The following is a 72089-nucleotide window of genomic DNA, read 5'->3' as shown; positions in this document are numbered from 1 at the left end:
TCTTTTTCTATGAATGCGGACTTGAGAGACATGATCACGCAGGAGTGGCATTTGCCTGAGGCTCAATGTAAAGTGGCTCGGGCTATGACCAAGCTCTATCCTCTTCCTCTGGAGGATAGAGATTCTCTCAAGCCTCCGACGGTAGATGCCGTGGTGACGGCAGTAACTAAGGCTACGGCTATTCCAGTGGATGGGGGGGCCGCGTTGCGGGACCCTCGGGATAGGAAATTGGAGACTTTCCTAAAGCGGAGTTTTGATCTGTCTGCTTTGGCGCTGCAAGCGTCTGTTTGTGGAGGTCTGGTGGCTCGGGCTTGTTTTCGCTGGGCTGAGAGGCTCCTGGATAGCCCGCAGGCTGATAGGGCTTCTCTTGTTCAAGATCTGGCCAAGTTGGAGATGGGGTCGTCTTTCTTGGCAGATGCGCTGTACGATTTGTTGAGGGCGTCTGCTAAGAACATGACCTTTGCGGTGGCGGCACGGTGGGCTCTGTGGTTACGGAGCTGGCTCGCCGATGCCGCGTCCAAGGCAAAACTTTGTTCCTTACCTTTTAAAGGCTCTTTGCTTTTCGGGGAGGAATTGGATAAATTGGTGAAGGGTCTTGGTGATGCTAAGGCTCCTCGGCTCCCAGAGCTTCGTCCTAAGGCTTCTAAGGGGGCTGCAGTCCGCGGCCGGTTTCAGGAGGCTCGGCGGTATCGGCCCGGTAGATCTTCTGGGGGGCCTAGGGGTTGGTTTTTCCAGAGAACCCAGTCCTTTCGAGGTGGCCGTCGCGGGGGTCGAGGTTCCTCTTCAGGAGCGACCGGCACGTCCCGTGTGTCTCAATGATGGTTTGGGGACCCAGCCTTTGGTTTGCGTGGGGGCTCGCTTACGCTTGTTTTACCAGAGGTGGGTCCAGATCACGTCAGACCAGTGGGTGCTGCAGATAGTGAGAGACGGGTACGCGCTAGAGTTCGACGGTCCCCTATCCGACTTCTTCCTCGTATCTCCCTGTCATTCAAGACGCAAAGCGAGAGCAGTGCGTGCTACTCTGTCTCGGTTGATCGCTTTAGGGGCGGTAGTGCCTGTCCCTCCGGGGGAAAGAGGAACAGGTTGTTATTCCATTTACTTTGTGGTCCCCAAAAAAGAAGAGGGTACCTTTCGGCCCATTTTAGACCTCAAGAAGGTCAATGCGGCTCTGAAGGTTCCTTCTTTTCGGATGGAGACGTTACGCTCAGTCATTGTAGCGGTTCAAGAAGGAGAGTTTCTGACCTCTCTAGACCTGACAGAGGCTTACTTGCACATTCCCATTCTAGAGGCGCATCAGCGTTTTCTTTGCTTTGTGGTGTTAGGGAGACATTTTCAGTTTTTTGCGCTTCCGTTCGGTCTGGCTACAGCTCCTCGCGTTTTTTCCAAGGTGATGGTGGTTGTGGCGGCAGCGCTATGTCTACAGGGCGTTTTGGTTCATCTTTATCTGGACGACTGGTTGATTCGAGCCAAGTCAAGGTCGGAGAGCGAGGAAGCCACGGGCCGGGTGGTGACCTTCCTGCAATCGCTGGGTTGGGTTGTCAATCTGGTGCCGTCGCAGTCTCTCGAGTATCTGGGAGTACTTTTCGACACGAAGAAAGGCCGGGTGTTTTTGACAGCTTCTCGCATCTCCAAGGTGCAGGACCAGATCCGGCAGTTCCGAGCGCAGGGGGCACCTTCGGCTCGGGCGTATCTTCAGGTGTTGGGTCTGATGACAGCGGCAATAGAGGTGGTTCCGTGGGCCAGGGCCCATATGAGAGAGTTACAGAGAGCTTTGCTGACTCATTGGTCCCCTCAGTCCCAGTGTCTGGAGGAGAGACTCCCGCTGTCGGGGGTTGCCCGTCGCAGCCTTCGCTGGTGGCTCCACTCTCCGAATCTAGCGAAGGGCATGCCACTGGACAAATTGGGTGGTGCTGACCACAGATGCGAGTCTGTCAGGCTGGGGGGCACATTGTCTGGGTCAGGTAGCTCAAGGCCGTTGGACGTTGGAGGAAGCGTCTTGGTCCATCAATCGTCTGGAGACTCGAGCAATTCGGTTGGCTCTTCCTTCCTTTCAGCTCCTTCTAGAAGGCAAGGCAGTCAGGGTTCTTTCCGACAATGCCACAGCCGTCGCATATGTAAATCGGCAGGGGGGAGCGAAGAGCCAAGCGTTAGCTGCAGAGGCGGCAGAGTTAATGTTGTGGGCAGAAGCTCATCTTCAGACTCTCTCGGCGGGCCACGTGGCAGGGGTGGACAACGTGAGCGCGGATTTCCTGAGCAGACACACGTTGGACCCCAGAGAGCGGTCTCTTCATCCCTCAATGTTCAATCGGCTGGTGTTGGAGTGGGGTCGGCCGGAGCTGGATCTCATGGCATCGGCCGACAACGCTCAGGTCCCCTGATTCTTCAGTCGCCGAAGAGATCCGAGGGCCGAGGGCATCGACGCGTTGGTTCTCCCGTGGCCGACTCAGCAGTTGCTCTATGTGTTTCCGCCGTGGCCCCTAGTGGGTCGAGTGGTGCAGCGGATCGGGCGCCATGCGGGTCTAGTGATTCTGATAGCGCCCAATTGGCCTCGGCGTCCGTGGTACGGAGATCTGTTCCGGTTGTTAGTGCACGCTCCGATTCTGTTGGGACCCGGGGTGAGATTGGTTCAGGGACCGATCGAGATGGACGATCCCTCTCCATTCTCGCTTACGGCTTGGCTCTTGAGAGGCTCAGATTAAGGAAGAAAGGATTCTCTGCCAGAGTGATTGCTACGATGTTGCGGTCGCGTAAGAGGTCTACGTCTTTGGCTTATGTGCGGGTGTGGCGCATTTTTGAGAACTGGTGTCAAGAGCGGGATTATGTTCCTCTGCGCGTGTCGATCGCGGAAGTCTTGGAGTTTCTGCAGGACGGGCCTGACAGGGGGCTCTCGCTCTCTTCCCTGAAGGTACAGGTGTCAGCTTTGTCTTGTTTCAGAGGAAAGATTCAGGGAATTTCCTTGGAGGCTTCGCCGGACGTGGGGCGGTTCTTGAAGGCAGTCAAGTTGCTGCGGCCGCCTCATCGTCCGGTGGTTCCGCCTTGGGATTTGAATTTGGTCTTGGAGGCTCTAGTAGGGCCTCCGTTTGAACCGTTGGCATCCCTTACGTGTAAAGATCTTACTTTGAAGACAGTGTTTCTGGTGGCCATTGCTTCGGCGCGTAGAATTTCAGAGCTTCAGGCTTTGTCTTGTAGGGAGCCTTTTCTGTCCTTTGCAAAGGAGAAAGTGACTTTACGGATGGTTCCTTCCTTTGTTCCGAAGGTGGTATCCTCCTTCCATGTAAATCAGGTGATTTCCTTGCCAGTGTTGGGGGATAGGTCGGGTGATCTTTCCCAACGTCGGCTGGCTAAGTTGGATGTTCGACGCATTTTACGGTCATATTTGAGCAGAACTCAGGACTTTCGAGCATCGGATAGGTTGTTTGTTTTGTTTGGAGGTCCCAAAAAGGGTGAAGCGGCCTCCAAGGCGACTCTGACTAGATGGTTGAAGGAGGCTATCGCCTCGGCGTATTTGGTGAAGCGTCGCACAGTCCCCTCGGTACTTAAGGCACACTCTACTCGGGGGGGGGGGGGGGGGGGGTAGCCGCTTCCTGGGCGGAAAGTAGTTTTATTCCTCCGCAAGACATTTGTAAGGCGGCAGCATGGTCGACCATTCATTCTTTTGTGAAGCATTATAGAATTGATGTGCAGGCAAAAGAGGATGCTCGGTTTGGAGCGGCTGTGTTGTCTCCTGCTTTTCGTGGGTCCCTCCCTTAATGTGTTTACTGCTTTGGTACTTCCCAAGCGTCTTGACCGGTCTGGAGGGTTGCTGAGGAAGGTGAAATTAGGCCTTACCTGCTAATTTTCTTTCCTCTAGACCCTCCAGACCGGTCAAGAGCCCGCCCTGTCTCTTATCAGAAGTATTTTTCAGTCGTGTCGATTATCAGAGGTATTTTGAGCCGTGTTCTGCTATGACTGTTCATTTCATGGTCAGTATGGTCAGAGAGATTTCTTTGACTCTAATATTCTACAGATTGGGACGCCTGGGCGTTTCATCTGTTTAAGCACACTGTTGGTGTTTAACTGTTGGTTTTCCAGGCACAGGGGTTGTTCTAGTTTTAGAGTTACTGTTCCAGGGGTTTTGTTTTGTCTGTTTTTTTTCTGCTTTGCTAAGTGTATACTGGAGATAGAAGATTAGGCACAGGTTATATGTACTCAGTTCGAAGTTAGTGTTCTCAGTCTCCCTCTGCTGGTAGGCATGCATAACCCAAGCATCTTGACCGGTCTGGAGGGTCTAGAGGAAAGAAAATTAGCAGGTAAGGCCTAATTTCACCTTCACCAGGGTGATGCTCTCCTTCTAGGAGACCTCCCTTCTCCAACATAGCACAAGGGCTACCAGACTGGAGGTGGGACTTCTCTACAACATCAATGTAGGTCTCCTCTATGTACCTCTCTGTCTTCCTCAGCTCCACCAAGTCTGCTACTCTAGCCTTAAGAGAACGGACACATTCTCTGAGAGCTAGGAGCTCTTTGCATCAGGCACACACATATGACATCTCACCAACTGGGAGATAATCGTACATGTGACACTCAATGCAAAAGACTGGATAGCACCCCTCGCTGCTGGACTGCTGACTCCATCTTAGTGTTTTAGAGTTTTTCAATAATTTAAAACTTGCTACAGTATTAAGGATATTAGCCTAATATAAAAGTGTCTTTTAGTTTATATAGTATATTGTATGATTTATTTAGTGTTTCCTTCTTAGATGGTAATGAAATGTATTTAAAACTCTGTAAGAGCACTCCTTGTTTCTTACCCTAATTACAATAACTGACTATAAATGAAGAGTTGTCCTAGGGATGGGTGGGAAGACTAAACTAGATCCTGCAGTGCCTGTTAGATTCTATCTACCCAGGAAATCTAGACTGCCCAACTTGACATTTCGTTCTTTAGATTGTAAGCTCCTTTGAGCAGGGACCGTCCTTCTTTGTTTATTTTGTACAGCGCTGCGTAACCCTAGTAGCGCTCTAGAAATGTTAAGTAGTAGTAGTAGTATCTGTTAATGCTATGGTATAAAGTTATTAAAACTAAGTGGAAAAGACTATGGAGATTAGTTGATAAAATTTGCATTTTTATTTTGCCTAACACTAACCTACAATTCCTCCTTTAAACCCCAATCTTTAAGTTCCCAAAACACAAAGCAAAATAGCGTTCACTTACCAGAGAAATGTCCTCTTCTCTCGGAACATCTCAGAAAGAAAGTTCAGTGGGACCTTTCCTCTTTATATAGTTTTGAATCTAAGGGCCATGACCCTCCAGTGGCAATCTCGTGCTGCCGCTGAGAGTCATAACAACCATTTTGACTGGAGACATAAGCTGGGCAGGAATGGCTGGGAATTGATCCTGCCCTAATGTGCCACTAGATCAGCAGAGCAGTAAGATAAGCCTACGAGCAGCAGCAGCCTAGGGGTGGGCTTGTGGAGGGGAGCAGCCTAAGGGTGGGCTTCTTATATTTGAGGAAGGGTGAAGTGAGGTGGAGACCTATGGGCCAGAAAAAAGTTTTGGTTTCAACAGAAAATGTATTGTCATTTTTAGCTGAAACCAAAACAAGGCCGAATTTGGGTTTTGGCTTGGTTTTGGTACCGAAGCCAAAACCAAAATTTGGTCAGTTTCTATTTTGTGTGCATATGAGGCCAGAACCAAACCATCATGGATTCTGCTGCAAAGCACCCCAGACCTCTCACTAACTACTGCCAAGGTCATGCTGCCAGAGTATAAAGAATGAATCTGGACATTGTTCTTTGTTTTCTACTATTTATGTGCTGAAATCTTGGTACCAGGGACTTTCTCAGCGTCAAGACCTTGAAGGTGACAGTGTTGCTATTATGTACATTCAATCATGGTACCACTGCATTCCTCATCTGCCTTCTGTCTAACTGTCTGATTGGCTGCACCAATGTCATTGTGCTGTGACTCCTCCAATCAGAGAGGCAGTTTAAAGTGTGCAGATTTGCATATTGTCTGCTTGACCAATTGATTTTTGCAGTTAGGATTGGTTGAGTGATGGTAACTAACAGTGGTGTACCAAGGGGGGGCGGTGGGGGCGGTCCGCCCCGGGTGCACGCCGCTGTGGGGTGCCGCGACGCACACCTGCTGTGAGAGTTCGCTAACTTCTCTCGTTCGCTGCAGCTCCCTCTGCCCCGGAACAGGTTGCTTCCTGTTCCGGGGCAGAGGGAGCTGCAGCGAACGAGCAAAGTTAGTAAACTCACAGGCTCGCACTGCGGCACCCGGGGGGGGGGGCTCTTTCGCGGGGGGGAGTCTTTCACTGGGGGGGTCCGCGCTGCATCGGGGGGGGGGCAGGGCAGTGCCCCGGGTGTCCGCCCCCCCTAGGAACGCCACTGCTAACATACAAAAAATTGATCACTCCGAGGCCTGAGTTAATGCTCTTTCAGTTTGGGACTGTTTTTAACCTGCTTCCCATCTTTATTGTTGTTACTTCAGTTCATCCTACTGATCTGATATTTGCTTTATCCAGATTCTCCATATCCAGGGTATCCATTCTATTTCTTAATTGTGCTATACAGGATCTTGAAATCAATTTCTCCAGAATGTTTCTATTTCATGTAGTTGGTGGTGTTTCCGTCATACTAATGTCCTTCAAGACTGTTTTGGTTTCTCTCTAAACAGTTTATTTTGATATTTCTGTTTTCTTCATATCTGCACAGTTTTTGTGCTTCAGCTGTCACTTAGAATTAATTATTGGATCCTATGAATTTAAGTTCTTCTTCTTCTACTACTACTGTAGCATGTTCTAGTTTCTTCTTCACTATCTTTAGTACCTTCTCCCAACTGTGATCCAGGTTACAAGTACCTGGCGAGATCCCCAAAAAGTATAATACATTTTATGCTGCTTATCCTAGAAATAAGCAGTGGATTTTCCCCAAGTCCATTTTTAATAATGGTCTATGGAAGCCATCCAAACCTTTTTTAAACCCCACTAAGCTAACTGCTTTTATTTCATTTTCTGAAAATGAATTACAGAGTTTAATTACATGAGTGAAGAAACGTTTTCTCCAGTTCGTTTTAAATTTACTACTTTGTAGCTTCATTGCATGCCCCCTAGTCCTAGTATTTTTGGAAAGAGTAAACAGACGCTTCACGTCTACCCATTCCACTCCATTCATTATTTTGTAGACCTCTATCATATCTCCCCTCAGCCGTCTCTTTTCCAAGCTGAAAAGCCCTAGCTTCCTTAGTCTTTCTTCATAGGGAAGTCGTCCTATCCCCGCTATCATTTTAGTCGCCCCTCACTGCACCTTTTCCAATTCCACTATATCTTTTTTGAGATATGGTGACCAATATTCAAGGTGCGATCGCACCATGGGGCGATACAAAGGCATTATAACATCCTCATTTTTGTTTTCCATTCCTTTCCTAATAATACTTAACATTCTATTTGCTTTCTTACATAAGTATTGCCACACTGGGACATATCAAAGGTCCATCAAGCCAAGCATTCTGTTTCCAACAGTGGCCAATCCAGGTTACAAGCACCTGGCGAGATCCCCAAAACGTACAATACGTTTTATGTTGCTTATCCCAGAAATAAGCAGTGGATTTTCTCCAAGTCAATTTAATAATGGTCTATGGACTTTTCCTTTAGGAAGCTGTCCAGACCTTTTTTTAAAACCCCGCTAAGCTAACTGCCTTTACCACATTCTCTGGCAACGAATTCCAGAGTTTAATTACACATTGAGTGAAAAAAAGTTTTCTCCAATTCATTTCTTATTTACTACTTTGTAGTTTCATCGCATGCGCCCTAGTCCTAGTATTTTTGGAAAGTGTAAACAAGCTCTACCTATTCCACTCCACTCATTATTTTATAGACCTCTATCATTTCTCCCCTCAGCTGTCTTTTCTCCAAGCTGTTTCAGCCTTTCTTCATAGGGAAGTCGTCCCATCCCCTTTACCATTTTCATTGCCCTTCTCCGTACCTTTTCTAATTCCACTATATCTTTTTTGAGATGCGGCTGTTGCTATTCTCCCAGGTTTTGCTCCTTTTGGGGGTGGGATAGGGTTATGGATTGACTCTGTTGGGTGGGGTACTGCTGGAAATGTTCCTTTTCTTTCTGTGGGAAGGGGAGAGCTGGAAGAATGAGAACTTTCCCTCTTCAGTTGTTATGGCCTTATTGTTGAATGTTCTGGGGAGAGGGGGTTGGGGGAATGGTCTTCGGGGAGTGGGATTAGTGCAGCTCAATACTTAAAATTGTTGATACATGTATAGCTGTTCTGTTTCCTTTGTTACTCTGTTGTTTTGGTTGTTATCAATAAAAATGATTTAAACTAAAATAAAAGTAACTTAAGTCTTTGTAAAACTGTCATCTTATCTCAGAAATATTCCAGTAACTTCTTACATGTATTGCTGTTCGGAAGCTACACTGCCCTAACTCCTAACAGCCAAGAAAAAACATATCTGCATAACAAGTAATATTAGGACGTCATGGAATTGGTTATGTGCATAATTTCCTATTTTATAAGGTCTCATAAGGGAAAGGGGGATGATATTTGATGTCCCACCTTTCTGTGGTTATTATCTAAGGTTCCCTTTTACTAAGCCGCAGAAGGCTCTAAGCACGTGCAGTGCAAGCCAAAATGAGACTACCGCTAGGCCAGAGCACCCTCCTGGCGGTCACCACATGTGTAGCACGTGAGCATTTACCGCTAGATCAATGGGTGGCGTTAAGGGCTCAGGCCGGTTTTGGGTGTGCGCTGGTTTCATTTTTACCATAGGCCCTTTTCCCATCCCATTAGAAAAAAAAAAAACACCCGGCGTGTGCCCAATACATGCATCTACACTTCCGCAGGCCACTTTTTACTGTGGTTTACATATTTACAGGCACCATCTTGTTCCTAAAGCAATTAAGGGTTAAATGAATTTTCCTAAGTTGGGGGGGGGAGGGAAACTATTAAATCTAGGGGTCCTTTTACTAAGGTGCGCTGTAAAATAGCCTGCGGTAGTGTAGACGCATGTTTTGGGTGCGCGCAGAATCATTTTTCAGCGCACCTGCAAAAAAGGCCTTTTTAAAATTTTTGCCGAAAATGGAGGTGCGGCAAAATGAAATTTCCACGCGCCCATTTTGGGTGAGATCTTAACACCACCCATTGACCTAGTGGTAAAGTCTCACGCAGTAACAGGGCGGTAATGACCTAGGCGCGTCAAATGCCACTTGGCGCCTACTCAATACACGCATCGAAAAATAAAATTATTTTCGGACACACATATTGAATGTGCACCAAAAATGAAATTACTGCAAGCCACGAGGTAACTCCATCTTGGCGCACGAGCGATGCTTAGGCGGCTTAGTAAAAGGGCCCCTCAATTGGTATAAAACAAGATGTTCAGCTAAACAGGATTAGTGATATCTTCTTAACAAGGAGCTTATCAATCAGGCAAAGGTCATAAATGGTACTAGCTTGAGCGATCTAGCAAACCTATCTTCTATATGGTAAAAGATATAAACACAAATAGAATAGACTAGGCAGTCGCCTAGAGTGGAACTTTTTCTTCTTTTTCTGGAACAGCATACAGCAGTTCCAATCAAGACAACTTAATAGATCCTAACAACATCATAATCTAAAAACTCATCAAGGTAAAGTCTTCCCAGTGGACAATTCCTCTGGAATCTCATTTACCTGGGTAAATGACACTCACACACGCTCATATTAAGCTGAATCTTATCATAAATCCAACAATTTGACACAGTAAGTACCTCACCTGATTTCAGTAGTTCCCATGGCAGAAGTAACTAGACAAACATTTCCTTTTCACTGACGATATTAGTAGAACAAAAAGCAAAAATTCCCTAATGCTACTAGCCAGAGGCGTAGCCAGATCTTGCGGTGGGAGGGGGCCAGAGCCCGAGGTGGGGGGGGCACATTTTGGTCTGCCATTCCCCACCCACTGCCGCAGCAAATACCTTGGCTGTCAGGGATCCCCAACCTCCGCCAGCTGAAGCGTTATCCAGCGCCGGTCTCTGGCGCCGCTGTGTTGCCTGCCCTGCTCTGTCTTCCCCTCATGTCCCGCATTCTCAGTTTCAATAAAAGGAGCGTGCCGGACGTGAGGGGAAGTCAGAGCAAGGCAGGCAACGTGGCGCTGCCAGAGACCAGTGCTAGACAAGGCTTTAGCTGGCGGGGGTTGGGGACCCCTCACCAGCAAAACCAGGGGCCCAGAGGAAATTTTGGGGGGCATGGCCCCACGTAGCTACGTCACTGCTACTAGCACTGAGAAACTCAGAATTTAACTTTCTAACTGATTACCTTAGAATCTCATAGTAGAAATTTCTCTCTACAACTACAGCATTTAGCACAGACAGAAAAACTCAGAAATATGGTTCATCATGTCATGGCTGAGGTCCCGCCCCCTTCCCTCGGACTCCGCCTTCCCCTGGCAGTATCGACTGACTAATTTTTGTCATATGACTCTGACACAAATGGAGTCGCAGTTGCGGAGATAGCTGGCCTTCCCCAGAATTTGATCCAAGTCAGATTCGACTAATAGTTTATCAGGACTGTGAAAGAAGAGGGCGAAGTGTCTTGTTTGACTCCAGCACAAAGCGGAAAACTGAGGATCTGTCCATTTCGACTATCCGACCCCAAGTTCTTTACAAGGATCACCAAGGCTCCTGAGGCAGGCCTTCTGGCCGAAACACAGCTTTTTGTGTCGAGTCATTTAATAAAGTGGTTCCTTGGCATTTCATTTCCCGTTGTCCTGGAGTCATTGGTCCATTTCCCACTCTCTTTTTTCTGTACTGTTATTTTTACGTGGGAGTTTGTGTTCATCCACTTAGGTGGATTACTCTCAAATTAATTTCAGCCAGTCCGAAATCTGGCCATCAATCAACCAGTGAACAGTTAGGTATAGCACAAAAACAACTAAGGCAATGGCTCCTACTGTTACTAGAAATTTCAGGAGAGAATCAGTTCTTTCCAGTTTTTCAGGGTTTCGGTGAATTCTTCACCCATTTCTTAAGATAACCTTCACGTAGATGGTACTTCCTAAATGTTCCAGCAGGTGTCGCTGTTCAGTGGTAAGAGTGGTATCTTCTGGCAGGGGACAATGTGAATCCTGGAAGGTGGGTAATGGCTCAAAGTTATGTTCACTCTTTATGTAGTTTTAACATACTTGACTGGTTTAACAGGAGATATATACTGGAGGGTATTTTTAAAAAGTCTGTGATTAATAGGTGCCGGTTTGTAATAGGAAACTGTCAAGTGCTGGCTGTTTGTTCACTGATGTGATTATTTTGAGTGCAAAATTTTTATTTTTGAGTATTAATATATTTCTTTATCTGTGATTCATTTATGGTTTTGTTTTTTTTTGCTCTTTCACTGTTTGGTCTTTGGCTTTATGATGCCCAGATACTGCTAATAAAACTGTAAAACTATCTCTTACCTAGTGAGATCAGGGTCTGATAATTCTCCTTCATCACCTCCCTGTAAAGCTCCTTCTGCTCTTCATCTAAATACTCCCACTCCTCCTGCGAGAAAGAGAGCGATTTCCTCAAATGTCACCTGCTTCTGAAATACAAAGCAGAAACACACTCAGCATCTTCTGCATTGCATCCAGTAGATCTCCCAAATGCTAGATGCATATAATTTAGAATCGCAACATACCCAGTCTCACAGCAGGGTTATATTTCTACTCATAAGTACATACGTATTGCCATACTGGGACAGACCAAAGGTCTATCAAGCTCAGCATCCTGTTCCCAACAGTGGCCAATCCAGGTCACAAATACCTGGCAAGATCCCAAAAAGTACAAAACATTTTATGCTGCTTATCCCAGAAATAGTGGATTTTCCCCAAGTCCAATTTAATAATGCTCTATGGACTTTTCCCTTTGGAAGCCGTCCAAACCTTTTTAAAACTCTGCTAAGCTAACCGCCTTTACCACATTTTCTGGCAACGAATTCCAGAGTTGAATTACACGTTGAGTGAAGGAAAAGTTTCTCTGATTCGTTTTAAATTTACTACTTTGTAGCTTCATCACATACCCCCTAGTCCTAGTATTTTTGGAAAGCGTAAACAGACGCTTCAGGTCTACCCGTTCCATTCCACTCATTATTTTATAGACCTCTATCATATATCCCCTCAGCTGTCTTTTCTCCAAGCTGAAGAGCCCCAGCCGCTTTAGCCTTTCCTCATAGGGAAGTTGTCCCATCCCCTTTAACATTTTTGTCGCCCTTCTCTGCACCTTTTCTAATTCCTCTATATCTCTTTTGAGATGTGGCGACCACTGTGGAGTGATACAAGCAGGGCCGTGCCAACCCGGAAAGCGGGGTAAGCACCGCAGGGGAGCACCTGCCTACAAGGGCGCCGCGCCCGGCGCTGCCGTCCGGTTGTATTTCAAAATCCAAAGTAAAAAAAAAAAAAACTTACCACGTCAGTGCCTATGCACATACGCTGCTGCTGCCTTCCCGGTGGGCGTAGACTGGAGGGGGGCGAGGGGCCCCCAAACTCTTCTTACCGGAAGTCACGGGGCGCCAGTAGTAAAAACACCAAACAGGCAACTCGACTCCGTCCTTCGCTTCCCTGCCCTCTCAGCATCCCGTCTTCCTCTAATGTCATTTCCTTTCGGGTGGGCGGAACGCTGAGGGCAGGGAAGCGAAGGACGGAGTCGAGGTGCTTTTACTACCGCGCCAGTTCGGAGTTCGCTGCTCTGCTCTTTGCGCCGGTACTAGTGAAAGTTAGTGAGCCAGGCCAGCCAGTCCACACAAGGAAGGAAGAAGGGGAAGGCGCCGTGAAGCCATTTGGTAAATGAAAATCTGTTTCCTTTCCGCTCCCCCGCGCAGCCAGCTGTCGCCGTTCACTCAAACAGCAAGCAAACCTGTGAGCTGCTGCCTGCCTGCATCCACCACGTTGTAGTTCTTTATTGTTGGCCCATCTTAGTCTCAACACTGTTTTTGTTGGGTGGGTAGGTAGGTAGTGCCTTACAAGGTGGAGGGAGAGGGAGGGGGATGGGGGGGCAAAGGGAAACGGGAAAGGAGTGGTTGGAATCAGTCAATATTTTTAATCAATCTAGAGCTAATCCTATTATAACACAGAAAATGGTTTGGCTTGTAACAGTTTTTGCCCTGACTGATAAATGTGGGTCATTAGGTATCTTTCCCATGGGCTTGTACATTGGTCACTGAAGGTGTCAAGTATTGCAGTGATGCTTCTCCTGTTAACCAACCCTTGTTAGCTTTAATTAATTTGACATAAATTATTAATCCTTCTGTCATAGGCAACACCCTTGGAACATGCCTGTTGGTCTCCTTAATAAGTTGATTTTTCTGTAAGCACTGAATAGGAAAAATCCTTTATGAATAAGACCCATTGTTTTGAACAGAACTTCAAATGTCAAATTCTTTAAAAGAAGCTGAAAGCATGCAAAGGTTTTGCACTTCTTTTTCAGTTTTATTTGAGGTCTAATTATCCAAACATACGCTCTCCATTTTGCTGTTTAACATGATGCTAGCCATCTTATCTGGTGCAGAGTGTATTTAAATTCTGATATTTTAAAGGGCTCGGCAGTGTTCCTGACTGTATTGCCGAATACTTCATACAGCTTGAAGTTAGTGGGTTGTTTAGTGGGATAGTGGCAAGAGAGAGAGGGAGAGGGGAGGGAGGTAAAAGGGATCTTGCAGAATTAGTGGACATTTAGAGATGGTTGTAAACTTGTATTAGGTGTATAGAGTTGGAGTAAAGGAATGCTAGATTTGCAGCAGTCTGTTTAATATTTTGGATTAAAGAATTTTGAAGGGAGGGGTCGGCAAGTAGAAGTAGGTAGATGAAAATGAAAATTTGAGGATAGAAATTATTACACCTGCAAATGTGTTTGGAATGTTATTTAAGTGTCAACCATGGAATTGTATGAGTGTATGTATATGTATATGTATGTATGTGTGTATATATATATATATACCGAACTACGGTCGGTTAACCTGAGACTTTGACCAGATTGATTGAAATTGCAATTGGGTAAGATTGAAATAAATGTTAACACCTATCTCCCTTGTCTGTATCTATTTCCTGGCTACATACTTATTCCTCCTAATACACCTACACAGATAAATTATCTTCTATAATATCCACATAAGCAAGTAAACTCCTACTTATTAACACACTAGTAAAAGAGGCCCGTTTCAGAGCAAATGAAATGGGCGCTAGCAAGGTGTTTGTCGCCAACACCCCTCCCTCCCTCCCTCCCTGGCCAACCCCTTCGTTATTCTTCCATTGCTCCGCCCCAACATCATGACGTTTGACGCGAGGGCGAGGCCCGGAGCGATTTCCCACCCCTGCGCCTCCCTGCCAACCCCTTCGTTGTTCTGCCATTGCTCCGCCCTCGAGGGCGGGGCCCGGAGCGATTTCCCACCCCCCACGCCTCCCTGCCAACCCCTTCATTGTTCTGCCATTGCTCCGCCTTCGAGGGCGGGGCCCGGAGCGATTTTGGTGGCTTCACCACCACGAACCTTCGAACCTTTTTGAAGGAAGTCAGAGCTTGGCTTCACTGACGTCAGTGTCCTCAGAACGTTGAGGGTGAGTTTTATTATAGTAGATTATGTGGAAGAGCAGATACACAAAGATGCTCTTAGATGTTAGGAGCCAGAAAGAAGAGGTCATATTTAAGAGACTTATTTTGAGCCTTCTGAAACCCTCTCTTCACCTCCGTGGGCAAGGGTCCAGCGGGGGTCTAGAGAGGATATATATTCATTTGTATATATATGTATATATATATATATATATATATATATATATATATACACACACTAGTAAAAAAGGCCCGTCTCTGACACAAATGAAACGGACGCTAGCAAGGTTTTCCTCGGAGTGTGTATGTTTGGGAGAGTGTATGTGAGAGTGACTGTTTGAGAGTCAGAGTGAAAGTGTGAGTGTGTGAGAGAGAGAGTGAGTCTGGGTGTGAGTGTGTTTGTGAGAGAGTGTGTGTGTGAGAATGAGAGTGTGTGTATGTGAGACACAGTGTGAGAGAGAGTGTGTGTGTGTGGGCGAGAGAGAGAGTGTGTGTGAGACACAGATTCTCTGTGAGAGTGAGTGTATGAGACCAAGCGAGTGTGTGAGTGACTGTGTGGCACATAGAGAGTGAATGTGATACAGTGTGAGACAGAGTGTGTGAGAGTGAGAGTGAGAAAGACATTGTATATGAGAGAGAGAGTGTGAGCCCTGCGCTCCCAATCCATGCCCATCTGTCCCCTGCCCCCTCCATTAATCCTTTTCCAGCAGTTCCCCTCTCTCCGAGCCCTGCCCTCCCAATCCATGCCCATCCATGCTCCTCTGTCACCTGTCCCCTCCATTCATCCCTATCCAGCAATTCCCCTCTCTCCCTGAGGCCTGCCCTGCAATCCATATCCATCCATGCCCATCTGTCCCCTCCATTCATCCCTATCCAGCAATTCCCCTCTCTCCCTGAGCCCTGCCCTCCCAATCCATGCCCATCCATGCTCCTCTGTCACCTGCCCCCTGCATTCATCCCTATCCAGCAATTCCCCTATCTCTCTGAGCCCTGCCCTGCAATCCATATCCATCCATGCCCATCTGTCCCCTCCATTCATCCTTATCCAGCAATTCCCCTCTCCCTGAGTCCTGCCCTTCCAATCCATGCCCATCCATGCTCCTCTGTCACCTGGCCCCTCCATTCATCCCTATCCAGCAATTCCCCTCTCTCCCTGAGGCCTGCCCTGCAATCCATATCCATCCATGCCCATCTGTCCCCTCCATTCATCCATATCCAGCAATTCCCCTCTCTTCCTGAGTCCTGCCCTCCCAATCCATGCCCATCCATGCTCCTCTGCCCCCTGCCGCCTCCATTCATCCCTTTCCAGCAATTCCCCTCTCTCCCTGAGCCCTGCCCTCCCAATCCATGCCCATCCATGCTCCTCTGTCCCCTGCCGCCTCCATTCATCCTTTTCCAGCAAGGCCCCTCTCTCCCTTCCATGACCCCCCTTCGCATCCATGCTCCTCTCTCTCCCATGTCCCAGCCTGGGCCGCCCTCTTTCCCCCCCCCCTCGCATCCATGCCCCCCCCCCCTTCGCATCCATGCTGTCGTTTCTCCCCTGCCCTCCCGCTCCCATTGTTCTTCTTTACTGGCCACCCTCTTCTCTCCCCCCAACATCAGACTCAGTCCGAAACTGCATTCAGCTAGCAGCTTCTTTGAACAGCAGCACAGAGTGACGGAGGACGAATCCCGATGAAGAACTTAAAAAACCTCGCAGCGGCAGGAGGAAGCGGACCTCGGCTGGTGGGGGTTGGGGTCCCCCGCCAGCAAAGGTACCCACGGCGGCAGTAGGGGGGGTCCAGGGCGAAATCTGCGGGGGCCCAGGCCCCTGTGGCCCCACACAGATACGCCCCTGCTTAGCAGCCTAGGCTATAGAGCTCGGCCCACCACTATTCCAATGGAGGGGTCTCTAGCTGCAACACATATTAACAGGTTGCACCCCTCTTTCTCTCTAGTTCATCTTAACTGTCTGGTTGTAATCTGCGTTGGGAAGCCTAGTGTTTATAAAGATGATGGAATATATTAAAATTAAATTTATATTGTTATTACCACAGTGATATCAAAATTAATGTTTTTTTAGGGTGTGACTTTACGATTGCTAAGGAAGAGGAAGGAAATCTAGTACTGGCTTGATATCTCATACATATTCATTATGGTTATTCCCAAAAAAGCCAGTTCTTTTTCCCTTCCTCCCTCCATATTAGCATATTCATTTGCATATATATATATGCAAATGATATGCTAATATGCTCCACCCCATCCTTTGCCCCCCCCCCAAATGAAAGTCAAACTATGCCCATGCTTCCCGCCTATTATCTAACCCCTATTCGTACAGCAAGTGATGCATGTGGGAAAAAAGAACCCGAATTATAGCTAGGTGTGCTGCTGCGGCTAGGAAAGCGAATAGAATGTTGGGTATTATTAGGAGAGGTATGGAAAACGGGTGTGAGGATGTTATAATGCCGTTATATCGCTCCATAGTACGACCGCACCTTGAGTGTTGTATTCAATTCTGGTCGCCGCATCTCAAGAAAGATATAGCAGAATTGGAAAACGTGCAGCGAAGGGCGACTAAAATGATAGCGGGGATGGGACGACTTCCCTATGAAGAAAGACTAAGGAGGCTAGGGCTTTTCAGCTTGGAGAAGAGACGGCTGAGGGGAGACATGATAGAGGTATATAAAGTAATGAGTGGTGTGGAACAGGTGGATGTGAAGCGTCTGTTCACGCTTTCCAAAAATACTAGGACTAGGGGGCATGCGATGAAACTACAGTGTAGTAAATTTAAAACAAATTGGAGAAAATGTTTCTTCACCCAACTCTGGAATTCGTTGCCGGAGAAAGTGGTGAAGGCGGTTAGCTTGGCAGAGTTTAAAAAGGGGTTGGACGGTTTCCTAAAGGACAAGTCCATAAACCACTACTAAACGGACTTGGAAAAATCCACAATTCCAGGAATATCATGTATAGAATGTTTGTACATTTGGGAAGCTTGCCAGGTGCCCTTGGCCTGGATTGGCCGCTGTTGTGGACAGGATGCTGGGCTTGATGGACCCTTGGTCTTTTCCCAGTGTGGCATTACTTATGTACTTATGTACGTACATTTGAGCACCTTAGCCTCTTGGTAGGGTGAGTGGTATAGCTCTTTGAATGGCTCTCATCCTCTGTCCTGAGGCAAACTGAAGACAGGTAAGGTTTTACTATTGACCTGTAGGAGGCGAACTATTGTTTCCTTTCCCTTGCTAATAACATGGCTGGCTTTCCCACTTGATTATATTGAGAAACTACCTTGAGGCCTTCTGACACTTTAATATCTGACTGTTTCCAGTAATTTTCCTTTCACTGTTATGTAGGGAATAAAGGTTAAACAACAACAAAAAAGCTGATGAATTCTGTAGGTCCCTAATGTATTATTTCATTACTTTTTTTAAATCATTCAAGCTTATTTCCAAACTTTTAACTGTCTTTTCCATCCCTTCTGGCCTGCCTATTCTATGCCTGAGTTTACTACCTGCAAACAAGTCAAGTTCCCCCCTCAAGTTCATAAGCAACCCTGTCAGAATACTGAAAACTGGCCTTTGTACAGAGACCTGCGATGCCCTGCTAGTCACTTGCCTTCACTAAGGTGGACCCCCCCCCCCCCATTTACCCCCACCTCTCAACATTACATACCTACTGTTGTTCTTTGCCACCCTCTAAATCTCAGCATTCTAGGCGACTGTCTAATTCACCTAATGGAAGCGCCAGCCCTAGCTACGTAAAGATCAAGGCCATATTATTTACAGATTTGGTGGACAAATATGAAAAGGGCAGCCTGGGTGCAACTGATTTATGACTTGGGCTATTTTTGAAAGGCTGAGATTTTGGCTAATTTTGAAAATGCATTTTTAGGAGGTTATACTGTGTCCCAGTTATAACTGGTAAGAAGAAATGTATTATCAACCCTAGCAGGAGTGTATGAGAAATGGTAAGAATGAGTGAACTCTGGTTAAAACAGGTTAGAGTAATTTATTATCAATGTATAAATATTTGTTCTGTTGAATAGTGAACAAGGGTATGTTAGTAAAGGCTTTTATTGAGGATTCAGAATTGGATTTTATGGACCTTACTGAATTTTGAGCTGGAATAGGGGATACCATTTCTATGACATGGGCATGTCTGGTAGATTATACCTGAGAGAAAAAAGGTGAGAGAATTGTTTTTTATATTCTGTCATTTGTGGCATTTTGAAATGGTGTATACTTTTTGTACAGGGGGAGATTATGGCCACAGGGAAGGATAAGAGCAGGGTCACAAAGGTGTAGAGCTGGACATGGAGGCGGACAAGAGCAAGGACACAGAGGGAGGATAAAGACATGGACAGAAGGGAGATGGATGGTGGACATGGAGAGAGAAGAAAGGTCAAATGGACAGGAGATACTGGGAAAAAAAGTTAAGAGAAGACAGAGGAGTCACCCCCCACCCACCTGTCATATCCTCAACCTCTCTCTCGCCTCTGCAACTGTCCCTGACATCTTCAAGCATGCTGTAGTCACACCACTCCTCAAAAAACCATCACTTGACCCTACCTGTCCCTCCAACTACCTCCCAATCTCCCTCCTACCCTTCCTCTCCAAGATACTTGAACGCGCGCCGTTCATAGCCGTTGCCTTGATTTTCTCTCCTCTCATGCCATCCTCGATCCGCTTCAATCCGGCTTTCGCCCCCTACACTCGACAGAAACGGCACTATCTAAAGTCTGCAATGACCTGCTCCTTGCCAAATCCAAAGGTCACTACTCCATCATCATCCTCCTCGACCTATCCGCCGCTTTTGACACTGTCAATCACAATTTACTTCTTGCCACACTGTCCTCATTTGGGTTCCAGGGCTCTGTCCTCTCCTGGTTCTCCTCTTATCTCTCCCACCGTACCTTCAGAGTACATTCTCATGGTTCCTCCTCCACCCCCATCCCGCTCTCTGTTGGAGTTCCTCAGGGATCTGTCCTTGGTCCCCTTCTTTTTTCAATCTACACCTCTTCCCTGGGCTCCCTGATCTCATCTCACAGTTTCCAATATCATCTTTATGCTGACGACACCCAGCTTTATCTCTCCACACCAGACATCACTGCGGAAACCCAGGCCAAGGTATCGGCCTGCTTATCCGACATTGCTGCCTGGATGTCCAACTACCACCTGAAACTGAACATGGCCAAGACCGAGCTTATTGTCTTCCCACCCAAATCCACTTCTCCTCTCCCTCCACTCTCTATCTCAGTTGATAACACCCTCATCCTCCCCATCTCATCTGCCCGCAACCTCTGAGTCATCTTCGACTCCTCCCTCTCCTTCTCTGCGCATATCCAGCAGATAGCCAAGACCTGTCGCTTCTTCCTCTATAACATTAGCAAAATTCGCCCTTTCCTTTCTGAGCACACCACCCGAACTCTCATCCACTCTCTCATTACCTCTTGCCTTGACTACTGCAACCTACTCTTCACTGGCCTCCCACTTAGCCATCTATTCCCCCCTTCAGTCCATTCAGAACTCTGCTACACGTCTTATCTTCCGCCTGGACCGATATACTCATATCACCCCTCTCCTCAAGTCACATCACTGGCTTCCGATCAGGTACCGCATACAGTTCAAGCTTCTCCTACTAACCTACAAATGCACTTGATCTGCAGCCCCTCCTTACCTCTCTACCCTCATCTCCCCTTACGTCCCTACCCGTAACCTCCGCTCTCAAGACAAATCCCTCCTTTCAGTACCCTTCTCCAGCACCGCCAACTCCAGGCTCCGCCCTTTCTGCCTCGCCTCACCCCATGCTTGGAATAAACTCCCTGAGCCCATACGCCAGGCCCCCTCCCTGCCCATCTTCAAATCCTTGCTCAAAGCCCACCTCTTCAATGTCACCTTCAGCACCTAACCACCTTACCTCTACTCAGGAAATCTAGACTGCCCCAACTTGACATTTTGTCCTTTAGATTGTAAGCTCCTTGGAGCAGGGACCGTCCTTCTTTGTTAAACTGTACAGCGCAGTGTAACCCTAGTAGCGCTCTAGAAATGTTAAGTAGTAGTAGTAGTACAGAAACCAGAGACTGGGACAATATGATTAGAAAAATAACATGACCAGACAACAAAGGTAGAAAGAATTTTATTTTCTATTTAGTGATTGGAATATGTCACTTGCAACAAGACCGAATTATGCCATTTTCATAATCCTTTTGAAACTCTGAAATTTGTTCTATCAAATAGCCTCCCATTCCCAAATGTGAGCATCATTCTAAGAATATTGCTGACAATTCCTGTCAGTGTGGCAAGTGGTGAGCGATCATTTTCACGGTTAAAAATCATAAAAAAATGATTTGCGATCAAGTATTTCGCAAGGAAGGCTTGTAAGCCTTGCCATGATTGCTATTGAGAATGATATATGTGCCCAGTTAGATATCAAAGATTTAATTACTAATTTCGTGAACATGAGAGCACGAAAAGCTAAGTGGTTGTAAACCTTTTATTTGTTCAGGAATCCCACAAAGATGCACTCCACCTTTCAGCTCCTATTTCCTTTGCATCTTGTGCCACACGGGGTGGGGGGGGGGGGGCGCCAACTGATAGTCTGCAGGGGGGCACCAGAGACCCTTGGCACGGCCCTGGCCGGTGGCCAGTTTGACTGGTGGTGTCCTCTTTGGCAGCATACGCAGTTGCTGGGTCCCTGCTGCACCTCAAATTCCCTCTGAACAGGCTTTTGCTGTTCCTTTCCTTCCGTTTGTTTCTGCCTCCTCACTAAAAAAAAAAGAGAACCATAGAATTTGTTTAAAAGAGAAACAGAGAAGCACAGTGGATGCTTGGAACGCCCTCCCGCGGGAGGTGGTGGAAATGAAAATGGTAACGGAATTCAAACATGTGTGGGATAAACATAAAGGAATCCTGTTCAGAAGGAATGGATCCTCGGGAGCTTAGCCGAGATTGGGTGGTTGGGAGGCGGGGATAGTGCTGGGCAGACTTATACGGTCTGTGTCCTGAAGAGGAAAGGTACAAATCAAGGTAGGGTGTACACAAAAAGTAGCACATATGAGTTTAACTTGTTGGGCAGACTGGAGAATTCCTTTATTAAATGAAAGCGGAAAATCAAATTTCAATACATTACATTGTGCAGTTATAAAGCCAGCCCCTCTATACTTTTATACAAAAATGCAAATTTTACACAAAAAACCGTCCCCCCAAACCCCCCCCAAACATTCAACTCAACTTCAAGCATACATGCTTCCACCAAACCCCAAAGGTCTTTACCCCCACCTCCACCTGTTCCCATCGGGCCACTTCCTTGACAGCTAGGACAACGTCCCAGGAGACCTGCTCAGCAGACCTACACTCCTGGCCCAGGGACACCCCGCAGCGAGCCATCCATAGGCAGTATCTGATGATAACTGAGATTAGAAAGGCGGTACCTGGCTCTAGCCGCCCCGTCTCCCCCTGCCTCCCATACACCCAGTCCGCATAGGTGTAGGACATGAAGCTGGGGATGGCCAGCAAGGCAGCCACTCTCCGGCAAACCGCTACGGAGAATGGACACTCCTTCAGGAAGTGGTCCATGGTCTCCAGCCGGCCAGCACACTCCACCGTCGGGCAGTCTCGGTCCTGCTGGTTCCTACACCGAAGGTTTGCCCTAACATACAACCTGCCATGTAGGGACAGCCAAGATGGCTAGTACCAGACGACCTTCTAAGGCCTTTCCGGTACATGAAGCTATTGAAGAGTTGATTTTGGCCCAGTGGGTGGATCTGGATGGGGGGGCTGAAAGTAGCCAGGGCTATGGCCAGGCTGTATCAGGTTTCAGCGGACCGTTTAGAGCAGTTTGCTCTACCTAGGGTGGATGCCCTGGTGACGGCGGTCACTAAGACTACTCTTCCAGTGGAAGGTGGTATGGCACTTAAGGATATGCAAGACAGACGGCTAGAGGCCTCTTTAAAATGTGCCTTTGAGGTGGCCGCTTTGTTTGTAGTTCTTATGTGGCTAGTGCTTGTCTCAGTTGGCTACATTCTGTCATGGATTCGATTTCGGAGTCTGATATGCCGGGAACTCCTCAGATGTCGCTGATGGATATTGGGCCGGCGTACTTGGCGGATGCCTTGTATGATTTGGTCCGTGCTTTGGCCAAACTCATGGCCTTGACTGTTTCCTCTCGGCGTCTTCTGTGGCTCTGTCATTGGGCCGCAGATATGGCCTCTAAGCAACGGCTCATTAAATTGCCTTTCCGAGGGAAATTGCTTTTTGGGAAGAACCTAGAAAGGAGCCTCGAGGTCACGTTTCAGAGACATGCGCCGATATTGCCCGGGGCGGTCCAACGCAGCCTTTCAGCGTAATTTTGGGCAGCGTTCTTCCTTTTGCAACGAGAAGCGTCCGGCTGGACCCCCCTCTCATCAGGGGGCTCCTTCTCGGGCCTCCCGATGATGGGGCGCAGGTCTACTCGGGAGGAGAGCAGATCAGTGGTCGGCTTTCTCTGTTTCTTCCAGAGTGGGCCAGAATTAGTTTGGACCAGTGGGTCCTCAATGTGGTGCGAGAATGTTAGAAGCTAGAATTCTTCTCTCCCGTCACAGACTTTTTTCTGGAGTCCCGCCGTGTATCGCGGGCCAAGAGGACAGCGGTTCTGCAGTGTTTGCGAGACCTACTGATAGGGGCTACCGTGTCTGTTCCTCCTCTCGAAAGGCGCACAGGTCGGTACTCCATCTTCTTTGTGGTTCCAAAGAAGGGAGGGGCTTTTCGGCCTATTCTCGATCTCAGAAAAGTAACCAGTTTTTGCGGGTTCGTCACTTCCGCATGGAGACATTAAGGGCAGTTATTGCTGCTGTTCAACCAGGCGAGTTTTTGACGGCTCTCGATTTGAGGGAAGCTTACCTGCACATTCCCATTTGGCAGCCCCATCAGAGATTTCTCAGATTTGCGGTGCTGGGTCAGCACTTCCAGTTTCGGGCCCTTCCTTTCGGAATAGCCACTGCTCCATGCACTTTTTCCAAGGTCATGGTGGCATAAGAGCCGACTCTGTGGGTGCTGTGGGTGCTTGAGCACCCCCAATATTGAGAATATTCCTTGTATGTATCCAAGGAAGGATTATTTCCACTGGGTTTAGCACCCCCAATGATTTTGAAAAGTTGGCTCCTATGCATGGTGGTGGCGGCAGCGTTCCTGCGGATGGAGGGGATTCGAGTGCATCCACATCTTGACGACTGGCTGATTCGGGCGACGACAGCAGAGGAGAGGCAAGTGGCCACCGACTGAGTGATTGTGGTGTTGCAATCCTTAGGTTGGGTGGTTAATATGGACAAGAGTCATCTGGTTCCTACTCAGAGTCTGGAGTATCTTGGAGTGCAATTCGATACGAAGCGGGGGAAGGTGTTTCTCCCTGAGAGGTGAAGGATCAAATTACTTTCTCAGGACCTTATTGAGTCGTCGCGCTCCCCGAGTGTGTGACTATGTTCAGCTCCTCAGTTCCATGACGGCGACCTTGGAGGTCATTCCATGGGCAAGGGCTCACATATGGCCTCTTCAGAATTTCCTTCTGAGCAGATGGTCGCCAATGTCGCTGGATTATCAACGATGCCTTCCTTGGTTGAGCCGGGCCAGGGACAGTCTCGCGTGGTGGCTCTGGTCAGCCAATTTGCAGAAGGGTGTTTCTCTGGCGTCTCCCAATTGCGTGGTAGTCATGACAGATGCCAGCCTTGCGGGCTGGGGAGCCGATTGTCTTCATCAAGTAGCCCAGGGATCGTAGACCCCTCTCGAAGCGACTTGGCCGATAAATTGTCTGGAGTTGCAAGCAGGACCTTCTGCAGGGGCAGGCGTTTTGTGTATTCTCGGACAACACCACGACGGTGACCTACATCAATCATCAGGGGGGCACTCGCAGTGTTCTCTTGGCAGTGGAAGCGTCTCGTCTTCCAGTATGGGCGGAAGCGCATGTTCAGAGTCTGTCGGCAGCGCACATTGCGGGCGCATGTTCAGAGTCTGTCGGCAGAGCACGTTGCGGGTCAAGACAATGTTCAAGCGGATTTTCTCAGCCAGACTCTTTTGGACGCAGCGGGATGAACGCTGTCGGACTTGGCTTTTCGGCTGATCTGTCAACGTTGGGGAAGACCAGTAATGGATCTCATGGCCATGGCTTGCAATGCCAAAGTTCCCCAGTTCTTCAGCCACAAACGGCAGCCAGGATCCGCAGGATTGGACACTCTTCTCCAGCCATGGCCGGAACAACAGCTACTGTATGTTTTTCCTCCGTGGCCTCTGATAAGGAGAGTTCTTTGCCGCATAGGGCAGCATCGGGGGCCGGTCGTTCTAATGGCCCCGATGGCCGTGGTATGCGGATCTCGTTTGAGCACTCTCAGAGCCACCATTGTGACTTCCAGTGACTCCCGATCTGCTGCATCAAGGGCCAGTTCAGATGGAAAATCCCTCCCACTTTTTTATGTATTTTTTATTTATTTGCTGCACTTGTATCCCACACTTCCCCACCTATTTGCAGGCTCAATGTGGCTTACAAAATGTTATAGCAACATGTACACATTATAGGATAAGAATTTCAGAATATAGATACAGATGGGTACATAGAATATCATAGCAATCATATTAACGGAATAATAATTTTACAATTATTACAAATAAGAGTGCATAAGTAAATCATATTGGATTGGAAGTGGATTGAAAGATCAACATAACATAACATAATGATATCAGAAAAAGATATAATATTTGTATTTATTTATTTATTTGTGGCTTTTATATCCCGCTCTTTCCCGCTCAATAGCAGGTTCAGTGCGGCTTACAGAGTGTGGTACATAGTATCATAGAGATAATACAAAATATAGTACAAAGTTACAAGGAGATAATACAAAGTATGGTACAAAGTATCATGGAGATAATACATTTATAAAGAGTGGGACAGTAGTGTGCGATGTCGGGAAGGATTGGAGTGTGGGCATTGTCTGTGGTGTGGGTTAGGTCCGAGACTTTGTAGGGTCGTCTGGGTAGGCTTGTTTGAATAGGTGAGTCTTCAGCAGCTTTTGGAAGGGTAGGTGTTTGCTGGTTTTTCGGATATGTCGAGGTAAGGCGTTCCAGAGTTGGCTGCCTATAACAGAGAAGTTGGATGCGTAGTAGGTTTTGTATTTGAGGCCTTTACAGTTGGGAAGATGGAGATTGAGATATGTTCGAGAAGAGTTGGACTGGTTCCTGGCTGGAAGATCGATCAGGTTGGACATGTAGCTTGGGGCCTCACCATTGAGAAGGAAAATATATAAAGCAGATCGTTGAGAGATAAAAATGATTTTTATTAACTTATCTCCCAGGTTTTTTCGGCGCTCTGGGAGATAAGTGGTTGTTTGATTGATCGCATGTTATTGATCATTTGTTTCAATATCTCTGGGAGAGTCATTTTTTTCAAGACATCAACTGTATATTATATTACAGTTGCTTTTATCATCTTACTCCTCCTTTGATAGTGGAGAATCATTGAGTAGCCCCTGAAGCAGCCCAGCAGGGCGAAACATGGCCTGTGTCGGGCTATTGTATGCATATTTTAGTTTATTAATAAAAATCATTTTTATCTCTCAACGATCTGCTTTATATATTTTCCATCTTGGAGTTTGCAGATCGTCTGCCCCTTTGTTTTCTTGGACTCGCCATTGAGAATCCTGTGAATCATAGAGTGGGCTTTGAAGTTTATTTGTTCTTTGATAGGGAGCCAATGTAGCTTTTCTCGAAGTGGTGTTGCACTTTCAAATCGTGATTTGCCAAAAATGAGTCTTGCTGCTGTGTTTTGGACAGTTTGGAGTTTTTTCATGATTTGGGCTTTGCAACCGATGAAGAATGCTGTGGCAGTAGTCGGCATGGGGAAGTACTGTGGATTGTACTAGGTTGCGGAAAGTTTTCTGTGGGAGGAATGGTTTCACTCTTTTCAGTACCCACATCATGTTGAACATCTTCTTCGTCGTGGCTTTTGCATGAGTGTCTAAAGTTAAGTGTTTATCTAATGTTACTCCTAGAATTTTTAGGTTGTCAGATATTGGGATTGTAATGTCTGGAGTGTTCAGGGTAGTTGGAAGCAGAGTAGAGTGTTGTGATGAAAGGATTAGACATTGAGTTTTTTCTTTGTTCATTTTCATCTTGAAAGCGTTGGCCCAGGATGTTAGGATGTTCATGGCAGTGGTTATTTTATCCGAGATTTCTGTGAGGTTGGATTGGAAGGGGATGAATATTGTGACGTCGTCAGCGTAGATGAAGGGATTTAGGCCAGATTTAGATAGGGATTTGGCCAGAGGAATCATCATGAGATTGAAGAGGATCGGGGATAGGGGTGAGCCTTGGGGAACTCCACATTTTGATGGCCATGCAGGCGATACTGAAGATGTTGATTTGACCTGATAAGTTCTGGTGGTGATGAAACTTTTTATCCATTTAATGATGTTCCCGCCGATTCCTAGCTTGTCCAGTAGTTTTGTGAGAATTTCATGGTCTACCATGTCGAATGCACTGGATAGGTCGAACTGCAGAAGAAGTATATTGTTGCCAATTGAAATTTCTTGTTTGAACTTGGAAACCAGGGTGAGTAATACTGTTTCTGTGCTGTGTGTGGGTCGAAACCCCGATTGTGATTCATGTAGTATGGAGAACTTTTGTATGAATTCGTTGAGTTGGGAGGTTACTCTATTTTCCATCAGTTTGGTTAGAAGAGGGATGGAGGCCACAGGTCGATAGTTGGTGATGTCATTCGCTGGTTTCTTAGGGTTTTTCGGTATTGGTGTGAGTAGAATGTTGCCGTATTCGGCGGGGAAGGAGCCTTGTAGGAGTAGGAGGTTTAAGTGGGTGGTGAGTTCAGTAATGAATCGTTCTGGGGCCTTTTTCATAAGATAGTTGGGGCATGGGTCCAGATGGCAGTGAGACTTTGAGAGTTTGGATAGTGTTGAGGAGACTTCTTTAGTGTTGAGGGGGGTGACATCTGTCCAGTAGCGATCTGCTGGGATCTCTTCGGTATCGGGGTCTAGTTCATCAAGGAAAGTGTCAAGATTGGTATCATCGTGGGGAATTGTATTACACAGGTTTGTGATTTTATCGTTAAAGTATTTGGCCATCTGGTCGGCTGATGGGCAGTTTGAGGGTGAGGTGTTACTGGATTCGTGTTAAGAAGATTCTTTATGATTTTGTATTGTTTTTTTATGTCTGTTCCAGTGGCTGTGATTTGTTTCGTGTAGTATGTTCTTTTGGCTCGTTTAATGTCATTCTTGTATTTCTTTTGTGCTTGTTTCCACGCATTTAGGGTGATATCGTCTTTCAGTTTGCTCCAAGTTTTTTCAAGTTTTCTGGTTTCCTTCTTCAGGGTTTTTAATTCTTCATTGAACCATGGAGAGGGTTTTTTCTTTGTGTGTAGTGTTTTGGAGTGTAGCGGAGCAATTTCGTCTAGAATGAGTTTGCATCTGTGGTCCCAATCTGCAAGGAATTGGTTTGAGTTTGGGTCAGTCGACCAGCTATTGTCATAGATAAGTTGCCAGAAGGTATCCTTTTCTACTCGTCCTCTGGTTTTAATTGTTGTGGGTTCTGGTGGTTTGGGTTGGCCTTTTTTTTGCCATTGAATGGATAGGGTTGCTTTGTGGTGGTCGGACCAGGGAGATGCGGTCCAGTGGATGTCTGATAGGAGGAAGTTTTGATCTGTAGAATGTTTGAGTGTTATGATGTCGAGTGAGTGGCCTTTTTTGTGGGTTGGTTCTGTTGGTGGAAGGTGGATTTCACAGAGTTGGAGGAAGTCTATACAATCCCGGGTGTGAGTAGAGGTGGAATCTTCTAAATGGAGATTTAGGTCCCCTAGTAGTAGTATATTGGAATTGTTGACGCATGCGTTTGATACGAAGTCCATAAATATTCAGTCGTTAGGATGTAATTAGGATGAACAGATAGGAGGGTTCCTTAATAGTTGTGATTGGAATAATTAGGAAGTCAGATCGTTATGGGGAATCTTTATTGTACGCCTTTATGAATAAGTAGGTCTTTAATAACTTTCGGAAGGTTGTCAGGTCGTGTGTTGTTTTTATGGCGATCGGTAATTCATTCCATAGTTGGGTGCAGGTGTATGAGAAACTGGAAGAGAAACTTTGGTCACACGGCCTGGCTATTGAGAGGCGGCAACTGAGGAAGAAGGGATTTTCAGGATCAGCCATTGCCACTCTTTTGGGGGCATGGAAGCAGTCTACTTCAGCAGCGTACGCGCAAGTGTGGAAAGCTTTCTCGGGCAATGTCTCCAAATGGGTTATTTTTGCACATACCATGACAGTAATAAACCTCCCTTCTAAGCTAAGGTATGCGGAGTACAGTCTTTCAAATTTACTTCTAATTCTTGCTGTAATACTTGTGTGCTCCCTTCTGGAGTTTGTATGATGTTACGTGTATAGGCAATTCATGAAGGTGCATCATGAAAATTCTTTTTAATGAGACTGGGGCACCTAAAGCAATAGGAAAAAATTCTGTATCTTTTTACCACATTTTCTTGGTCTCAGACTGCATTTCTTGATACTTGAATATCTTTTCTGTATCTACACAATTCAATGCATTCTTACTTGGGACTGACACCTCTATAATCAATCTTGTTCTGGTATTTTTCTCTTTCACCACTAAGGCTGGTTTCCTGACACTCAATTTTTTTATCTGCTGGTATAGGCATGTCCCAGATGTTCATAACCTTTTTATTCTCTATGATTCTCTAAGGCAGGGCTGACACCAGGCATCAGGTCATCATGGCGACTACAAATTTGTCCCTGATGCCTTGGATTTTTTTTTTTTTTTGCCAATTTAAAAGCATTTTTGGCTAATGCTGCCACCAGCAGGATTGTGTTGCAGGAACTCTTGCCCTTCTCTCTGCTTTCCCCTCCCCACCTCTTTCATGGCTGCCTCCGTTCCATATGTCTTCACAAGTCTGCCACTGCTCACGGAAGAAACCAGTAAGCATGGGGCCTTTCAGACTCCAGCACACTTCCAACACTGGGTCGGTCCCACCTTCTCTGAAAGCAGACATTGGAGATTATGTCAGTTTATTGTTTTGTTTTTCAGTGAGCCGGTAGCAGAGGAGTAGATGCAAGGGGGTAATGGAGGCTCTCCTGGAAGCGGATGTAGGGGGCGGGGAACAGAGACGGCTCCGAAAGTGGTGGAGGGAAGGATGTGCACCTGGAAGCAGTGTGAGGGGGATGGAGGCAATCCTGGAAGTGGTGTGAGAGGGACGGAGGTGGCTCTGGAAACAGTGGGGGGAGGAGGGGATGGAAGCAGATGCTGGACATGAGAAGAGTATAGTGTGCAGATGACAGACATGGCGATAGGGTTGAAATGTTGGATATGGGCTGGACAAGGGGAGAGGGTTTAGATGCCGGATATGGGCTAGATATGAGGAGAGGGTGCAGTTGCTGGAACTGGGGAGTAGGTGCAGCAATGGGATATAGAGAGAGATGGGGAGAGGGTGCTGATGCCCAATATGGGGAAAGATCAGGAGACAATACAGATGGTAGACGAATGGGAGGTGTGAATTGAGAGAGCGGAGATTTGGGAGAAAGATGATGGTGGATGGACATGAGGGCACATGAAGATGAAGAAGGGATGCTGGCCATGGAGGGGGATGTTGAAAACAGGAAACGAGACAAGGACAAATTGTGGAATGTAAGAACATGAGTAGCCATACGGGGTCAGACCAATGGTCCATCTAGCCCAGTATCCTGTTTTCCCAACAGCGGCCAAGCCAGGTCACAAGTACCTGGCAGAAACCTAAATTGTGGCAACATTCCAGAACCCCAAAGAGAAACAAGATTCCGGAATCATAACGAATAGCAAGATTCCATGAAGAATCTCAGAGTAGCAAGATTCTGGAACCCTAAAGAGTAGCAACCATTCCATGCTACAAATCCCAGGACAAGCAGTTGCTTCCCATGTCTGTCTCAATAGCAGACTACGGACTATTCCTCCAGGAATTTGTCCAAACCTTTTTAAAACCTGGATACGCTAACCACTGTTACCACATCCTCCGGGAAAGAGTTCCAGAGCTTAACTATTAATTGAGTGAAAAAATATTTCCTTCTATTAGTTTTAAAAATATTTCTATGTAACTTCCTCAAGTGTCCCCTAGTCTTTGTACTTTTGGAACAAGTAAAAAATCGATTTACTTCTCTAAGCACTCAGTCATACCTCCCCTCATCCATTTCTTTTCCATGTTGAAGAGCCCTAACCTCTTTAGCCTTTCCTCATACGAGAGGAGTTCCATCCCCTTTATCATTTTGGTCACTCTTCTTTGAACCTCCTCCATTTCTCAGCCAAGCTTGGCTCTTTTGTCTACCTGATATTATTTCCTGGTCGTTCTTACTATCTCTGTCCTAAGAGGTCCTCCAATCGAGGGCTGCCCTCTGGGACCACCCCTACCTGATGGCAGGTTCTATCCCTATTGGTCCTTTTACTTCCTCCTCCCTGGGCTTGTGTGGGCCCTTTCTTGACCTCCCCTTCTCCATCTTGCTTCAGACAGCGCTTGTCCTGCTACCCGCCCCCTTGTAATGAACTTGTTTTTCACCTCGTTCATTCTTTCTCATAAGATATTGATATTACAACCACCGAGCTCTGAACTGCTTGCATCTGTTTAACTATTCTCCCACCTCTACAATAAAGCTACTTCTCTTCAGATTTCTATCCAACCACTGATACAGCTCTCAAAATTACGAAGTCTCTTGTCCTGGGGGCAATACTTCTGAATACCTACTGCTGTGAGTAAACTATCTACAAATGCACTCGATCTGCAGCCCCTCCTTACCTCTCTACCCTCATCTCCCCTTACGTTCCTACCCGTAACCTCCGCTCTCAAGACAAATCCCTCCTTTCAGTACCCTTCTCCACCACCGCCAACTCCAGGCTCCGCCCTTTCTGCCTCGCCTCACCCCATGCTTGGAATAAACTCCCTGAGCCCATACGCCAGGCCCCCTCCCCGCCCATCTTCAAATCCTTGCTTAAAGCCCACCTCTTCAATGTCGCCTTCGGCACCCAACCACTATACCTCTACTCAGGAAATCTAGACTGCCCAACTTGACATTTCGTCCTTTAGATTGTAAGCTCCTTTGAGCAGGGACCGTCCTTCTTTGTTAATTTGTACAGCGCTGCGTAACCCTAGTAGCGCTCTAGAAATGTTAAGTAGTAGTAGTAGTAGTATTTATTCAATAATGTAAACTTCAGAAAATAAAGAGGCTTCAGGTGTGTGCTGGTGTGCCGAGGTTATACTTGTAGGACATTAAGGCTTCACAGATATTAAGCTTTAAAAGGCCTAGTCAGGCATGTCGAATATTTACACAGGTGGGTAATAGAATACTTCCTGAATGTCCACCACTTCGATAGTTTTCGGGCTTGCAGACTGTATATAAGAAACCAAATACATTTAACCACACACATTCAGGGCCGCCGAGAGACTGGGCCGGGCCCGGGGCAAGGCTGCCCCCGCCACCGCCGCTCCCCCCTTCCATCCGCCCCCCTCCGTCCGCCACCGGGCCGGGCCCCCTGCATTGAAATCACAGCGCCTCTCACTTCCGTGTGAAAGCGCTGCAGGCAGCAGATCGCTTCCCTTCGGGCCTCCTTCCCTCCCTGTGTCAAGCCCTCACGGAAGTTACATCAGACGAGGGCGGGACACAGGGAGGGAAGGAGGCCCGAAGGGAGGCGATCTGCTGCCTGCAGCGCTTTCACACGGAAGTGAGAGGCGCTGTGATTTCAATGCAGGGGGCCCGGCCCGGTGGCAGACGGTCAATGACGGAGGGCGGGTGGGACTGCAGTGCCGGGTCCCCCTTGGAGGCCCGGGCCCAGGGAATTTTGTCCCCCCTCTCGGCGGCCCTGCACACATTTACACCTGATATTGATACGGCATAAGTGGGAATGCAGATTTACACTAGTGATCTAGAATGGAACCCAGGTATCCAGATGTCATTATTCAAGCTCAGCATGCTACATTTTGGTGCCAGTTATAAAACTGCCCCCATGTTATGCGCGTTAAACATTAGGTGCACTAAGATAGTATCTTACAATGGCAGATTCTGTTATAGAGCAGACGTTGGCATCTGCGTTCCAACTTTTAGGCACTTTCCCTTATGCCATGTTGGCATTTGCAGATATTCTATAAGTTTCGCGAGTGGGGGACCTGGCCATGTGCTCCCCCCCTTGCAGTTAACAAACTTACTTCAAGCTCATATGTTTGCACAAGTCCATCAAATGAACACCTTTTTAACCTTATAGTTCTAGGCTTGCGATGCTGGAAACTAAAGAAAACCTTTTTTTTTTTTTTTTTTGGAAGACCTCAGTTTGGCGGAGTCATTGGGGCTCTCATCAGTTTTAGCCTCCATTCGCCAATTGTCACTGGTCTTCAAGCCTGTTTTTATATCATTATATTTTGCATATATATATTTTTAACCTTTTAAATAGTTTCTTTTAACCTTCAAATCCTCAATTGTATGAAACTGTCAAACAAGAAAACATTTTGCAAGTTATGCACTAATGAACCTATGGGCCTATGATCAGAAGCAAACGCAGGCGCTAGAGAATTTTAGCGCCATACAAAATGCCTGCGTTTGCTACTGCCCCATGATCAGAGCCCCTGAGCGTGTGAAACAACATGCTCGCGGGCTCTGACCACGCTAAACAGGGCTCTTAGCACAAGCAGAATGCAAATGCATGCTAAACATATTCCCCCTCAATGATCAGCGGGCAGCACGCCGTCTGCAGCAAACCCTATGCCAGCTTGGAGCTGGCGTTAGGATTTGCAGACCATTGAGCAGGAATGGGGAGCCCTATCCAGTCTGCATTTGCATGCAAGCAGGCCCCCCATTCCCTCCAATACAGCCCCCCCTGCAGGAGCAGGAACCCCGACCCCCACACCACAAGCCAGCAATACTGGGGCAGGAGGTCCAGCGGACCTCCGTTTCCCCCGACCCCCCCCCCCCCAAAGCCAGCAACACAGGGGCTGGAGGTCCAGCGGACTTCCAGTCCTCCCAACACAAGTTCACATGGGCTAGATCTCCAGCCCCCTAACACCCCCCCCCTCAAAAAAAAAAGCCCTGGTAGCCCAGAGAGCCGCAAATCAAGCCCCCGCCAAAAAAATGATGGTCTAGCAGCCCTCTTCCACACCCCCTCGTACCTTTGTTGGCGGGAGGTAGTACACTCTCTCCTCTTCCAGTGCTGCCTTGAAATTGGTGGCGCCCAGCCCTGCCCAGTGCATCAGGGATGTGCTGAGCGGGGCTTCAGACCATATAAGGAACGTGCAACATTTAACCTCCAGTCTTTCTAAATGCTGATAAGGCACAGGTACTCTACTTAACTAGATCAAAAACAATACTCTGCCCAAAGCATCTGTTCTTGGAGGGTTGTTCCATAGCAGTTTTTAATGATATCTGCAATTTGAGTGTCTAGCTAGCTTCTCCATTCTCCTTACATCCTCAACTATAATCTGTATTTAGGTCTATCTTTTTCAAGACTGTGACTAGTGAGACTACATGATTTTCTATCTACCCAAATTTTTCGATTGGTAATCCTAAGTATGATTATTGCAATTCTTTGTATTTAGGGTTACCATTCCAGGTCCTACGTGCATTGCATGCCACTCAAAATGTGGCAGTAAACACTAGTAGTACAATGTCCAAAATATGAACATATTACACCGTTGTTATCTGACCTTCATAGGCCCCCTGTGATATCCTGTTTTAAATTGTTTGACTTGTTGTAATGCATGAATATAAATGTTTTATTTTTAATCTGTCAAGAACTGTAGACTGCTTTTAAATAAAAATACCGATTAAAAAAGTAACAGGACCAAAGCGGCTTATATTAGCTTACAGTACAATACCGACTGAAGGTAAACATGCACACACAGATGTGGGGCAGAACAGATGTTACTGATCATATATAATACTTTGGGTAACAGGTTTAGTCTTGCCTTTTCCTAGACTTCATCAAACATATCCATCTCCAAGGAATCCAGAAGCTCCGTTTTGAGTTCTACCACCTTCTCACCTCTTTAGCTTGGTCGGTTTTACATCATATTTCACCATCTCTGGTACCCAATTACCATTCTTCTGTTTCCATATCTGACCAGTCACCTCTTCCCGTTGCTATTTCAGCATCTTTCTTGTGATGCTCGTTTCCAGATCTCATCTTCCTCTTTCTGTATCATCCCTCAATACTCTTCTCCTTTGATTTGTCCAATTAGGGATCTTAGATGAGCCTCAGATGATTTTTGCAGGTTTATACTATTGGTTTTGCTTCTGGTATTTGAACCTTCTAGATGTAAATGTACTAAATATAGCAGTACATTATTATCTTTTAATCCTCAAAGCTCTATCTACCTGTAGTTAGCCCTCTTAATATTTCATTGGCTATTATTTTATTTTTGTTATATTTGTACCCCGCGCTTTCCCACTCATGGCAGGCTCAATGTGGCAGGCGATGGAGAGTTAAGTGACTTGCCCAGAGTCACAAGGAGCTGCCTGTGCCGGGAATCGAACTCAGTTCCTCAGGACCAAAGTCCACCACCCTAACCACTAGGCCACTCCTCCACTCCCTCCTGCTGCAGTACATTCAGGAACAAGTTTTCCATGCCCTACAGCTGTACCACAGGTTAGACACATCGCTGGGTTAATGCGTATCCCTGCTAATGAATCGGGTGCACATCCAACATTATAACTCAATTTGAAGATGGCAGGGATCCACCTCTATTGAAGCAAGAGCTTAACTTAATCTTGAAACTGCTACTGTTTTAGCTCCCCACTCCTGGGCAAAGTGAATTGGAACAACCGGTGATTCCGCCATCTCATCTGGTCCTTCTGATGTCATCATGTGAAGATACTCGGATAGATTTGGAGAGATCCATTGACTGTCTTCAGGTATACGTGGCCTCCTATCTCTTCTGTGGATCTTTTGGTGCTTTTGCATCGTTGCGAGCCGCGAGAATGCTTTATTACATTCAGCACACAAAAATGGTTTCTCTCCTGTGTGTATCCTTTGGTGCATTTTTAGCCTTGATAGAGAAATGAAGTTTTCACTACACTGAGTACATTTAAACAGTTTGTCTCCCTTATGGGTCCTCTGGTGCCTTTTCAGATTTGATAAATGACTGTACCTTTTATTGCACTCAGTGCATGCAAATGGTTTCACACCTGTGTGGCTTATTTGGTGAGATTTCAGATCTGCATGCTGGATGAAGCTTTTATTACATTCTATACATGTAAATGATTTTTCTCCTGTGTGTACCCTCTGATGCCTTTTTAGCACTGATAAACAAATAAAGTTTTTATTACACTCAGTACATCTAAATGGTTTTTCTCCTGTGTGGCTGCGCTGGTGAATTTTCAGATTTGAAGGCCGAGTAAAACTTTTATTACACTCTGTACATCTATATGCTTTGGTTCCTGTGTGGGTCCTTTCATGCCGCTTAAGATCTGATTGGTGACTGTATTTTTTGTTACACTCAAAACATTTAAATGGTTTCACACCCGTGTGGCTTCTTTGGTGAGATTTCAAATCTGCATTTCGGGTGAAGCTTTTATTACATTCTGTACATATAAATGGTTTTTCTCCTGTGTGTATCTTCTGGTGCACTTTTAGACTTGATTGTGAACAGAAGTTTTTATTACACTGCAAACACCTAAATGGGTTATCTTCCCTGTGGCTGTGTTGATGGACGTTCAGATTTGACCGTCGAGCAAAGCTTTTACTACATTCAGTACAAGTAAATGGTTTCTCTCCTGTGTGTACCATCTGGTGCTTTTTTATACTTGACAAGGAAGAGAAGTTTTTATTACATTCAGGACATGTAAATAGTTTCACGCCTGTGTGGATTCTTCGGTGAGATTTCAAATCTGTGTGCCAGGCAAAGCTCTTATTACACTCTGTACATGTAAATGGTTTTTCTCCTGTATGCCTTCGCTGGTGAACTTTTAGCCTTGATAGAAAACAGAAGTTTTTATTACACTCACTACATGTAAATAGTTTCTCTCCTGCATCTATCCTCTGGTGCACTTTCAGACTTGATTGAGAAAAGAAGTGTTTCTTATATTCAGAACATAGAAATTGTTGTTCTTCTGTATGGGACCTTTGGTGAATGTGCAGTTGTGAAAGCCGTGTGAAGCTCTTCCTACACTCAAAACAAGAAAACGTTTTCACCCTATTGTGGCTTTGTCGGTGTAACAGTAAACTGGTATCATCATACTCAGTACCTATAAATCCTTTCTGTCCTCTGTATGTTTTTTGATGTATTATTAGGTCTTCCTTATGAAAAAATTTTTTCCCACATTCAGGACATGATATGACTCTCTTTCTGCTGTGGATTTTCTGATGATTACTTAAGGGACATGTAAGAGATTCTCCAGTTCGATTGCAATCAAAGAATCTTGCTCCTGTGAGAGTTTTCTGCTGAAATAATGTATTGTGTTTCCCATCAAAGCTTCTTGTGCTGTAGAGTTTCTCTGCTCTCAGGTGTCTCTGGTGCTCAGGGATGTTTGTGAGCTCTCTGTCACTTTTCTCACACTCGGTGACTCCATCTGCTGAGCCTCCTGCAGGGTCTCTCTGCTCCTTCTCAGATTCCTGCTGACGGTTTGTTGTGTTTCTCTTCTCGGTTTCCTGGGAAATATTCTCACACACATTTCCTGGTTCTCTTGAGATCTGATCTATTTCTGCAAGTAGTTCTTCTCGATTCTCCTCTCTCTTCCTTGTCTGTGTGAGCTGATGATCTGCTGGATAAAACAGAAAGTATTAGTTATGTGTTAGAGAGCCAGTGGTGGTTTCTAACATATTCCTTAAGTTAGTTGTTCTTATTTTCTATCTAACTCCTTTTACTCTCTATCTTATCTATCTATATGTTCTACCTTCACCTACACCCTATTCTGTCTAAGATGTTTTAATATGTAATGCGTTGACATTGGGCTGCTCCCAAGAAACAAACAAGCAAACAAGACCAGATCAGCAAAGGGTAAAGAGCAGACCAGACAGTCCAGCAGACCAATCCAAAATACTTTTAATGGTAGCAGATGTGGAGGGGTAAAAACTGTGCCCTACTTGGCCAAGTTTTGCCCAACTAAGGGCTGCCTCAGGGCCTCTAAATACCAGTAAGGTGTTTAAAAACTGGTAGGTCTGGGTGGGGTAGAGGGTGGGTAGAAGGAAGGGATGGCGGGGGGTAAGGTGTAACGAAAATAGGTATATATATATAATGTTATCCAGCCTATGTTGTTTATTGCTTGGTTTTGTTTTGCATTGTGTAAATTGTTCTGGATTCCAATAAACAGATTATTAAAAAAACAAAAACAAGCTTGCACCAGAACTGTCACCAATATTAAACTCCCTCACATACTACAGGCTTTTGTCTATGTCTTGCTTATTTTTACTGTACCCCACACCTTGGGTGAATTTCTTCAAAAGTGTCATAAATAAATCCTAATAAGTATAACCTGTGAGCAATAAAAGGAAAGATAACGAATGTATGGAAAAACCTGGTGCAGCATAACCTACCAATTAGTCAGCTTTCTATTTATTAATTGTATTTATTTATTAGGATTTATTTACTGCCTTTTTGAAGGAATTCACTCAAGGCAGTATATAGTAAGAATACATCAAACATCAGCAAAAGGCAATTACAGCAATAAAAATATTCAAAAACAGTACAAAGTATGGCATAGTATCCTACTTACAATGTCAACACAATACGTAATAGAACATTATAATTGATAGTGAAGGGTAAAGCCAAGATGGAACATATAGATAGGTGTGAGAGTAAGAGGAGTTAGAAAATAAGGTGACTAATTTAAAGGACGATGCACATGAGGGCAGCGAGATGGTTAAATACTATCTCAGCTAGGGTAGGAGTGGATAAACATGTCCCGCTGCAGTATGTGCAGCCCGAGTCAATCCTTGTGTGTGTGAGTGAGACTAACAAGTTAGTTACGTCTTCCATTAAAGGCCTGGTTGAAGGGCCAGGCTTTCACCTGCTTCCTGAAGTAGAGGTAGTCTTGCGTTAAGCACAGCCTTTCAGGCAGTACATTCCAGAGTGTGGGGTCTAGTCCAGAGAAGGCTCGCTTGCGGGTATTACTACTACTACTACTATTTAGCATTTCTATAGCGCTACAAGGCGTACGCAGCGCTGCACAAACATAGAAGACAGTCCCTGCTCAAAGAGCTTACAATCTAATAGACAAAAAAAAAAAATAAAGTAAGCAAATCAAATCAATTAATGTGAACGGGAAGGAAGAGAGGAGGGTAGGTGGAGGCGAGTGGTTACGAGTCAAAAGCAATGCTAGAGAGGTGGGCTTTCAGTCTAGATTTAAAGGTGGCCAAGGATGGGGCAAGACGTAGGGGCTCAGGAAGTTTATTCCAAGCGTAGGGTGCAGCGAGACAGAAGGCGCGAAGTCTGGAGTTGGCAGTAGTGGAGAAGGGAACAGATAAGAAGGATTTATCCATGGAGCGGAGTGCACGGGAAGGGGTGTAGGGAAGGACGAGTGTGGAGAGTTACTGGGGAGCAGCAGAGTGAGTACATTATAGGTTAGTAGAAGAAGTTTGAACAGGATGCGAAAACGGATAGGGAGCCAGTGAAGGGTCTTGAGGAGAGGGGTAGTATGAGTAAAGCGACCCTGGTGGAAGACGAGACGGGCAGCAGAGTTTTGAACCGACTGGAGAGGTGACTAAGTGGGAGGCCAGCAAGAAGCAGATTGCAGTAGTCTAAACGAGAGGTGACAAGGGTGTGGATGAGGGTTTTGGTAGAGTGCTCGGAAAGAAAGGGGCGGATTTTACGGATGCTGTAAAGAAAGAAACGACAGGTCTTGGCAATCTGCTGGATATGAGCAGAGAAGGAGAGAGAAGAGTCAAAGATGACCCCAAGGTTTCGAGCTGAGGAGACAGGGAGAATGAGAGAGCCATCAACAGAAATAGAAAACGGGGGGAGCGGGGAGGTGGGTTTGGGGGGGAAAATGAGAAGCTCGGTTTTGGTCATATTTAATTTCAGGTGGCGTTGAGACATCCAGACAGCAATGTCAGACAAGCACGCTGAAACTTTGGATGCAAGGTGAGATATCAGGGGTAGAAAGGTAGATTTGGGAGTCATCAGCATAGAGATGGTAGGAAAAGCCATGGGATGAGACATTACACATCGTGTAGTCTTTTGGAGAGGGTGTGGTTAGTGTCCTTGGTGGTGTGTAGATTATCCTATTCTTTAAGTACTCAGGGCCATTTCCTTTAAGACCCTTGAAGATCAGACATATTTACATATTTGTAAAACATTTCTTGAAATGTTTGTCTCCGCAGACTGCATGTTTGTGAGGAGATGAAATGTCCCTTGGAAATGGCAGTGTGTAGCTACAAAAGCACTGAAGAATGGTCTGAACGAGAATCTATTGTAATCTGCTCTTATCAGGGAGTTTCTTTCACATGTACTGACGAACTTTGATGCAGACACTTATCACAACAGTCGCCATTGGGCTAAGCTTGTCTCCATCCTACTTACAGCAGAGGGAGCAACATGTGAACGGAGACTCGCAGACAACCTTTATGTGATTAAAAAGGAATTGTTTAACAGACAATGGTGACGTCCACGGCAGCCCCTCCAATCGGAACACTTTCTAGCAAAGTCCTTTGCTAGTCCTCGCGCGCCGATGCGCACCGCGCATGCGCGGCCGTCTTCCCGCCCGAACCGGCTCGTGCCGGCCAGTCTCATGTGTAGCAAGACAAGACAAGGGAAGACACAACTCCAAAGGGGAGGCGGGCGGGTTTGTGAGAACAATCAGCCTGCTGTCCTCGGAGAATACCTTCTACAGGTATGTAGCATTCGCTTTCTCCGAGGACAAGTAGGCTGTTTATTCTCACTGATGGGGTATCCCTAGCCCCCAGGCTCACTCAAAACAACAACCATGGTCAATTGGGCCTCGCAACGGCGAGGACATAACTGAGATTGACCTAAAAAATTTACCAACTAACTGAGAGTGCAGCCTGGAACAGAACAAACATGGGCCTAGGGGGGTGGAGTTGGATTCTAAACCCCGAACAGATTCTGAAGCACTGACTGCCCGAACCGACTGTCGCGTCGGGTATCCTGCTGCAGGCAGTAATGAGATGTGAATGTGTGGACAGATGACCAAGTCGCAGCTTTGCAAATCTCTTCAATAGTGGCTGACCGATGCTGCCATGGCTCTAACATTATGAGCCGTGACATGACCCTCAAGAGCCAGCCCAGCCTGGGCGTAAGTGAAGGAAATGCAATCTGCTAGCCAATTGGATATGGTGCGTTTTCCCACAGCCACTCCCCTCCTGTTGGGATCAAAAGAAACAAACAATTGGGCGGACTGTCTGTTGGGCTGTGTCCGCTCCAGATAGAAGGCCAATGCTCTCTTGCAGTCCAATGTGTGCAGCTGACGTTCAGCAGGGCAGGAATGAGGACGGGGAAAGAATGTTGGCAAGACAATTGACTGGTTCAGATGGAACTCCGACACAACCTTTGGCAAGAACTTAGGGTGAGTGCGGAGGACTACTCTGTTATGATGAAATTTGGTGTAAGGGGCCTGGGCTACCAGGGCCTGAAGCTCACTGACTCTACAAGCTGAAGTAACAGCCACCAAGAAAATGACCTTCCAAGTCAAGTACTTCAGATGGCAGGAGTTCAGTGGCTCAAAAGGAGGTTTCATCAGCTGGGTGAGACAGTAGAGACTTCCCTCTCTGTCCCGCCCTAGCGTCAAGACGTGATGACGTCAGAGGGTGGACCAGAGAGGGAAACGGAGTCGGACTGTTGGACGCTGCTGCTGGAGCCTGGAAACGAACATCGCGCGCACCAACCTCCACCCTCCCATCCCCGCCACCGCTCCCGCCCCCCTCCGTATCGGGCCCCCTGCACTGACCTGACAGCGCCTCTCACCTCCGTGTGGAAGCGCTGCAGGCAGCAGCAGAGTGATCTGTCACACGGAGGTGAGAGGTGCTGTCAGGTCAGTGCAGGGGGCCCGGCAAGGAGGGTAGCTGGAAATCTCGCCCGTTTTAACGGGCTTAACGGCTAGTCCTACTATATAAATGAAGAGTGACCGACATGCCGCACATGCGCAGAACAGTGCAGCTGTTCTGCGCATGCGCTGCACGTCACAGATCTCTCCCGACGTCATGTCACAGGTTTCTCTGTACATGCCGTTGAAATCAGCCAGGAGCCGTCGCTCGACACACACGGGCCAGCCCACCTGCTTCTCGCATCCTGGGGCACCCCATGCCAGCGCTTCTGACCGGCGGCTGCTGCTGCGGACGACCATTACCAGCAGGGACAGAGAGCAGCGGGTGACCGGTGAGCACCGGGCGGGGATCGTCTGACAGCGGCTCCAAACAGGGAACTGATCCCCTCTCTTTCATCACAGTAGTCGGTTCCATTGTTACGGACCATCTATCTCCATGTTTGCTGTGGGGATCGTTAATTTAAGTTTTAATGGTTTTTATTGACAACTCCACATGTTTAATCATTACAAACTGTCATGTAGTAACTTCACTAACAACCATGCTGTAAGAAAACAAGTATCAGTCTGGCCTTTGGCCGTCCTTTGTAACATTTTTCTCCCCGCTCCTTGTCCCCTGAACTCCCACCCCTTCCCTTCCCCCCTCCCCCCCTTGCTCCTTGCCGACATCGTTGTTGGCAGGCAAACATGGTTGGTTCCACAACGAACTCAGTATATAACATCTTATGCATTCAAATTAACAGGTGTTATCATCATATAAGTTGGAGATCGTTTCGCTCTCCTCTCCGTCCACAGCAGCGTACAATCGTGTGCACTAAATTTGGGTATTAGTCGCCCCATCGATGCCCATTAGAACCCCTCCCTCCATAACTATACCTCCCCCCTCGTAATCAACTCATACCCCCAACATCCGAAATCTGCTGCGTTACGTCGCACCACTCATTCACTCTGATCATTCTCCATTCTTGCGCACTGACTATCCTAAAGCATTCAAAACTTGGCTCCGCGCCCGTGGGGATATTTTGGTCAGGTATGCCCCCCAGACCTTAATGAATCATTGCCTCCTCTTTGGCGTATTGCGGGCATCACGCATTTCCCATAACATAAGCTCATGTAGGGATCGTTAATTTAAAAAAACAAATAAACAATGTTTTGCTAAATGTGACCCTGCTGACGCAAAAACTCAGGCAATGGGATACAACTGCTAACCCCTCTCTTTCATCACAGTGGTCGATTTTCCTGCTGCTTAGAGCGCAACACCTCCCCTTCCCACCACAGCTGAAGTTCTTTGCCTTTTTCCCATTCTGTCTCTCTCCCCCCCCCCCCCCACTCTCCTCATACACAGACACACACACACACCTCTCACCGCCGGGGGGAGGGGGACCGGGGAGACTTTCTATGCTTAGTACTTCACCCTCCCACTTGACTCCAGTTCTGACACCCCTCCACGCTCCCCCTCCCTGTCTGGCAGTGACAGTCTCACTCGCTCGAACACCTCTTTCACTCTGAAACTGTGACAGTTTGAGCCACCTTCACCCTCCGTTCAGACCGTAACAGTCTCTTCACTCCCCACCCCTTCACTCTGACCATCTCGCTTAATGTCTCTCCTTTCTCTCTCGAAACTCACTCTCACACTCTCTCTTTCACACAGACACACACTTTGTCTCTCTCTCTCTCTCACACACACAGAACATATTAGAACAATAAGGGACATGGGACATTACAACTATAAGGGAAGTCGCTCACCCACAACACACATACAGTGAAGAGCCCTGCTTTGCTGCCTCAAACAACTGGCTACAATGAGGACTGACCCTTCACTGTCAGAGGGACTCCTAGCAGCTCTCTCTCTCTCTTCTCTCTGTCTCACACACACACATACACACACTCTCTCTCTCTCTCTAAACTCACACACTCTCTCAGAGCCGGTGGTGGGAGGCGGGGCTGGTGGTTGGGAGGCGGGGATAGTGCTGGGCAGACTTATACGGTCTGTGCCAGAGCTGGTGGTGGGAGGCGGGGCTGGTGCTTGGGAGGCGGGGATAGTGCTGGGCAGACTTATACGGTCTGTGCCAGAGCTGGTGGTGGGAGGCGGGGCTGGTGCTTGGGAGGCGGGGATAGTGCTGGGCAGACTTATACGGTCTGTGCCAGAGCCGGTGGTGGGAGGTGGGACTGGTGGTTGGGAGGCGGGGATAATGCTGGGCAGACTTATACGGTCTGTGCCAGAGCTGGTGGTAGGGAGGCGGGGATAGTGCTGGGCAGACTTATACGGTCTGTGCCAGAGCTGGTGGTGGGAGGCGGGGCTGGTGGTTGGGAGGCGGGGATAGTGCTGGGCAGACTTATACAGTCTGTGCCAGAGCTGGTGGTGGGAGGTGGGGCTGGTGGTTGGGAGGTGGGGATAATGCTGGGCAGACTTATACGTTCTGTGCCAGAGCTGGTGGTTGGGAGGCAGGGATAGTGCTGGGCAGACTTATACGGTCTGTGCCAGAGCTGGTGGTGGGAGGCGGGGCTGGTGGTTGGGAGGCGGGGATAGTGCTGGGCAGACTTATACGGTCTGTGCCAGAGCCGGTGGTGGGAGGTGGGACTGGTGGTTGGGAGGCGGGGATAATGCTGGGCAGACTTATACGTTTTGTGCCAGAGCTGGTGGTCGGGAGGCGGGGATAGTGCTGGGCAGACTTATACGGTCTGTGCCAGAGCTGGTGGTGGGAGGCGGGGCTGGTGGTTGGGAGGCGGGGAGAGTGCTGGGCAGACTTATACGGTCTGTGCCAGAGCTGGTGGTGGGAGGCGGGGCTGGTGGTTGGGAGGCGGGGATAGTGCTGGGTAGACTTATACGGTTTGTGCCAGAGCTGGTGGTGGGAGGCGGGGCTGGTGGTTGGGAGGCGGGGATAGTGCTGGGCAGACTTATACGGTCTGTGCCAGAGCTGGTGGTGGGAGGCGGGGCTGGTGGTTGGGAGGCAGGGATAGTGCTGGGCAGACTTATACAGTCTGTGCCAGAGCTGGTGGTGGGAGGCGGGGCTGGTGGTTGGGAGGCGGGGATAATGCTGGGCAGACTTATACGTTCTGTGCCGGGGCTGGTGGTTGGGCGGCGGGGATAGTGCTGGGCAGACTTATATGGTCTGTACCAGAACTGGTGGTGGGAGGCGGGGCTGGTGGTTGGGAGGCGGGGATAGTGCTGGGCAAACTTATACGTTCTGTGCCAGAGCCGGTGGTGGGAGGCGGGGATAGTGCTGGGCAGACTTATACGGTCTGTGCCAGAGCTGGTGGTGGGAGGCGGGGATAATGCTGGGCAGCCTTATACGGTTTGTGCCAGAGCTGGTGGTGGGAGGCTGGGCTGGTGGTTGGGAGGCGGGGATAGTGCTGGGCAGACTTACACGGTCTGTGCCAGAGCTGGTGGTGGGAGGCGTGGATAATGCTGGGCAGCCTTATACGGTTTGTGCCAGAGCTGGTGGTGGGAGGCGGGGCTGGTGGTTGGGAGGCGGGGATAGTGCTGGGCAAACTTATACGTTCTGTGCCAGAGCCGGTGGTGGGAGGCGGGGATAGTGCTGGGCAGACTTATACAGTCTGTGCCCTGAAGAGGTGCAAATCAAGGTAGGGTATACACAGAAAGTAGCACATATGAGTTTATCTTGTTGGGCAGACTGGATGGACCGTGCAGGTCTTTTTCTGCCGTCATCTACTATGTTACTATCGTAATAGTCTCTGTACTGGGGTTTCTGAACCCAGTCCTTAGGAAACCCCAAGCCCATCTGCTTTTCAAAATATCCACAGTGAATATGCAAGAAATAGATGTACGTACAATGGAGGCAGTGCATGCAAATAACTCGCGCACATTCATTGTGGATATCTGGAAAACCAGGACCAGCTTGGAGTTCCCCTAGGACTGGGTTCAGAAACCCTGCTTTACACTGTACTGTGCTAAGGCCTTGAGGAAGTTGTAGACTGTTCAAAACACAACAGCCAGGTTATCGACAGGGCTAGTGATAAGAGAGAAGGCAAACCCTGCTCTGCTCATCATAGTAACATAGTAAATGACGGCAGATAAAGACCTGTACGGTCCATCCAGTCTGCCCAACAAGATAAACTCATTTACATGGTATGTGATACTTTATACTGAGTTTGATTTGTCTTTGCCTTTCTTAGGCTCAGACCGTAGAAGTCTGCCCAGCACTCTTCTTGTACTAAACGTTCTGAAGTTAACGTCGAAGCCCCCTTAAAACGTACACTCCAGCCCATCCATATCTATTCAGTTACGATCAGGGCGTAGACCGCAGAAGTCTGCCCAGCACTGGGTTTGCTTCCCAAATACCGGCGTTGCCACCCAATCTCCGCTAAGATTCCATAGATCCATTCCTTCTAAACAGGATTCCTTTGTGTTTATGCCATGCATGTTTGAATTCTATTACCGTTTTCATCTCCACCACCTCCCTTGGGAGGGCATTCCACATATCCACCACCCTTTCCGTGAAAAAATACTTCCTGACGTTACTCCTGAGTCTGCCCCTCTTCAACCTCAATTCATGTCCTCTAGTTCTACCGCCTTCCCATCTCCAAAAAAGGTTTGTTTGCGGATTAACACCTTTCAAATATTTGAACGTCTGTATCATGTCACCCGTTTCTCCTTTCCTCCAAGGTATACATGTTCAGCGTCAGCAAGTCTCAAGCTTCTCTAGTAGTCCCAACCCTCAAAATACACTTTGTCCATAGTATAACCTGAAAAATGAAAAGAAAACAACAAATATGGAGGAAGAAGATCTCAGATTTACCTAATGCTTTGGCTGGAACATCACTTTGTCCACCATAAGTCAAAAAACTTCCATTTCAAAAATAAAGTTCGTCTATATTAAATATGATCAATAACTAAGTGCTTCAAAAGTATAGATTTTCAACTGAAAAAAATAAAACCCTGTGTGTTGAATGGACCTAGTCTTCAAAACACAGCAGCTCTGTTGCTGACAATGTTTTGCAGATGCTGCATCAGGTACAATTAGAACAGTTTTAAATCAACACATCTCACCAGGACTGTTCCCTCTAAGCTGAGTGAGAATTTTTCTTCACTCAACGTGTAATTAAACTCTGGAATTCGTTGCCAGAGAATGTGGTAAAGGCGGTTAGCTTAGCGGAGTTTTAAAAAAAAGGTTTGGACGGCTCCCTAAAGTAAAAGTCCATAGACCATTATTAAATGGACTTGGGGAAAATCCACTATTTCTGGGATAAGCAGTATAAAATGTTTTGTACTTTTTTGGGGATCTTGCCAGGTATTTGTGACCTGGATTGGCCACTGTTGGAAACAGGATGCTGGGCTTGATGGACCTTTGGTCTGTCCCAGTATGGCAATACTTATGTACTTATGAGAATTCTCCAACTGCATTGCTGCCAGTAGGGGGTGGTGTTTCACTACTGTGTTTTCAATCACTAAGAGGGTCTTTTACTAAGGCACGCTCACATTTTTGGCGTGCACTAAAATTGTGGGTGCGCTAAACGTTAGAGACGCCAATGCATTCCTATGGGTGTCTCTAACACTTAGTGTGCGCTAAAAAAGTGAGCGCGCCTTAGTGAAAGATACCCTAAGGACATGCAGGTTCCTACGAGTCCTGCAGAGCTTGCCTGTCCCTCATTATAGAACATGTGATAATGAACAGCACCACCTACTGGCAGGACTGTAGTGGAGGACTCCTGCTCTGCTTACAGGGAACAGTGGCTGCAAACAGGGTCTTTGCTGCTCGGGATCTCGGGTTCAATTTTGCCTGTATGTGAAGAGGGGCTACCTCTGTTCTGCACATGTGGCCCCGCAAGGCCAAGGGTCTGAGTAGGGATCTGTAGTAATTGTCAGTTTCCAATTGGTGTATGTTCTAGGGCTCATTGCAATATTCACTGTGTTATGTTTTCCTAGGTATATTGTAATGTGAGTTTGGGAAGCTGGTGCTGTTATGAAATGGTAGATTTGTTCTATAAGTCCTGAGTGACTTTTGTAGGGTTTTGGGTTTTTTTTTTTAATTACTTCAGGTGCTGGAGGGGGTTTGTGTTGCTGTTAACTGAGATGACACCAAAATCAGACATTTATTTTGTATGTGAAAATGTTCTGGTTCTGATCTGTACCCGCTGTTATATCAGTAAGGCTTCTGTGAATGCAGATTAGGTTTAAACTTAGTAGCTTGATGGTCCAGTGTACGAGGATCATTATTTTACAGGCTACTAATTTAATTGCAACAATTTTAGCTCTTATGTGCTCCGCTGCTGGTAACGGATATGTGGCTACTGTGGGGTGGAGCCATGGATAGTCACACCGTCCCCTAAGGTTGGCCATCTACGAGTACCAGCACCTTTCTTTTCTAGGAAAAAAAAAATCACCAGGTAAAAACAGTCCTGAGCACAGGGCTCACTCTGGTCCAACAGTTTCTTCTCTTCCTCTCACGCAGAGCAGCAGCTTCAATACCCCCTACTCCACACCACCAGCGGAAATGCCATTTTGGCCTGCCCCCCGTTGCCACTCCAGATATTTCTGTCTAGAGACGCCACTGGTTGCTTCGTTAGCAAGGCGTCAGGTGGCAAGCGGGCAGAAGGCAGCTCAGGATGCATCAGTCTCCTCTCCTTCTTATCTGGGACTCGGGTTAGCGTGTTACGCGTTAAGTCTCAGTGCTGCAGGTTCTTTTTCCTGCCTCGTCCCGCCTCCACCTGACATACTTCCTGTTTCCGTTGTGGGAGGGGACACAGCAGGAAGGATCTGCAGTGGCAGAAGAGTTAACACGCTAACCTGGGTCCCAGCTGGCACACGCGAGCACGAGCACAAGAAAGAAGACAGAAGAACCGGCGTCAACCAAGGGAGCACTGCAGAAACGCTGTCGCTGAGGATCAAACACTGAGGAAGTCTTCAGCAGCCAGGAATTGAGGTGTGGAGGCTGGGCTGAACACAGCTAAGGAGTTAGGACTTGGAGCCTCAGCCAAACCAAATCCAAAGCTCCTCAAAGCACTTTTCCTCGGGGGAGGAGGGGGGTGGTGGTGGTGCAGGGGGGCCCCTTAAGGTTTTTGCCCTGGGTCTGCCTTTGGCGAGTCTGGCTCCGCCCCTTGCTTTCAGCCCTGTTACAAGAGCTAGAGGAGGGTCTGTCACTGATTTAAAGGGGAACAAACACATAAGACATGCTGGATGGTCTTAAGGTCTCTCAGTCCTGACCTCGCACTGTCATCTTAAGACTGAGAGGAGATGATGCTCAAATATGATGGAGGGGTGGTCAAGATGGCGGCACGCATAGATCACGCTTGAGCTCTCTCGTGTTCCGTTTTGAACAACATCATTGTTCTTTAACCATTATGCCCCATACTAAGAGGATAGGCCTGGTCAAGGCTGGGGCCTCGGCGACCAGAACCTCTTCTCCATCGTAACTGAAAATAGAGAGGTTTGCGGTGAAAATGCTTGATCAAAAGTCTGGGAGGAGCCCCGTTGTCCCAGGAGGAGGAGACCCTTGCGACTTGGGGCTAGATGTCACGCTCTCACCCCCTGAACTCAATCCGCCACCTCCGCCCGTAGCTTTCCTATCTCAGCTGAGGTCATCTGAATCGTAAGACGGTGAAGAAAGGCCTCAGACAAGAGGCTCTGTCGATGGAAAAGCGAACGGAGGCTTGGGGCCTTCGAGCTCTCACGCTGCAGAAAGATCAGTGTTATCTAAACCGGAGACGGTAACTTTGGAGAGCATTTGGGAAGCTCTCCAAAATTTGGACGTTAAACTGACCAACACAACACAAGAGATTTCTACCTTAGTAAGTACTGTTGATACACTTTCTAAATCCCTTGAAAATATTAAGACAGATTCTATTAATCAAATGACTGAGATTAAAGAAGAAGTGAGAAAGTTACAAGATTTTTCCACTATGACAATTAAAGATAAAAATTTGATACACAGGAAAATTGAACAAATTGAAAACTATAATCGCAGATTGAACCTTCGTTCTTTAAATGTTCCTAGAACACTGGGTGTTACTCCTCTTGAGGCTTTCAAAAAATATTTGGTAGAAGTCTTGAATTATTCCTTGGACCTTATTCCTCCAATTAATCGAATATATTATATTCCAATTAAAAAGATTCAAGAAGGAGAAAGCTCGGATATCGCATTACAACAATTTCAACAAAATGATCAAGGAAAACATAATCTCAATCTAACTGATATATTAGAATCATCTATAACTGAAGATTCTGAAAGAATGACTCTATTAGTGTCCTTCGTATTTGAACAAGATCTGGAAGCAGTAAAACGCATGTTTTTTAGGAACTCATAGTCTTTATTCTACGGGGAAAAGATATGGATGTATCCTGGAATTTGTTGCCGGAGAACGTGGTGAAGGCGGTTAGCTTGGCAGAGTTTAAAAAGGGGTTAGACGGTTTCCTAAAGGACAAGTCCATAAACCGCTACTAAACGGACTTGGGAAAAATCCACAATTCTGGGAATAACATGTATAGAATGTTTGTACGTTTGGGAAGCTGGATTGGCCGCTGTCGTGGACAGGATGCTGGGCTCGATGGACCCTTGGTCTTTTCCCAGTGTGGCATTACTTATGTCCTCTACTTGGCTCACTTTTATTACATAGAGCAGTGATTTAACCTATTGTGATGTCATAGTGGCTCATTCCACCAATAAGAGCCAACCTCATTAGTGATGTCACAATGGCTTGATTGTATAGAATGTTTGTACGTTTGGGAAGCTTGCCAGGTGCCCTTGGCCTGGATTGGCCGCTGTCGTGGACAGGATGCTGGGCTCGATGGACCCTTGGTCTTTTCCCAGTATGGCATTACTTATGTACTTATGTCCTCTACTTGGCTCACTTTTATTACATAGAGCAGTGATTTAACCTATTGTGATGTCATAGTGGCTCATTCCACCAATAAGAGCCAACCTCATTAGTGATGTCACAATGGCTTGATTGTATAGAATGTTTGTACGTTTGGGAAGCTTGCCAGGTGCCCTTGGCCTGGATTGGCCGCTGTCGTGGACAGGATGCTGGGCTCGATGGACCCTTGGTCTTTTCCCAGTGTGGCATTACTTATGTACTTATGTTACTAGACAGACTCAGGAAAGGAGAAGAGCTTTCTTAGCCCTAAGGAAAGAGACTCTAGCATTAGGTGCATCTTTCTATTTAAATTATCCTTGCAAATGTGTAATTAAATATCAAGGGCTCAAATACACCTTTCTCCTTCCAGAACATTTAAATTACTACTACTACTACTATTTAGCATTTCTATAGCGCTACAAGGCATACGCAGCGCTGCACAAACATAGAAGAAAGACAGTCCCTGCTCAAAGAGCTTACAATCTAATAGACAAAAAATAAATAAAGTAAGCAAATCAAATCAATTAATGTGAACGGGAAGGAGAGGAGAGGAGGGTAGGTGGAGGCGAGTGGTTACAAGTGGTTACGAGTCAAAAGCAATGTTAAAGAGGTGGGCTTTCAGTCTAGATTTAAAGGTGGCCAAGGAAGGGGCAAGACGTAGGGGCTCAGGAAGTTTATTCCAGGCGTAGGGTGCAGCGAGACAGAAGGCGCGAAGTCTGGAGTTGGCAGTAGTGGAGAAGGGAACAGATAAGAAGGGTTTATCCATGGAGCGGAGTGCACGGGAAGGGGTGTAGGGATGGACGAGTGTGGAGAGATACTGGGGAGCAGCAGAGTGAGTACATTTATAGGTTAGTAGAAGAAGTTTGAACAGGATGCGAAAACGGATAGGGAGCCAGTGAAGGGTCTTGAGGAGAGGGGTAGTATGAGTAAAGCGACCCTGGCGGAAGATGAGACGGGCAGCAGAGTTTTGAACTGACTGGAGAGGGGAGAGGTGACTAAGTGGGAGGCCAGCAAGAAGCAGATTGCAGTAGTCTAAACGAGAGGTGACAAGGGTGTGGATGAGGGTTTTGGTAGAGTGCTCGGAAAGAAAGGGGCGGATTTTACGGATGTTGTAAAGAAAGAAACGACAGGTCTTGGCAATCTGCTGGATATGAGCAGAGAAGGAGAGAGGAGTCAAAGATGACCCCAAGGTTTCGAGCTGAGGAGACAGAGAGAATGAGAGAGCCAAAAATAGTTGGGAACAGTTTAACGTTAGAAAGAGAGAGATTGAGAATAAATAGTAAAGATAAGGTTAAATGCGTGTAAAGCTATACGTACCTCTTTATCTATTCTTTAAGTTCTCTCCTGGACATGATGCCCCCCTCCATATTATTGTGGTCTAAAGAGGGCATAACACTTTTCCTTTAGTTATCTCTCTATATAAAACGCACCGCCAACGTTCTATGAGGCAAAGTTACCCAGCATGGTCCAGATCAGTTTTCCACCATGAGTGCTTGCCCCGCCCTCACGTCACAACGTGATGACGTTCAGGGTGGGGCTGTGACACTCAACGAATCCCCAGTTCCACCACCCTCCGACGCTCCACCCCCCACCGCCCGACGCACACCAACAAACAGCGACCTACGCAGACCCTCCCCCCCCCCCCACGGAGTGCCATCCGAACAGCTGATCTGCCGTGATAACGACGGAGGTTAAGTCCACCAACAAGGGGAGGGGGATGGTAAGGAAAGCGCCTTGCTAGCGCCCGTTTCATTGGCCTCAGAAACGGGCCTTTCTTACTAGTATTGTATAATTTAGATGAAAAAAAACAACTAAGCCTGTATTGCTTGTTCAAGTATTGTACTTGTTGAAACATTGCTACAAATAAATAAATAAATATTAAAAAAAAAATAAAAAAAAAAAACAAGACTGAGAGGAAAGATGAGACCTGATCATACTTAGAAGTTTCAGGCGTGGAGGAGCTACAGAAAAGTGTATCAAATTATTTTTAATAAATCAGATGCTGTGTACAGAAAATGCAGATAATGCAATCCTTACCCACTGAGATCAGGGTCTCGTAATTCTCCTTCATCACCTCCCTGTAAAGCTCCTTCTGCCCTTCATCTAAATACTCCCACTCCTCCTGGGAGAAAGAGACAGCGATGTCCTCGAATGTCACCCGCATCTGAAATACAAACCAGAAACACACTCAAGGACGGTGGAGGTGCTCAGAAAGCATTAGATTTCAGCTGGCTTCATTCTCCTGACATTTTAGGATGGAAGACAGGTCGTCAGGAACTGCCAGACTTCTTCCCCTGGATTTGTCCCTAGAGTCAGTTTTGTCTATGGACACCAGGGTTTGCCCTTTTTCTCCGTTATTGTTTAATTCAGCAATTGAACCATTACTTGAATAGATTTGAATTTGGTCTGCAGATACTTGGTTACAAATTTTGAGAATCTATACAGAAATCTTCATTATACACTGACAATGTCTTACTTTTTTGACGAACCTTGCAAAACTAGCACCAAGGGTAATAAAAATATTATTTTAATATAATGGTGTATCTTCTTGTCAAATGAATCAAAACTTGAAGTAAACAATGTTTGGTAATCAAGATTTTTTTTTTCTATCTGGGGATTATGACAATATCTAGATATTTATATCTTTTCTTATATGCATTATCCACATGATTAAAAATATCTGAAAGGCTGGTCAGAAGTTGGTAAGAATTATAACACAAAAGGCCTTGGGAATATCTGTCTGTCTGGGGGCAAAACAACCCTCCCAAAATATAATGACATGGGAGAAAAGTGGTCACACTGTGAAAACCAGTAAAAACGGGCAAAACTGGACCAGGCAATTTAGGGAACTCACCCCCCCCCCCCCCCCAAATAAATAAATAAATAAATAAAAAGGCCCAATGTACTTCTATAAAAGAAGGAGTTGCAATTTCTATAGCATAGAAAATTTAATGCAACAGGATGAGGTTTGGCTGTGGGTAAACCTCATCCTGTTTGGATTGGACTGATGGGTTGTGCACGCCTACCAGCAGGTGGAGACTGAGAAAATTCTAAGACTAGAGAGCCAATGAGAGCCCTGGCCATGTGACCCTGGCCTCAGTATTTTCTCAGTCTCCCAGCAGGTAGGAAGCGAGCCCATTAGTCTCTCTCTTTCTCTTTTAGAGGTTTACAATAAGAACAATATTGCTACCTCTTCTTCTGTGCCTAGGAATTCTCTGTTAGACGCTGGTCAGGTAGGGACTTCTTTTCCTTTCTTTCTTTTACAGCCTCTGGGGGTGTCAAACTCGGATGTCTCCGGGTCCCTCCCCCCTTCCTCCCCATCTCCCATACGTAGCTGGGAAGGACTACCCTTTGTTTAGAAAGGTGTATGTCTTTGGGAGAGGCAGCCACTGTTCTGGCTGCTTGTCAGGATATTCCCAAGCACATACAAATAATCATAGTAAGCAGGTAGAGAGTGCACTGAAATCTTTTATAGGATTGTGTACTCCCTGGGCAGTCGGTATTTTCTATCGCCAGCAGGCAGATGGACCGTCTCTTACAAACTCCTTGTCTTGTCTGCTGCTTGGCTCCTGTTCTGGGTTTCCCGGTTTGGTTGAGCCTGGGTTATAGGCACCAACTCAGCCTATGTTTGGGATGCACTTGAAGGATAGAGTTGCTAAGAGTGGTAACTGTGGCAGAGAGGAGGAGGGGAGTAGCATCCTAAAGGACAAAGAGGCGCAGGAGACACTGAAGGGGAAACTTAACTTCCTTACCTTACCTTACAATTTGACTGCCCCTATCGGACCGACCGTTCACTCGTCTATTAGATTGTAAGCTCTTTGAGCAGGGACTGTCTCTCTTTGTTAAATTGTACAGCGCTGCGTAACCCTAGTAGCGCTCTAGAAATGTTTAGTAGTAGTAGTAGTAGTAAAAAGATGTATCAAGTTTGAAAATGGGCCAAATTGGACCAGGGATTCCCAAGTAATAAGCCTGGTCTTCTGCCCCCCCCCCCCCCCCCCCAACAAAATGGTGCAGTGCATTTCTGTGGGAAAAGGCGATCCAGCTGCAGTAACACACAAACTTAAATACAGTATAACACTGCAATTAAACAATTCCGCCTTCCAAAATGTCTCTCTGTCACGCTTCTAACGGTATTTCTAGGTTAGTGAGCCCTTGGGCCACTGCCGAGGAGCGGCAGCAGCAGGAGAATCACCCAAACACAGGACAGGCAGAACAGACTTCCCGGCACCCTGGGCCGGAACTCTCAGACAAAGGCTGGCACCAACTGGACCAGAAATAGCCCAAATTTCACCTGCACCTAACCACCGTTCCTCAGGGGTTGAGCCCCAGGGTGCGGGCGGTCAGCAGGACTTACCGGACAGGGCAGGAAAGCAGAACTGCAGAGACCAGCAGGATAAAGGAACCAGGAACCCAGCTGGAGCAGGGCAGGCAGCCGGCAGCAGAGTAAGCCAGGAGACAAGCCGGGTCTGGGCAGGCAGCAGACGGCAGAGTAAGCCAGGAACCGAGCCGGGTCTGGGCAGGCAGCAGACAGTAGTCAGTAAACAAGCAGAGTCAAAACCTAAATCAGGAAAAACTCAGCAGCGCTGCAAACGACTTCCACCAAAGGAAACTCCTCTGAGGACCTCTGTTGCAAGGCAACTAGGGACCTTCCCAGGTGGTTAATAAAGGCAGCCCACAAGGGAGTTCACCAGGTATGGGTACTGCTTAGTTCCAAAAAAACTCCCAAAACAATCTGGAGGGCTGGAAAATCCGGACCGGACCAGCATATCTTCTGAAACATGGGAAACGGTAAACCATCAATTCGCAGCATTCCCTGGGTCTAACCCCTGGGGACCGAGGTGACTGCGAGCCAGTGACACTCTCCATATTCTTTTATCACCATCCTTCAAACTGTCCCCATCCCAAGTTCTACCCCACCCCCCCAAAAGTGCCCCAACCTGCCCCTGCCTCAGCCCTAAACAGTACACCCTGCAACCGCCCACTTTGCAAAACGAACTCACCCTCAAAACCTAACTGCCCCAGCACCCACAAACTGTTCCACCCCCCCAAAAAAAAAACTACCCAGCAGAACTGCCCCATCCGTCCCAAAATAAACCTTGAACTGCTGCATCACCCCACTAACCATTTCTAACCTATACCTTAACACTGCCACACAACCTATACATGGAGGGGCATTTTCGATATGACGTTTCAATCCAGCTTTGGATGCTTTGCTCAAAACGTTCAAAAGAGACCTCAAAGCTGGAACAGCTTTTGGCGGGTTGCTATAATGCCGTCACTGTGCTTGGAAGATTTTGCTGTTTTACTCAATGTGCTTTTTGGAAGGACTGCCTTGACTTCATTTTCTATCAAAGAGTACGTTATTTTGACCCCTTAAGCAGGCGACTATCTGGGCCGAAAAACAGCCCATGTCGGGTCTTTTGCATTAAAGATTTCTACAATGTTCCAATCTTGAAGGCTCTTTTGTGCTTTTTTTTTTTTTGCTATTCTGTTTTGTATTGGTTATGTTGAATCATAGAAGAGAGATGGCAACGTTAGTTTATTGTCTTTTGATAAGCCCAGCATCCTGTTACCAACAGTGGCCAATCCAGGTCACAAATATCAAAGATCCCAGAAAAGATCAATACATTTTATGATGCTTATCCCAGAAATAAGCAGTGGCTTTTCCCAAGTCAATTTAATAATGGTCTATGGACTTTTCCTTTAGGAAGCAGCCCAAATCTTTTTAAAACCCTGCTAAGCTAACCACCTTTACCACATTCTCTGGCAACGAATTCCAGAGTTTAATTACACGTTGAATGAAGAAAAATTGTCTCCGATTCGTATTAAATGTACTGCTTTCTAGCTTCATCGCATGCCCCCTAGTCCTAGTATTTTTGGAAAGAGTGTCCTAGTATTTTTCTAAGTACCTTTTGTAACCTCTCTTTTGCTACTTGCTCAAAATGTTCAAAAGTCCAGTGGCGAACATAGCAATTTTTGGAACAGAAAAATATTTATCTTTGTTTCGAAAATGGCCATTTGCTAGATGATTTTTCCGCTCAGTGGGTTAATCTTTTTGGTCCAACTGAAAAACACACAAAATCAAGCCACTGGGATATACAAAGAGCCAGCATTCTTAGTAGACTGGTCACACAGACATCCCAGCAGAGCAATGGGGCACCCTAGGGGGCGCTGCAGTGGACTTAACATAAAAGCTCCCAGGTACATATCTCATCGTTACCCCCTTGTATGGTGAGCCCTCCCAAACCCACCAAAAACCTAGTGCACCCAATTGTCCACCACCATAATAGGCCTTATAGCTACAAGCGTCACCTATATATGAGTACAGTAGGTTTTTGGTGAGTTTTGGAGGGCTCACACTTTCCACCACAAGCGTAACAGGTACATAAGTATATAAGTAATGCCACACTGGGAAAAGACCAAGGGTCCATCGAGCCCAGCATCCGGTCCACAACAGTGGCCAATCCAGGCCAAGGGCACCTGGCAAGCTTCCCAAACGTACACACATTCTATACATGTTATTCCTGGAATTGTGGTTTATGGACTTGTCCTTAGGAAACCGTCTAACCCCTTTTTAAACTCTGCCAAGCTAACCGCCTTCACCACGTTCTCCGGCAACGAATTCCAGAATTTAATTACGCGTTGGGTGAAGAAAACTTTTCTCCCATTTGTTTTAAATTTACTACACTGTAGTTTCATCGCATGCCCCCTAGTCCTAGTATCTCTTGTGGAGGCTATTCCAGAGAAGGCTCGCTTGCGGGTATCACACTGTGTAATATCTTTTGGAGAGGGTGCGGTTACGGTAAAATTATGTATCATACCTGATAATTTTCTTTCCATTAATCATAGCTGATCAATCCATAGACTGGTGGGTTGTGTCCATCTACCAGCAGGTGGAGATAGAGAGCAAACATTTGCCTCCCTATATGTGGTCATGTGCTGCCGGAAACTCCTCAGTATGTCGATATCAAAGCTCCATCCGCAGGACTCAGCACTTAGAGAATTACACCCACGAAGGGACACTCTGCCCAGCTCACCACCGCCGAAACGGGGGAGGGGAATTAACCCAGCTCATCCCCACACAAGTGGGGGAGGGGAATCCGTCCAGCTCATCCCCGCGGAGCGGGGGAGGGACACCACACCCGCCGATGCGGGGGGATCTGGCTTATCCTGCAACCGCAACCGCGGGAGGAGCTGACTGACCCTAACACCGCCGAAGCGGGAGGGGTACAAAGCTGCCCTACAGCCGCACGAAGCGGGAGGGAGTGCCGGCAGAATTTAAATCTCAATCCAGCCCCGTAAAACGGAGGGGAGAGGAATGCAGCAGCTCACTGTAACACAAACTCGTCTCAACTCTTGAAGAATCCAAGTGAAAGAAGAACTTGAACACGAAGTCCTCCTGAAGTAACTGAAGGCTAAACTTGAACCTAAAATTCAACCAGAATATAAACAGTACAGATATCTGGGAGGGGCTATGGATTGATCAGCTATGATTAATGGAAAGAAAATTATCAGGTATGATACATAATTTTACCTTCCATATCATCAAGCTGATCAATCCATAGACTGGTGGGATGTACCGAAGCAGTACTCACCCAGGGCGGGACATAGAAATCCCTGACCGCAACACTGAAGCTCCAAACCGGGCCTCCGCCCGAGCAGCCACAGTCAAGCGGTAATGCCTGGCAAAGGTATGGGCCTTCCCCGCGGCCACCTAAGCCGCTGCAATGGCTTCCTTGCCCATCTTGCCACTGTAGGCTTAGAAGCCTGCAGACCCTTACGAGGACCTGTAAACAGGACAAACAGATGATCCGATTTCCGGAAATCGTTGGTCACTTCCAAGTATCTGATGATGACTCGTCTCACATCCAGAAATTGAGAGCAGAGTATTCCTCTGGGTAGACCTCCCTACGAAAGGAAGGGAGACACAGCTGCTGAATCACATGGAAGCGAAAAACAATCTTGGGCAGGAAGGAAGGCACTGTGCGAATAGTCACTCCTGCCTCAGTGAACTGCAGAAAAAGCTCTCGACATGAGAGTGCCTGGAGCTCGGAAACTCTTCTGGCTGAAGTGATAGCCACCAAAAAGACTGCTTTCAACGTCAGGTCTTTCAGAGATGCCCTCGACAAGGGTTCAAAAGGCGGCTTCTGCAATGCTCTTAGCACCAGGTTGAGATTCCACGCAGGCACCACTGAGTGCAGAGGAGGGCGCAGGTGATTAACTCCCTTGAGAAAGCGTACCACATCTGGCTGCGAAGCCAGGGAAGCACCCTTCAGGCGGCCCCTGAAGCAAGCCAGAGCCGCTACCTGAACTTTCAGGGAACTGAGCGACAGGCCTTTGTCCAGACCTTCTTGCAGGAACGCCAACACTGAAGAAATTGGAGCAGTGCAGGGAGAAAGTAAGCCTGCTTCACACCACGCTGCAAAGATACGCCAAACCCTGGCGTAAGCAGTAGAAGTAGAGCGCTTCCTCGCTCTCAGCATAGTGGCGATGACCTTGTCTGAGAAGCCCTTCTTTCTCAGACGCTGCCGCTCAATAGCCAGGCCGTAAGACCAAAGGGGGAGGGATCCTCCATCACCACGGGGCCCTGATGAAACAGGCCCTGCTCCACTGACAGCCGCAGAGGATCGCCGACTGAGAGCCTGATCAAGTCCGCATACCAGGGCCAATCCGGACCCACCAGGATTACCCTGCCGGGATGCTTTGCCACCCGGTCTAGCACCCTGCCCAACATGGGCCAGGGCGGGAACACATAGAGAAGCTCTTGTGTCGGCCACTGTTGGAGAAGAGCATCTACTCCCAGGGATCGAGGGTCCCGTCCTCTGCTGAAAAAGCGCGGCACTTGACAATTGGCCGGTGACGCCATCAGATCTAGGCTCGGCTGGCCCCAGCGCTTCGTGATGCCCAAGAACGCCTGAGCAGATAGCTGCCACTCTCCGGGCTCCAAGGTATGGCGACTGAGAAAGTCTGCCTTGACATTCATGACTCCGGCAATGTGGGCCGCTGACAGCTGTTCCAGGTTCGCTTCCGCCCACTGGCATAGATTCATGGCCTCCTTGGCTAGAGGGGCGCTCTTGGTACCTCCCTGGCGGTTGACATAGGCCACAGCCGTGGCATTGTCCGACAGGACCCGTACAGGCTTCAACACCAGTACCGGGATGAACTCCAACAACACCAACCGAATGGCTCTGAGTTCCAGGAGGTTGATAGACCACTTGCCTCTGCAGGAGACCAGAGCCCCTGCGCTGTCCTTCCCAAGCAGTGGGCTCCCCAGCCCATCAAAGAGGCGTCTGTCGTGACGACAATCCACTCCGGGGTCACCAGAGGCATTCCTGCAGACAACTTGTCTGTCTGCGTCCACCAGCTCAGCGCCTTGCGCACTGCTGGGTCCAAGGGAAGGCGCACAGCATAATCCTCCGACATCGGAGTCCAGCGCAGCAGCAGAGATTGTTGTAGTGGTCTCATATGAGCCCTGGCCCAGGGCACTACTTCCATCGTGGCCGTCATAGAGCCCAACAGCTGCACGTAGTCCCAAGCCCGAATAGGAGAGGCTACTAGGAACTAGTCCACCTGAGCCTGAAACTTGACAATCCGATTGTCTGGCAGGAACACTCTGCCCACTTGGGTGTCGAATCGAACTCCCAGATACTCCAGGGACTGAGTCGGGCGCAGCTGGCTTTACTCCCAGTTGATGATCCACCCCAGGGAGCTCAAAAGAGCAACCACCCGGTTCACAGCTTTGCCGCACTCTGCATAAGAGGGGGCTTGGATCAACCAGTCGTCCAGATAAGGATGGACTTGAACTCCTTCCTTCCTCAGGAAGGCCGCGATGACCACCATTACTTTGGAGAAGGTCCGCGGAGCAGTAGCCAACCCGAACGGGAGGGCTCTGAACTGGAAGTGTCGGCCCAGTACTGCAAAACGCAGAAAGCTTTGATGAGGAGGCCAGATGGGAATATGCAAGTACGCTTCCTTGATGTCCAAGGAAGCCAGGAACTCTCCTGCCTTCACTGCCGCTATAACAGAGCGGAGGGTCTCCATGCGAAAGTGCCGAACTTTCAAGGCCCAATTTGTCCCAGTGAGTAGCTGCAATAAACGTTTAAATAAACGTCGAAATAAACGCCTTTAAGGACGTTCAAAATTTTTTTTTTTTTTTTTTTTTAACGGAGCCAGCGGGAGGGGGGAGAAAAGGAGGGACCTGGCACCACCAGGTTTGCACTTGCTCAAAAGAGCCCTCAACCCCAGGCACTCAACAAAACCTAAAAATTAGGCTTGGAGGCCTAGCCAGAGCTGCTGCTGTGTGTGACCACCACCTGCTGAGATAGAGAACATACTGAGGAGTTTCCGGCAGCACATGACCACATATAGGGAGGCAAAAGTTTGCTCTCTATCTCCACCTGCTGGTAGATGGACACAACCCACCAGTCTATGGATTGATCAGCTTGATGATATGGAAAAGTCCATTTAGTAGCGGTTTATGGACTTGTCCTTTAGGAAACCATCTAACCCCTTTAGAGTGAGATATGGGTCTGGGTCCTTCTCTCTAGAACACCGCACTGACCACTAGACTACTCCAGGGACCTGGTTGCTGCTCTAATAGAACTGGTTATAACATCTGAGGCTGTCATAGAGGCTGGCATGCACTGTTTCTTTCACATCTTTGAAGGGTGGGAGGGGGTTATGCCTTAATCCCTCCAGCAGTCATCTGGTCATTTAGGGCACCCTTTTCTGACTTATTTGTGATAAAAACAGGTCTAGACTAACACGTCTAAACTGCAGTCCCGGATGTTTTCCAATTTCAAGTTTTATTAGGGCTTTCTATCCCGCCCATTGAGGGAATCAGCTAGGCGGCTTATATACATTTTTAAAATTTTTATATATGATGTTTATTTATTAGGATTTATTTACCGCCTTTTTGAAGGAATTCACTCAAGGCGGTGTACAGTAAGAATAGATCAAACATGAGCAACAGGCAATTACAGCGGTAAAAATATTCAAGTAACAATACAAAGTATGGCATAGTACACTACTTACGTCAACACAATACGTAATAGAACATTTTATGTTTAAATCTTTTTTATTGAGAACAACAACAATTGTACATGTTATACAATGAAAGGTATCCAACCAAATATCAATGTGCTAATTCAAATCAGCTTGTTAACATTTTACTTTTTTTCCCCTCCTCTTCCCATCCCCTCTCCCCCCCCCCCCCCCCCCCACCCCTCTCCCCTCAAGCTATGAACAAAACCAGCTTCAAACAGTGCTACCATCCGTAGGATATATCGTTCAAGGTATTGAGAATAAGAAAACTCTTCCTCATGAAGCAGTAGATTAAAAGCACGACCTGCTGCCTAGGGCCTTGTTTCTTATAGCCCTTCTTCTAGCATCTCCACCTTTTACATGAGTCGTACAGCTTTATTGTTCACATCAACACCCTTAAAGACTAAAACAGTTCCCATATGATCAGTTGTCGGCGGTGTATGTCTCAGCATCGTCCCCCCTCCTCTTCCCTCCCTCCCCTCCCTCTCCCCCCCCCCCCCAATACTTCTCCCTACCTCAGCATTCGCTCTTATCTCCACAGTCACCCCATTCACTCCAACTCATTCAATACCTGACTTCTAACTCTGGGCGCTACTATATTCAGATATGCTGTCCAAATTTTATGAAATGTTTCCTTCTTTTGGGAGTAAATCGCGCACCTCTGGCCTCCCACATCATAAGCGCATGCAATTTATTCCTCCAATACCAGTAGGAGGGCGGTATGTCCATTAACCAATGATTCAATATGCATTTCTTCCCCAAAATGCAAGACTTACTCAGAAATAGCTTCTCTTCTTTTGTTCCCCGTGCCCACACTCTTGGCGAGCTAAACATGATTCGTTCAAAAGTGAACTGTATTCTACACCCCAGAATCCTCGATACAAACCGGGCAAGAGCTGTCCAGAAACCCCGAATTCGCTGACACTGCCATAACCCATGTGCCAAAGAAGGCATGGCCACTCCACACTTCCTGCATCTATCGGCCTCCACTATCCCTGCATGCCATGCTTGCTTACCCGAGAAGTATGCTCTATGTGTTGTTCTAAAATGACATTCTTGCAGTTCTGCACTATGCACTACTCCTGTCATCCCTTTTAGTGCTATTATCACCTTCTCCATAGCAATTGAACTCCCCAGCTCTTGTTCCCATCTCCCCACTACCTCCTTGACATCTTTGGGGGGTTTTAAGTCCCTCAGCGCCTTGTGATACCAGGAGATTGATGTTTGCCCTATTGCATCCCCTTTCCCAATACGTAATAGAACATTTTAATTGACAGTAAAGAGTAAAGCAAAGATGGAACATATAGTTAGGTAACATAGTAGATGACGGCAGAAAAAGACCTGCATGGTCCATCCAGTCTGCCCAAGACAAACTCATATGTGTATACCTTACCTTGAATTTGTACCTGTCCTTTTCAGGGCACAGACCATATAAGTCTGCCCAGCAGTATTTCCCGCCTCCCAACCACCAGTCCCGCCTCCCATCACCGGCTCTGGCACGGACCTTATAAGTCTGCCCTCCACTATCCTCGCCTCCCAACCACCACCCCCTCTTCCCCCCACCTGCTCCGCCACCCAATTTCAGCTAAGCTTCTGAGGATCCATTCCTTCTGCACAGGATTCCTCTATGCATATCCCACGCATGTTTGAACTCCGCTACCGTTTTCATCTCCACCACCTCCCGCGGGAGGGCATTCCAAGCGTCCACCACCCTCTCCGTGAAAAAATACTTCCTGACATCTTTCCTGAGTAGGAAGAGTTAGAAAGTAAGGTGACTAATTTAAAGAAAGTGGCACATGAGGTCAGAGAGATGGTTAAATATTATCTCAGCTAGGGTAGGAGTGGATAAACGTGTCCCGCTGCAGTATGTGCAGCCTGAGTCACTCCTTGTGTGTGTGTGTGAGTGAGACTAACAAGTTGATTACTTTTTCCATTGAAGGTATCCCACCTTACCCTGAACAAGCTCAGGTTCAATGTGGCTTACATTCAAGAAAAACATCAAAACTATAATACAGTCAGATAATTAATTATGCTGTTTTAACATAGGAATAATTGTGTATTTGTCATAAACCAGGCTAGAGTATTGGTTATGCTGAATCATATAAGAGAGATGGCAACATTAGTTTATTGTTGATTTAATCTTGAATTGATAATGAATGTGACTGTTGGGCAGACTGGATGGACCGTTCAAGTCTTTATCTGCCGTCACTTACTATGTAAAATGTGCAAGCCAAAATGTAATAAATTACCTTGAAGGTCACACTGAAAAAAAGTTTAGTAACCCTCCATAAAGCAGACTGCATGTATAAAAATATGAGAAACAGCAACTTCACTGAATCAGCTCAATGTCCACATTTATCATAAATCAAAAACTCATCTGTGCACAAGTGGATCACTGATTCTACAGAGCGCCCCGTTTCTACTACTACTTATCACTTCTATAGCGCTACAAGGCATACGCAGCGCTGAAAACCTCATAAAGTTGGACGATCGGCTGTTGTTTGACGGGAGGAGAACCAGAAAGAAGAGCCTTAGGGGCTGCAGGGAAAAAACAACAGAACTTGCATTTCTGGAGCCCCAGGAATGGATTGAGCAGTGCCAGGCTCATTTCTTCTTTTGCCCCTTGCAACGTGTGTGTGTGTGAGAGAGAGAGGCTGGATGGCATTGCCTGGCACTGTATCCCCTGTTGCCCACCTCCTGCCAGTCTCCTACCTGCTGAGCACAAAGCCCTGCAGCCATTCTCCTGCCCTTCACCACAGCACCATTTCCAGCCTCCGAGCAGCAGCCCTGTGAAGGGAGGGGAACCAGGAAGAAGAACTTTCTTTTTCGTCTGCTTGCTCCATGCACCATGTGTGTATCAGAGGTTGCATGACATTGCCTGGCACTGCATCCCCTGCTGCCCACCTCCTGCCAGTCTCCTACCTGCTGAGCACAAAGCCCTGAAGCCATTCTCCTGCCCTGGCTCCCTCCCTCTTTGCTGGCTCAGGAGCAGCAGCCCTGTGAAGGGAGGGGAACCAGGAAGAAGAACTTTCTTTTTCGTCTGCTTGCTCCATGCACCATGTGTGTATCAGAGGTTGCATGACATTGCCTGGCACTGCATCCCCTGCTGCCCACCTCCTGCCAGTCTCCTACCTGCTGAGCACAAAGCCCTGCAGCCATTCTCCTGCCCTTCTCCACAGCACCATTCCCAGCCCTGTGAAGGGAGGGGAACCAGGAAGAAGAACTTTCCATGCACCATGTGTGTATCAGAGGTTGCATGACATTGCCTGGCACTGCATCCCCTGCTGCCCACCTCCTGCCAGTCTCCTACCTGCTGAGCACAAAGCCCTGCAGCCATTCTGCCCTTATCCACAGCACCATTTCCAGCCCCAGGCTCAGGAGCAGCAGCCCTGTGAAGGGAGGGGAACCAGGAAGAAGAACTTTCTTTTTCGTCTGCTTGCTCCATGCACCATGTGTGTATCAGAGGTTGCATGACATTGCCTGGCACTGCATCCCCTGCTGCCCACCTCCTGCCAGTCTCCTACCTGCTGAACAAAAGATCCTGCAGCCATTCTTCTGCCCTTCTCTAGAGCACCAGCTCTGGCCCCCATCCTGGGGGCTGTTTTGGCCTTTGCTGGGTCAGTGTTGGTTCTCAGCTGCTAGCTTCTCTCTGGTGCTAGATTGAATTAGCACTGCTGCACAGCTCTTTTGCACAAGTCCTTCCTGTTCTGTCCAAGAGGAAGTGACATCACAGAAGTGGGGTTACCCTGCAGCTAGATGCTGGTTAATGTAGTCTTAATACTGTGAATTATGGGACTTGCGGTCCTGTCATTTTTTTTATTAGAAGGAGCCCACATCTGCTTTGGAAAAGAGGTTGTCCACAAGGCAAAGAAAGGAGAAAGGAGGGAGGGAGGACAGTGGGAGTCAGAGATGCATTTCCCAGAGCTGAAAGGGAAATTCAAAGAAGGAGGAGGCAAAACTCTCTATAATCCTAGAGGAAAGAGGAGAAGCAGAGAAGCTGCAGCAAAATCTATTGTGTTCTTCCGCCAGTCAAGAAATGTGTAGAACCAGAACTTGGGTATTATTCTTGTCCCCTCTGTACACTGAGAATTTTATTTTATTCATATTTCTGTTTTGTAGATTATCTCTGGGTACTTTCACATTATATGTATTGTATTCATTGTACTTTGAATTGTGGCTTATTATTAATGATTTAAATGTGGGTTAATAAACAAAAGGAGAACAGTGAACCGATAAAATTCTCCAACAAAAAGGGACTGCACCAAGGAGCATATATATATATATATATATATATATATATATATATATATATATATATATATATTTTTTTTTTTATATATATATATACTACTACTACTACTTAACATTTCTAAAGCGCTACCAGGGTTACGCAGCGCTGGACAATTTTAACACACAGAAGGACAATCCCTGCTCAAAGAGCTTACAATCTAATGGACAAATGTAGAGTCAGTCAAGTAGGGGTAGTCAATTTGGGGCATTCACAGTAGCTGCGATAATATTTAACCATCTCTCTCATCTCATGTGCATCTTTCTTTAAATCAGTCGCCTTACTTTCTAACTCTTCTTACTCTCTTACCTATCTATGTTTTAACGGTTTTTATTGATGATACAATGCTTAACAAAAACGTACAATTTTAACATGTTACAGTGAAACTTCACATTGGACTTATGCTCAAACATCCAATTGCCATCATCAATATTTTGTCAATTTCTCCCACCCTCCCCCCATCATCCTCCCTGCCCCCTCCTCCCCCTCCTTCGAACAACCCACTGACCTTAATGTACCATATCTTGACCTCTAAACTTCGTATCCCCCCTCCCCTCCCCTTCCACCCTTTGATCTTAATAAGTATTCACTCTGCCATTTTTCGTTCAGACTTTCCAGGGAAACCCTATTATCCATGATATCCAATGCTATGTTAACTACGGTCCTTTTCCCTTTAGGACTGTTGATAGGGTACCCTGGAACCAGGGTCCGCAACCGAATCGGGGGCGGCCCTCCCTGCTCGCCCCCTGCTCGTCTGCATCACCCTTTGAGTGAGTCCCTCTGTTCCCGAAAGGCCCCCATACTTCATATAATGAACTAAATCCCCCTTATAGAGAAACTTGGGAAAGAGAGAGAGAGAGAGAGAGAAAAAAAAAAAAAAAATTTTTTTATAAGCTATTCAGTATTAAGCTTCGCGCACGTGGCGCCAGGGACTGGATGTAAGGTCTCCAAATCTCCAGGAACTGTGTTCTCTTCTTCGGGGAAGTTCCCACCGCCCTACGCTCATGCATTAAGAGCTCGTGAACTCTGTTTCTCCAATGCCAAAAATCTGGTGGGTCCACACTCAACCACCCAGTCATAATCAATTTTTTCCCCAGCAGGCAGGCTTTGCGTACCAGTGTCTTCTGACTTCCTCGTTGAAGGGCAAAGAGCTCATGTTTATCTAGGATAATCCCCATAAAAGAACAATTAATCCGAGATTCCACTAAGCCCTCCAGATATTGTATTATATTGTGCCAGAACCTTTGCACTCCGGGGCATTCCCACAGGCAATGATAAAATGTGCTGTCACGTTGCCGGCACTTAGAACATAGTGGGTCCGGCACTCCTCCCATCTTAAATACCTGTAGTTTGGTCATGTATGCTCGATGTAAAATTCGATATTGACATTCCCGTAATGTCGCATTGATCGAGATCTCAGGTATACGAGATGTCAACTTATTATAATCCAGCGCCAAGCTGGGCTTCTGCATATCTCGTGCCCAACGTGCGGTAATTGCTTCAGTTTTTTTCTGTGGACCCATTGCCCATAGAGCCTTATGCAGTCCCGATACTGTAAGCCACTCCTCAGTTATTGTTTTGAAAAATTCCCTGATTTTCTTCCCGTGTCCCCTAGTAAGCTTTTCCATATTTAGGGATCTAACATAGTGAGCTAATTGCTGATGAGCAAATGTGTGGCTAATAGTGAAACCAACCCCCAGAGCACCCAAATTTAACAGACCTCCTCTGGTCCCTAATACGTGTTCCAACCTCGTAATCCCCTGTGCGGCCCACCTGTGAAACACCCTGTTTTCTGACCCAGGTGAGAAGTTTGGGTTGCCTTGTAACGGCAATACATCCGACATATCCCCTTCCAGCCCCCAATAACTATTGAGATCTCGCCAGATCGCCCTCATTGGTTCCAATAGCAAACTTCCCTTAAACTTAGTTGGTAATTTGTTCTCTGCCTCATGAAGTAGATAATGCGGGTGAAATGGCAAGAAATAAACCTGTTCCAATTTCCACGGGGTGAAGTCTTGTTTATCTAATAACCAGTCCCCCAGATGCCTCAACAAACACGCTTGGTTATATTTTTTAATATCTGGGAGCCCTATGCCTCCTAATTTCCAAGAGCCTACCAGTAAGTCTAAAGGCACTTTAGGCTTTTCCCCCCCCAAATAAACTGTCGTAAGTATTTATGGAACTGCTTAATATCTTTATTTTTTAATCGCAACGGTAAAACCTGTAGTGTGTAAAGCCATCGGGGAAACTCCACCATGCGGAACAGCTGGACCCTCCCGTGTAACGTCAGCGGCAAGGCCTCCCATTGCTTCAGCCGACATCTCATGTTATCCAGTAGTTTAGTAAAGTTAAGAGTGTAAAAGGCCTTTGTGCACATGGCCACCTGTACTCCTAAGTATTTGAGGCACTCCTGGCCCACTTTAAAGGAAAATCATTCCCCCACTCCATTCTCACGCTATCTGTATCTGTTAATGCCAGAGATTTGGAATAGTTTATTTTAAAACCAGCAAAGTCTCCATACTCTTGAAACAATTCCAACAGGGCTCCCAGTGACCTCTTGGGTTCTGTGAGATGCACTAATAAGTCATCCGCAAATGCAGATATTTTAAAGCCAACAGAACCCCAAGTAACCCCCACTATCTCCGGGTGAGACTCGATCTCTCGTATTAATGGGTCTAAAGACAGAACAAATAGTAGCGGAGAGAGAGGACATCCCTGTCTCACTCCCCTCCTTATTGAAAACGGTTGCGACCCTACCCCATTTATCCACACGTACGCTTGGGGGTCTGAGTAAAGAGCCCCCACTGCATTCCTAAAAAATCCCCCAATACCTACTCTCTGCAAAACTTGAAACATGAAGTGCCATACCACTCGATCAAAGGCCTTCTCTGCATCAAAACTTATTAGCAGAGAAGGCCGTTGCTGCTCCTTCACTTTCTCCAAGGAAGCGATAAGAGCTCTGACATTGCTTACCACCGACCTGCCCTTCACAAACCCAACTTGTGGAGAGGCCACCAAGTCTGGTAGCACTCGGGCCAATCTATTTGCCAATATTTTTGCGTAAAGTTTGACGTCACAGTTTAATAGGGAGATCGGTCTATATGATCCCATGTCCCCTGGATCTTTACCGGGCTTAGGCAGAACAATAATTTTAGCTAGTCCAAGGGTCTCTGGAATCGTGGCAGTATTAGCCATGTGGTTAAATAAATTTAAATAGAGGTAAGTCACCTGTTCCTGTAGAATCTTATAAAAGGCCATACTAAAACCATCTGGTCCTGGTGCCTTATGCACCTCACTCTGTTGCAGGGCCAACATTAACTCCCCTTCCCCAATAGGGGCGTCAAGGATTTCCTCCTGTTTCGTCGATATCTGTGGCAGGTCAATATTATCCAAAACAATGTGCTATCTGGTATTATCCCCGATGGCTCCCCATACAGGTCTGCATAGTATCTGCGGAAACTCTCTACTATGTCCTTTTCACGTCTGACTACTGTGCCTCCTGACGTTTTACTTGTAAAAGTCGAGTCGTCCCTTTTTTCCCCTTTGCCAATCGACTCAGCAACGCTCCTGCCTTGTTCCCATACTGGAATAACTGGTGTTTATAATACAGTATAGATTTCTTAGCCCTCTCATGCAGGAGCTCATTTAACTCTCTCTGGGTTGTCAGATAGACTAATTTCTGTGCTTCTGTCTGTTTAGCCCCATATTTCTGCCGGTGTGTTCGACTTCTTTTCTAAGCGTAATATTTCTTTGTCCCTTCGCTTCCGCGTCCAAGCCCTATAATTAATAATTTCTCCTCTCAGGACTGCCTTTGCCGTTTCCCAGTACAACCCATATTGGTCTTTATGTTCTTTGTTGTTGTATTCGTATTCTTTCCATTTGCTCTGCAACATTTCCCGAAATTTCGCATCCTTATGCAGCTCAAATGGAAAAGACCACCCCCTATACCCGCTCCGGTCTCCTCCCAATTCCAGCCGTACCCATATGGGAGAGTGATCCGAGATTTCACTTGGACCAATCTCTGCCTCCACTGTTTTAGCAAAAAGGGGGCGTGAAATAAGTATGTAATCTATTCTGGATAGTGAAGAATGTGCCCGGGATAGATGAGTGTAGTCCCTACTGCCTGGGTGTAACACCCTCCAAGCATCTACCAATTCCAATGTAGAACACAAGAATGGTAGCCCCCTTAAATAGTGTCGAGGCCCCGGGCCTCCCTTACTAGTCTTATCCATCTCTGGGTCATATACCATGTTAAAGTCTCCTCCCAGCACCACATTGCCCACCTGATATGGAGACAGCAGGTCTACAATTTCTTTGTAAAATTTTTTTTCATATACATTCGGTGCATATATATTACAGAGAACGTAGGGAATTCCCCCCAACTCCGCCTCTATCAAGACATATCTACCCATTGCGCTCCTCCTAACCGATTTTATAGATATTGGCAGCCCCTTACGAAATAGTACCAATACTCCCGCCTTCTTATTATTAGCCGGAGCGCCCACTATAGCACCCACCCAGCCCTGCTGGAATTTTTCATGCTCTTGTGTCGTCAAATGTGTCTCTTGAAGAAACACAATATCAGCCGCCTGGCGTTGCAAAGCCTGCAAGATTTTTTTCCGTTTTATGGGCGAAGAAACTCCCCCTACATTCCACGATAACAATTTAACTGACCCCAACACTCCACTTCATCCATTTCCATTGTCTCAGCCTTTTTCTGTTGAACAGAGAGCGTACCTCCCAGCCCTTAGGTACCCCTCTTTTTATCCAAAATAACCTCCCCCTGCCGCTCTTCAGCGCGCGAAGCCAATGATAAAATAACATTTAAATAATATAGAATTAAACCAAATAATTCCAAAAATAATAACGAAATGAAGGCCCCCTTATCCTCTACCCACTGTTCACTCCCCCCCTCCCTCCCGCCCTCCCTCCCCCCTCTTCCATACACTGCACATTGTGCTCTTTAGGAACCGGTCACGCTATCGCCCTGCCCCTCCCCCTGCAGCTTCCTTTTTTATCAAGATGTTCAGGGCCCACTCCCCTGTGCCACTGTACATTGCCAACTCACATCTCCCATTAACATATTCGGGAAATCCCATTTTCAAACAACATTCAATTTAAACACTTTTATCTTGAAAACTCCCTCCTCCCTTTAACATATTTGAGGCATCCCCTTCTAGTTAGCCTTCCATTACAACCTCAACCAAATCTCTTAAAACATCTTATTATGCTTATTAAACTTTTGTCCCCCCACAAGTCCCCAACTCACATGAAATTAAAGCAATTATACAGAATGTGTCACAACCGCATTGCGCTCAGGGCTCTGCTCCCGCTACTGCTCTGCATATCCTCTGCTTCTTCGGCAGAACACTGTGAAACTTCTTTAGCTCTCGCTCTTGCAATGGTTTTCTTTCAGCGTACTTCATCCTCGAGTCTGCTCCGTGCCTCCTTGTATTTGCTTGGCAAACTGCAGCGCTTCCGTTGCGGTGTTGAAAAAGCGGGTCCGGCCTTCATACTGGACCCTCAATCTCGCCGGATATAGCAGTGCGAACCGAATCCGTCTGTTGTGGAGTTCAGTGCATGCTCCTACGAATTGCTTTCGCTGTGTCGCCACTGCAGTCGAAAAATCTTGAAAGCACAACACCTTGTGCGTTTCATAGCTCACCCGTGCCCTGGGATCGCCATAGCCTCAAAATCTCCTGCTTGTGGTTGTAGTTTAATATTTTGCATATTACCACCCGAGGTTCTTTGCGCTTCGGGTCTCAGTTGTTCCCAGACGGTGTGCTCTTCGATTTTTAAATTGCTCGCCAACTTCCTGCACCTCGAGCACCTTTCGGCAGCCACGTTTCCAACACGGCCCGCAGGTCTACTTCCCGTACTGTCTCTGGGATTCCCACCAGCCTGATATTATTTCTACGTGATCTATTTTCTAGATCGTCCACTTTTGTTTCCAATTGGGTAATCCTCTGCTGCCATTCTTTATGATGACCCTCCTGCTGGGCGCTCCTGTCTTCCAGCTCCGATAGCCGTTGTTGGAATCCCGTCAGATCGGTTTTTAAAACTTCTAATTTCTCATCCATAACATCGAGTTTCTCAGAAATTCTCTGCAATTTCAGGTCCACGGAGGATTCCAGTAATTGCGATACCTCCGTTGCAATTTCATTGGCCCAAGCGGAGCTTATTGTTTCCCCCGAGGGGCCGGGATCCGCCATTTATTTTCTCCCGTTCTCCCTCGTGCTCCGTCTTTCCGCATCGTTTTGGAGGACATATTATTGATTTTTTCCTTGTAAATTCCACCGTTCACTAGTCTGGGATGTCCCGTCTGTCTTCCCTTCTTATACAGATTTCAAATTCGCCGATTTAAGCTGCTAGGGGGGCGATCTTACATCGGGGCCTCAGAGCTCAGTCTTGCGGCGTCCTACCCCTCGCCTAGCATCACGTGAC

At 47.0% G+C, this 72089-nt stretch overlaps 1 protein-coding gene across 1 annotated transcript; it reads right to left on the bottom strand.

Moving 5' to 3' along the window:
• Positions 1 to 35264: 35264 nt before the first annotated feature.
• Positions 35265 to 71857, bottom strand: LOC115460453 (oocyte zinc finger protein XlCOF6-like). The gene is made up of 2 exons (XM_030190249.1): positions 71467 to 71857; positions 35265 to 37264 (listed from the first exon to the last, which is right to left on the bottom strand). Exons 1-2 carry the CDS (start codon positions 71855 to 71857, stop codon positions 35265 to 35267), a joined length of 2391 nt encoding a protein of 796 aa, XP_030046109.1.
• Positions 71858 to 72089: the final 232 nt, after the last annotated feature.

The sequence above is a fragment of the Microcaecilia unicolor genome, chromosome 1 (assembly GCF_901765095.1).
Source record: "Microcaecilia unicolor chromosome 1, aMicUni1.1, whole genome shotgun sequence".
Lineage (NCBI taxonomy): Eukaryota > Metazoa > Chordata > Amphibia > Gymnophiona > Siphonopidae > Microcaecilia > Microcaecilia unicolor.
The sequence above is the reverse complement of the archived record's forward strand: the minus strand, read 5'-3'. Positions and strand labels throughout refer to the sequence as shown.

What these genes read in the sequence shown, in the direction of transcription:
- LOC115460453 (XM_030190249.1), bottom strand. Translation starts at nt 71,857, where the DNA reads ATGGCGGATCCCGGCCCCTCGGGGGAAACAATAAGCTCCGCTTGGGCC. An exon ending in GCTGCCGAAAGGTGCTCGAG is followed by an intron (nt 37,265 to 71,466) that starts GTGCAGGAAGTT and finishes TTTATCCAGCAG; the next exon opens with ATCATCAGCTCACACAGACA.